Here is a 70,477-nt window from a genome sequence, read left to right as displayed (position 1 = left end):
ATAGTGACGTTGTCACAAGCTGTCCTTACGCAAGCACACCCATTTCCTATATAGTAAACTTGTGATTGTGTTCTATCATGCGGAAGCATTTCTAAGGTACATACACTATTTTCAGCATCTAAGCATAAATCTTCGGCTTCTACCACAGCATTTTCGCAAACATAGCCTAATTGTCCTCTAGGGATGCATGCTTCTGTGCTAACCGATTGCCACTTATTTTTGGTGTAATCATAACTGGCCCAGACGTTATGGTTTATTGGCCTGACAATGACATCTTGATGTATTGTCCCTAAAGTGAGGATGGGAAAGATACCTCTTTCCTCTGCCGCACTAATGGTGAGGACATAAGCTTCAACGTGTTCTTGTTGAGGTTCGTAAGTGAAGTTTACTAATTGCCACCAAGCTTGATGGTCCCTTTCAAATCGTGTAGTATGATTGTCCTTTAATATTGCTTCCCTTATTTCTTGAGGTAATATACCTGCCGTTCCTTCTCTCATTATTCCTGCCGCTACTGACTGTACCCATTGTTGCGTCTGAGAGCATTGGATAGCGAGTGCAATGTCTTTGCCAAGCTCCCCTGTGTAGTTAGCGAGCTTCACAAAATCCTCTGCAGTGTGGTTCGCTACCATGGTTAGTAATTTCACAACTAGCGATTGTGTTTCAGCTAATGTAAGCATGGATGTACTGAGAGGCACCTTAAGCTTTCCTAAGCTCGATGTGACGGTACTTAGATCGTTTACTAATACCTCTTGATCTATTGTGTTTACTATGCCAAATCCGGTGCCAATCCACCCACTTAGATCTCTTTTTGTTTTTCTGTGATGAGACCTTGTCGCTAGCCATGCATTCCATCCCTTAAGGCTTTGCTGTATAAATGGTCGGCAATCCTTTTGCAAATAAGTAATATCAGTGTGAATTTGCACCTTTTTCAGGGAATAAGTGGGGTCTAACAATAATTTTAGTTCGTTAGATTTTCTTATCACCTGAGGCCCTATAAAGGTTAGGTTGTGTACTGCTTTACACTCCACTGGTAGGGTGGTTTCTTGAGGCAAATCTAGATCTGGATACAATGGGATCACGTCTTCTGGTAATTGTATCCTATAATCGACAGCACGCCCGAGAGCACGCCCGAGGGAGCTAATATCCTGTCCCAGTGTTTTCAACTCCCTTTCACATGTGAACGTCATTGACTGATCCAATCTAAATGCCATCTCACACAGTGCTTTTCCTCCCTCAGGACCACTAGATATTACAATTTCTCCCGGAGAATGGAGAAGGGGGTGAGGGTCATAGGTTATGTTTTGAGGGCGTAGCTCCCCAAGTGAATCTTCTCTATAAATCACCCCCTTTATCGGTTGTTGTGATCCAGGTGGATCCTCCCTGAAGTCGCTCCACTGACATGAAATTGGGCCCTTTTGCTGGATCCAGACTGTGGGCCTGCCCATTTTCACTGGACTAAAGGTAATTAGGTTATGTTTAAAGGCTGGCATCAAGGGTTTAATTGTTAATACTAGCCGCCTTGTTTTCCCTTCCTCTGGGTCAAGTTCTCGACACCCAATTTGGACTTGGTCTCCCTTGTATGCTACCATGGAGGGCTGATCCCACACTTCACTTGCATATGGCTGATTGTTACGTAAGACATAAACCTCGAAATAGGGCCCTCTCGTTCCCAACTCTGGGTGGATACACTGGTGCGCATGAGACCATGGGTCTATTGGGGAAGAGTCTTGGGGAAGCACTATACTTATCATTAGTCCAATGATCAGGGTTGTGAAGATCTGAGGTGGAGTCAGGATCATGATGTCTGCTCCTCTTTTTTATTCTCCGGAGCTTTCTTGACTCGTGAGTAATGGATCCACGTGGGTCGCTCCTTGATCCGAACCGCAGTGAAGGTAGTCAGCAGTACTTGGAAAGGTCCCTCCCACTTCTCTTGTAGGGGTTTTCCTAAAAGATTCTTAACATACACCCAATCACCGGGATTAAACGGATGCAATTTGCAGTCGGGTTGTTTAGGTTGGTGCCCTATCACCACAGTAGCATTCTTATCAAACTGTTTCCCCACCGTAATTACATAATCATAAATATACTGATTACCGATTTGGTCTATAGCGTCCCCATTTACAACTTGCATAGCATAAGGTCTACCATACAAAATTTCAAATGGGCTTAACTTTTCTTTTGATCTTGGTTTGACTCTCAGCCTAAGCAGAGCAATAGGCAAAGCCTGATACCACTGCAAATTAGTCTCCTGGCATATTTTGGCAATTTGCTGTTTGATGAGATGATTCATCTTTTCCACTTGCCCACTGGCCTGTGGACGATAAGGTGTGTGTAGTTGCCATTTGATTTGTAATGCTTTGCTTATTGCTCTCACCACTTTTGCACAGAAGTGTGTACCTCTATCCGAAGAAATGCTCTTTGGTACCCCAAACCGTGGAATAATTTCATTCAACAGTACTTTAGTCACTTCTCTTTCCTTATTTGTCCTACAAGGGAATGCTTCAGGCCACCCAGAAAATGTATCAGTTAGTACCAACAAATACCGAAACCCCCCTTTTCTTGGGAGTTCAGAAAAATCAATTTGCCATACTTCACCTGGGAATTTACCTCGATTTATGGCTCCTTGATGTACTTTGGTTCCTGTGTTCGGGTTACTTTTCAGACACCGCTCGCACTGGGATGTGACGTGCTTTACAGTAGTAAATAATTTCGGTCCTGCTATCCTGGCTCGCAAATGTTGATAAAGCGGATCTAGACCCCAATGGGCCTTTTCATGCTCCGCCTTCACAATCTGCCACATTATGTTCCCTGGTATTATCAACTGTCCTGTTTCTAATTGTCCCCATCCACTGTCTAACAGTTTACCTTTATTCTTTTGAATCCATCTATGATCTGATTCTTGGTATTCTGGCTGGATATTGGTATCCAGCTCTCCTGGTATTAGGGCCACTATTTCCACTTCTCTTTTCCTTGTGGCAGCCAATTTAGCTTCTGTATCTGCCTTCCTGTTCCCTATTTCTGGAATAGTGTTACCTTTCAGATGTCCTTTACAATGCATTATGGCCACTTGTGCTGGGAGTTGGACCGCCTCTAGCAATCGCAGAATCTCTTCTGCATGTTTGACTGTTTTTCCTTGTGTAGTCAATAGTCCTCTTTCTTTCCAGATGGCCCCATGAGCATGTACAACAGAGAAGGCATATTTAGAGTCTGTCCATATATTAATTTGTATGTTTTCTGCCAATTCCAGGGCTCGGGTCAGAGCTATCAGCTCTGCCTTTTGGGCTGAGGTCCCTGCAGGCAAGGGGTTTGACTCAATTACCCTTTCTGTAGTGGTGACTGCATAGCCAGCCATTCTTACTCCTTGCTTCACGAAGCTGCTGCCATCTGAGAACCAGTTGTCCGCACCTTCGAGCGGCTCTTCTTTGAGATCTGGGCGACTGGAATAGACGGCTTCAATTGTTTCCAGGCAGTCGTGTTCGATGGGTTCTGCTGGGGCTCTCCCTTCTAGAAATGAAGCTGGGTTCACAATGTTAGTTACCTAAATGGTTACGTCATCTGATTCAGCCAAGATGGCCTGGTATTTTAGGAATCTGGAAGGGGACAACCAATGGTTGCCTTTCTGTTCCAGCACAGCCGACACAGTGTGAGATACTAACACAGTCATCTTTTGGCCCAGTGTGAGCTTTCTGGCCTCTTCTATGTTAATTATCACTGCGGCCACTGCCCTCAGACAGCCTGGCCATCCTTTACTTACTTCATCCAATCGCTTGGAGAAGTAGGCCACAGCTCTCTTGTGTGTTCCCAACTGCTGTGCCAGGACTCCTAGGGCCATCCCTTGTCGTTCATGGGAGAACAGCCAGAATGGTTTTGATACATCTGGGAGACCTAAAGCCGGTGCTCTCATTAGCTCCAGCTTCAACTTCTTGAAGGCCCCTTCTGCCTCGGGAGTCCAAACTAGAACATCCTTAGTTTCTTTCAACAAATCGTACAGTGGTTTAGCGAGTATCCCGTACTGGTAGATCCATAGCCGACACCAACCTGTCATCCCCAGAAAGGTGCGCAGATCTCTCACTGTCTCTGGTTTAGGCATTTGACAGATGGCCTCTTTCCTAGCTGCTCCCAGGGATCGCTGTCCTCTGGAGACTTCGTATCCCAGGTACACCACTTCTTTTTGCACCAGCTGTGCTTTCTGTTGAGAGACTCGGTATCCACTTAAACCCAGGAAATTTAACAAGGAAATAGTCCATTCAATGCATTCTTCCTCTGTCACTGTTGCTATTAAGAGGTCATCTACGTATTGCAGAAGGGTGCCATCTCCCAGCGGCCTTTCCCACTGTTCTAATTCTTTGGCTAACTGATTCCCAAAAATCGTAGGGGAGTTCGCCCATCCTTGGGGCAATACCGTCCAGGTAAGTTGGGTCTTTCTTCCTTTATCTACAGATTCCCATTCAAAGGCAAAAATCTTTTGACTCTCGGGAGCTAAGGGAAGGCAGAAGAATGCATCTTTCAAGTCTAATACAGTGAACCAGGCCAAATTATCCTTGAGTCTAGTTAAAAGCGTGTATGGATTAGCAACCAAAGGATGTAATATCTTGGTTATTTCGTTTACTGCTCTCAAGTCCTGAACTAGTCTATAAGCTCCATTAGGTTTTTTTTTTTACTGGCAAGATTGGTGTATTAAAATCCGATTCACATTCTACCAATAACCCCAGTTCCAGAAACCTTTTGATTATGGGCTCAATCCCCTTCCTGTCTTCTATTCTCAAAGGGTATTGTTTTCTTACCACCGGTCTTGCCCCGTCTTTAAGTTCAACAACAATCGGTGCTGCTTGTTTTGATTTTCCAGGTATATCAGTAGCCCATACTAATGGGTATGCCTCGCTCAGGACTCGCTCAAAATTGTGATTCTCAGGTTTAGGTTTCACACAACTGATTGTTAGGCTTAGGGCTGTAATCAGTTGTTCTTCTTTTACTTGAAATTCAAATCTGTCCTTTTTGAACTTTATTATGGCTCCCAAGTTCTCTAGTAAGTCTCTCCCTAGTAGAGGTTTTGGCGAATTTGGCAAATACAAATCTGTATTTGATAGGTTTCAAAAAGTAAGCTTTTTCTGGTTGGCCTGTTGCTCCCACAACTTGTACAAATTCATCACTTTTAGGTACCAATTCTTGATTTAAAACCGAAAAAGTTGCTCCCGCATTAACCAAAAGTACTGTTTGAACTGTGCTTTAACCCACTGAGTTAATTGATCTACTATAATTAACAGATATTTCCACCGACCTACTTTAAGCAAGTCTACAGAATTAACCTGGATCTTTTGAAATAGCCGCTAGGCTGTTTTGCATCCTCCAGAGGGAGGGCTTTTAAACACCTTCTTATTTACCTTTTAACAGGTGAGACACCCCTGGGTAATTTGCCTTTTAATTTCAAATATCCCCATACACCAAAAAATTTTAAAAGGTGATCACAAAAGGCTCTTGTTATCCCAGTATGTCCGTCTATACAAGTTATCTAAGATCTAATGTGCCACTGGTTTTGGCATCATAATTCTATCATCAAGAAAAACTCACTTTTCCTCCTTAAATGTTGCTCCTAATTTCCTTATAGCTACCAATTTTACTAGCAGGAGGGAAAGAGTCTCCTGCTGGATTTCTATTTTTATTTTTGTAAGGTCATGATTTTAGTATCTCCTTTTCTTGAGGTCGCTCTTCTGCTTTTTTTTTTTTTATCAGCCAAATTATTTTTCTGACTCTATTATCCTTAAGTCCCCTTTCCTTCCAAACTTCTTTAAAAGTATGTACTACACTAAAAGCATATTTGGAGTCTGTATAAATAGTCCCTTCTTGCCTTTTTAAAATCCACAGGCTTGCCCCGACCAGGAGGGACTAAAGGGACCAGACTCCTTCACTCTAAACCTTTTTCTACCTCACCTGGATGCCAACCCATGTCATTAATTTCTAGATTGTCTTCTTCAGGTAAAGAATGAATTTCAAGTTTTCCTTCACAGGGTTTTATCTGTAAATTTAGGGCTATTATTAGATCTCTGCCTAACATATCTTCCTCGGCCTCTGGTATCAACAATAAATCATTTACTCCAAATTTGTCATTCGTTTCAACTTTTACTCCTTTTATTACAGGAACAGGGAAAGCTTCTCCTGTAACTCCGATTACTGAGATTTGTTCACAACTGATCTCACATCCCTGGGGTAATTTCATCACTGTTGACCGAGAAACTCCTGTATTTACTAAAAATACAAATTCTTCACTCTGAGGACCTACTCTTAGTTTTATTATCAAGGGCTCTTCTAGGTGTAATTCGATCCTCTTCGTTAAACAAAACTCTTGCCCTTTCTGATTCTCCTGAGAAGTTTTCTCATCTTGCTGTTTCTTCTGTTTCTTTCTGCAATTTTTTTTTGCAGGTGCCCCTTTTTATGACAATAAAAACAGGTAGGTCCCGCACCCTTCAAAGTGGGGCAAGAATTTTTAAAGTGGTTTTTTTTTTTTTTGTTTTTTTTTTTTTGTTTTTTTTTTTTTTTTATTTTTATTTTTTTTTTTTTGCTGCGGGAAAAATGCACAGGTCTTGTGTTCCTAAGAATAGATCCTGGCATCCACTGTTTGTCTTTCCCTGCAAATTTTCTGTATTCAAAACTGTCTGCAATTCTTGAACTGCTGCCACCAAAATTCTGGCATCTGCTTTCTGCTTTTTCTCATTTCTACTACATGCATCACAGCAACGTTCTTTAGGCTTCGAACCTTTCTTATCCTTTTCCAGGGCGAGTACCAGGGGGTCCTGAGGTGCTACGTTTACCCCGCACTCTCTTTGCCACTCCTGTTTATTTCTTAGGGTAAAGAACATGTCAGCATACATCACTTCGTACTCTGTTGACCTCCCATAGTTATTCCCTGTGTTGGTTTAACACTTCACACACAATTTTCAGTCGCTTTGTCCTGGCTTCTCGCGTCGCAGCGATGCTGCGTCTCATTCACTCTCAGCCATACCCACACACCTTTATAAAATAGTTCCTACCTTATGGTCTATATCAGAACAGACTGTTTTACCAGGTTTGGTCACAAGAGGTCGCTTACAGACCATGAGACACCGGTTTGCCAGATTCATACAATCGCAGCCGTAGACAATATAACAATTGCAGGGGGTCACAATTTTCTTCCGGATGTCTATCAACTGATTCTCTTCTAAAAGATTACAAAGAGAGTGACAAGGCGTTTCCTGTAAAATTTTGCAACAGACACATAGAACAGACACAAGAAGATCACCGGCCGACAAACCTCTCAGATAGCAGTCTCAGTTCTTAACCCTTAATTCGCAGTATTATAACATCAAACACAATGTTGAGACAGTTTCCCATACAGTATAAACGAACCAAAGATACCAAGATAAACAAATACTCCTTTCAGCAGGACTTTAACCTGCGTTCTCCCTCTTCTTTGTTTTTTTTTTTTGTTTTGTTTTTTTTTTTTTTTTTTTGTTTTTTGTTTTTTGTTTTTTGTTTTTTGTTTTTTTTTTTGTTGTTGTTTTTTTTTTTTTTACCCCTGTGTTTCTATTACCGGGACTCTAACCCAGTGTGGCAGGACTTTAACCTGCGTTTCTATTACCGGGACTCTCACCCAGTAGCAGGACTTTATCCTTTTCTCTACAAAAACAATGCCGGGAATCTAACCCTGGCAACCCAATGCTAGCAACCCAATGCTAGCAACCCAATGCTAGCAGCCCAATGCTAGCAACCCAATGCTGGGGTTTTAACCCAGCTGGGATTCGTTACCGGGGCGTCCCCCAGCTTTCCCTTCGGGCGGTCACGTCTGACCCCCGTTTCCCTACCAATAAGACCAATAAACAATTAAAATACCTCTTAATTGAAGCAGGAGATGCAGGGAACCCTCCGTCCACCAAGGCGCCGGTCCAGGGGGGTCTCTTCTGACAAAAAATTCGTCAGGGGCGCCCAGAGAATCCCGACCCCGGACCCGGCCCGGGAGGACCTCAGGGCCCGGATCTCCTGTCTGGTCCCATCTGGGTCGCCAGAAAATGATGCCGAATTTTGCCCCAAAAGGCGAGAATAACTGCTTAAGAGACTCAGCCTAAGTCAGATAAGCAGGAGGTATTTTATTACGACGCGTCGGAGAAATCACGAAGTGGATTTCTGAGTTCACATAGCAAAAGCAAGCCTTATATACAATTTTGGGTATAGGATTACATCAGATCAGATACATAATCATGCATATTCATATGGGGCGTGGTGTAGGCGGAGCGTAGGTGGAGACATCTCTTTTGGGGAATTTTCAGGTGGTCGTTCCTGTTGCCTTCATCATAGATGGGGTCTTTCCGATGAGTCTTCCTCTTTAAACTTTTGAACCTCTTCCCTAATTTGGTTAATTCCCGGTGTACTTGGCTTGGTCTCTATAGCTTGGCAGAGTTCTTAGGGTCAGTTTGACATTGTTGGCTCTGAACATGCTTAGCCCATCAGTTCCCCCTATTCCTATCTCCTTCCTGTCCTTGTGTTCCATGCTTTAGCTGATTAATTGCTCTATGTGTTTCCTAATACTATGCCTTCTTCAAATGCCTCACATTCTATGTTTTAACTCATTATTTCTTGGAGGCTATCTGCTTTGGGGCTTCAGTCTTTTGATTCTGTCTTTAAGTTTTTATGAGGTTTTTTTTTTTAATTCTAGCTATTTTATTTTGATGATGAAAAATAGTAAATAAATAAACACAATTGAAAAAACCAAAAGGAGAAAGTGAGACCAGGACCTGCTAGCCTAGAGATTATGGGAGTGCAGCTCACTCAATGTGCCAGTGTCTCACCACATCCTTTCCTCATTGGGCCTCTCCTATTCCTCTTTGGCCATGTTTTCTTTGTGTCATCTGTGCTGCTCTTTGTTACTTGGCATTACAACGGGGCCACACATTGACACGTTTGGGGGACAATGGATCCAAAAGATCCTGTCTAGTCAAAGGTTTTCTACCTAGGTGTGTTCTGTGCTCACCAAAGGCCTGAGCAAAGAAACCAAGAGAAGTGTGCCCAAATCCCAAAGCTTTGCTCCTTTGCAATCTCCCACTGATCTGGCTCACAGGTGTCTTCAATCACAATTCCATAGCTAAGAAAAGGTCATGTATTTCACTGGGAAATGATGCACTGCTTTGGCAAAGTTCACCTGTATGTATATTTACCCGGGACAGCAGTGCAGCTGTGTTGTTTGCACCTTGTTTGCAGAAGATCATTTGGGATCTCCTTTTTGTGTCTCATGCAGAAAGGGAGCTCTTAATTATACCACGCTACCTAAACCACATTGGGATGTAGCTCTGTAGTGGTTCACAATGAAGCAGACGGCCTGCTGTGTCACTGCCAGCCCTGCTGAGCCTGCGAGGGACTGTAGTGTATCCCATGCCTGTTTTGCCTCCAAGCAGAGCTTGGTTTTCCTTATTAGTGTGGAGTAAATACAAGAGTAATAAAATGGGCAATTAAACTGGCCCCTTTGGAGGATACGCTCATGCTTTGGCATGTCAGTCCTGTACCTCATGCACCCAAGGCTTGTTACTCATCATGAAATATTTTAACAAAAAACCTCCGCTCTCATGTTACATCTGAATAAAACTGCATCAGATCATCAAGAATTCTGCTGTCAGGAACAAGACAAGAGCCTTCCGACACTCACTTGCAGCTGTCCCGGATTGCTGCAGCCCTTTGTGCAAAGCTGCTGCAGACAGAGTGTACGGAGTTGGTTTGGGCCTGTATGAAAGATCTGTGGAGCAGTGTGCAGGGCTCTCCTGGCAGGAAACTGTTTGTCCAAGCCCAGGGACACGGTGCCGGCAGGAGCGGAGCGGCCCCGCTCCCAGCCCGAGAGTCTGTGGGCTGAGCCACGCCGGGGAGACAAGGCAGCGAGGGGCTCCAGCCCAGCTGCTTCACTGCCCTGCCCGCTCCATGGAGCTCTGCCGTGGGAGAAAGCCGACACCGGATGAGTCCCCGAGCTTCCATCAGCTGCTGGAACTGCTCCGTGACAGCTCCTGTTCTTCCGAGAGAGACCCCGGCGCCTTCTTGGAACGCATGTCATGGGGGATTCTGTTTGATAATAAACTGTTGGGGGTTTTCCACTTTCATCTATCAGTAATAATTTCCCATTGCTGGAAAGGGATTGCAGGAACACTTTAGAGGAGACGACTTCTTGCACAATATCCTGTTTGAAGTTGTCTGAAACTGTGTGAGACAGATGGCTTCACACAGGAGCATCCCCAAGGCTGCTGAGGGGAAGGCACAGAGGAAGACAAACCCAGTATTTCTAAGGGAACTCCTTGACACCAAACCAACCTGAGTTGTCAAACAGCAGACCTGATGTTTCGAGACATGGGCCACAGGGGAAACCTTTCAGTGTGTTTGGTCCAGGCTGGGCTATGCTTGAGGCAAAGGTGTGTCAGTGTGTTGGATAATACTCTTTTCTTGACCTAGAGATGGGGCAACTGAGAGGTGTTTTAAAAACTTTTATTCCATTTTCAGTGTCATGAGAAGGGTGAGACAATACAGATGTTATAATTCACGCCATCACAATCAGAAGCCAACTACTTCCTAAATATTTTACATTATAAGTGTTTCTTGGTCTTTCAGCCTTTTGCCATGCCATGTTGTAGATGCGTTAAAGCCAATTATTTAAAAATACCCCTTGTGGGTCCCACTACAATGCATCTTTCATAGCTCTGTTTTTCCAAAGTCTTATTTGCAAGGCCATCTTTAGAAATATTTTTCTAGCTCCATTACTCTATCAACAATATCTGTCCTATTCCATGGAAAATTTTAAGTTAGCATTCCTTGTCTCAAGATTTATATACAGATTCATATTTTGTGGGCCTTCTATTAGGCTCTAAAAACTTTCTACAAACCCATTTCCCACATCAGTGCACTTGGCTCCTTCTCTCCTCATTGTGCCTGGCAAGCACAGGAGCCCAGAGCTCCTGCAGAACCCATCACAGCACTCAGTGGGAGCAAACTTGTGTCCAGTCCTCACCCGGAGCTGCAGTGCCCAGCATTCCACCACTCTGGAATGAGGAACTGTTCCTGCTCTTTCAGAAGGAGCTAAGGAGGTTTGGCCTTCAGATCAATTGTCTGCAGGCTCCTGCAGTGCCTGGTGCTGCTCCCTTGCCAGCGGCACCCCAGGCCAGGGGGGCACATCTGGGCTGCTGTGTCTGGCTCTGGGGCTCCCTGTTCTGGGCAGTGAGGAGGAGCTGCAGAGGCTCTGCAGGACTGACAGGATGGGCTTTGGGGCTGGCAGGAGAAGCTGAGGGACCTGGGCTGCTGGAGCTTCTGAACAGGAGGCCCAGGGCTCCTCCTGCAACTGCTCCAAGGGTGGTTTCAGAGAATCTCAGAATCAGCAAGGGTGGAACAGGCCATGGAGATCATCAAGTCCAACCTGTGCCCTGACACTGCCTTGTCTCCTCTGGGCCTCCTCTCCTCCAGGATAAACAACCCCAGCAGCTCCCTCAGCCGCTCCTCACAGCTCTTGTGCTCCAGATCCCCCCCCCACCCCCCCGCCTTGTTGCCCTTCTCTGGACACGCTCCAGCCCCTCCATGTCCTTCCAAAATTGGGGGGTCCAGAAATGCAAACAGCACTCGAGGTGCTGCCCAAGCAGTGCTGAGCACAGGGGAAGAATCCCAGCCCTGCTCCTGCTGGCCACACCATTCCTGATCCAGGCCAGGAGCCATTGGCCTCCTTGGCCACCTGGGCACACTGCTGGCTCATGTCCAGCCTGCTGTCCATCAGTGCCCCCAGGTCCCTTTCTGCCTGGCTGCTCTCCAGCCCTTCTGGCGCCTTGTTGAGGGAGGGAGGCAGGGAGGGAACGGATCCAGATCCAATCCTTCCTGAAATGTGGTGTTTGCTGGCACTGCCAGTTCCCAGATTTTGATATTTCTCTATTCTGACAGAGCCCAAGTCCAGCAATTTGCTGGCAAAGAAAGTCAAAACCAAGCAAAGACCTGGTACCTACAGCAACCCGATCTTGGGTTTGCTGACACCCCCAGTACCCAGATCGGGAATGTTTCAGATGCCTGCACAGCACAATTCCAGCAGTTTGCTGGCACAGAAAATTAGCATCTGGGAATTTCTCAGTGCCAGCAAAACCTAAATGCAGCAATTTTCTGGCAAAGAAAGCCAGAACCCAGCAGCTTCCCAGTGCTGCCACCAGCACCACCCAGGTCTGGTGTTTGCTGTGCAAGTGCCCAGATCTGGAAATTTCCCTGTCCTGGCACAGCCCAAGTCCAGCAATTTGCTGGCACAGAAAGCCAAAATCCGGCAATCTCCTGATGCCAATACAGGCACCCAGACCTGGTGTTTGCTGCCACTGCCAGTGCTCAGATCTGGATATTTCCCTGTTCTGGCAGAGCCAAGTCCAGCAATTTTCTGGTAAAGAAAGCCACAATCTGGCAATTCCCTGCTACCGTCATTGGCAATGCCAAGATCTGGTGGTTGCTGGCACCACCAGTGCCCAGATGCGGGAATTTCCCAGTGCCAACACAGCCCAAGTCTTGTAATTTTCTGGCAAAGAAAGCCAAAACCAAGCAAATACCTGGTACCTACAGCAACTCAATCTTGTGTTTGCTGACACCACAAGTGCCCAGATCCAGAATTTTTCAGGTTCCTGCACAGCATAATTCCAGCAATATGCTGGCACTGAAAGTTCACATTTCACAATTTCCTGGTGCTGGCACATTCCCCACCCAGATCTGGTGTGTGCTGGCACTGCCAGTGCCCACATCTGGCAATTTCCCGGTGCTGGCACTACCCATGTCCAGAATTCGCTGGCAAAGAAAGCTAAAACCTGTCAATTTCCCCTTGCCAGCACTGCCCAATCTGGAGTTTGCTGGCCGCAGGATCCCAGGAAAGAAGGAAGGAAAGAAAAGAGGAAGGCATCCAGATCCAGTCCTTCCTGGAGCCTGGAGCCTGAAATGGGCTGTTTGCTGGCACTGCCAGTGCCCAGATCTGGAAATTTCCCAATTCTGGCACAGCCCAAGTGCAGCAATTTGCTGGCACAGAAATCCAAAACCTGTGGCAGCTTCCTCTTACTGGCTCTGGCACCGCCCCCACATCTTGTGTGTCATGTAACCAGAACGCAGATTTGGAAATTTCTCAGGGCCAGCAGAGCCCAAATCTGGCAGATTTCTGTCGCTGGCAATGACGCCACCCACATCTGGTGTTGGCTGGCAGCGCCAGCGCCCAGATCTGAAAACTTCCTGGTGCTGGCACAGCCCAAGTCCATGGATTAGCTGGCACAGAAGGCCAAAATTTGTAACTCTGCAGGTTCTGGCTCCAGCACCATCCAGCTCTGGTGTTTGCTGGGACCGCCAGTGCCCAGATTTGGAAATTTCCTGATACCTTCACAGCCCAGGTCTAGCTAGCAATTTGGTTTTAGCTAGCTTAGGAAGAGAAGTTCCTCTTTCTGTGGAGGAACTGTGACTTTCCTTTTTCTTGGAACTGTTTACACCTGCTCTGGACTGAAAACCCAGACAAACACCGGCAGCAGCAGCTCACACCTGTGGCCCCCCGAGCTCGGGGACGCTGCATTCCAGCACCAGAGGGACTTAGAAGAGACCAAGGCAGCCAACTACAACCCACAAAAAGGACTTCCTGAATTTGCCATCTCTTCACTACTGTGAGAAGTTTGATTTAATATTATTCATTTTTCATGCTTGTGAATACTTCACTTGTGAAATAAACTTGGGTTTTTTCACTTTTCTCAAGGGAAGTCTTTTCCTGAACTATTAGGAGTAGGGGCTGCTCGAACTTGCTTTCTAGACAGACCCATTTTGGAGCTTTCCTCCCAAAATTTGCCCCAAACCAGCACAAACAGTCACAATGAAAATTTCACCAGTGGCATCATTTCCTGGTGGCAAATCTTGTGACAGAAGCTTGACCTTGTTCTCCATGAGAGATTCTTGGGAAGAGCAGACAGGAGAAGATTCCTGGAAAACAGAAACAGCTTTCCAGAAGTGAAATGAAAATGAAAGAAACAATCCAAGGTGTTTTCCTCTATTTATTTCTATGCTCCCCTTTTCCATGTTGCACTGCTTCTCCATCCCAGTAATTCCAGATGCACCTCACCTCTAAGATTGGTGACTTAGTGATTTTTAGACACTCTAAAATACCATGAGCCACACACAGTTTTCCTTCCCCTGTTTTTACTGGAAAGCAACACTAGATATGTAAGTGCAGTGCTGGGCTCAGGTAGGAATCCTACCCCAAGGGAAGTGTCCCGACAGTGTTTGACGCTCAGCAAGGACAATGCCCAGCAGCGAGCGAGGGGATCACTGTGCCAGCGTGCAGGAGTCAGGGCTCTGCATTTGGGCTCAAGGCTGCAAAGTTCCCGTGTTTGGGCAGACGGAGGGGCTGTCCCCGGGGCGCGCGGGGCTCGAACGTGGGGCTCGTGGGGCGAGCGGGGAACGGACACGGGGACGAACGGCCCCGGTGCTTCAGTTGCAGCGGCGGCAGCGGCGGCAGCGGCGGCAGCAGCAGCGGCAGCAGCAGCGGCAGCAGCAGCGGCGAGAGCACCAAAACAGATACTTCTGAACAGTCTTTCTCCTTTACTTTCTCTTTGTCTCTTTATTTCTCTTTCTCTCCCTTTCCCGCTGTCGGGCACCCTTCTCTCAGTGTCCGTTTCCCAGCGTCCCTCTCCTCTCCCCGCCTCCCTCTCCCCTGCAGGGCAGGGCCATGCCCCCGGCCCGCCCCCGGCCCCGGGCGGGGCTGCCCCGTGCCCGGCCCCGGCCGTCCCGCCGCGGTCTCGCCTCCGCCCGGCTCTGGCCGTACTGGCGGTGGCGCTGCTGGGCGGGCATCAGTGCCTGGTGCGGGGGCGGCATCGCCGCCCTTCGGCTCCGCCTGGCCCGAGCCCGGACCCGGACCCAACGCAGGGTCCGGTCCCGACCCCGGTCCCGGCCCCGGCTTCTCCCGGGGCCCGCGGAGCACACACGCGGCGCGGCCGCTCCCTCCGCCTCCGCTGCGGCTTCCCCGGCCCGAGCTCCGCCGCTCGGCAGCGCGGCCGCCGGCCCCAAGCCACCAGGGCCTGGGGCGGGTGGGGATGCCGGGCCCGGGGCGGGTGAGGGGCGCTCGGGGGCCGTTGCTGGACCCGGGCCGAGCTCTGAAAGCCGCGTCCCGCCCGCAGGGACGGCGCAGGAGGCCCTGCAGGAGCGGTACCGGCTGGGATCGCTGCTGGGGCGCGGCGGCTTCGGCAGCGTCTTTGCGGCCACGCGGCTCTCGGACGGCGCCCCGGTGAGCGGCTGGGCCGGCGGCGGACGCAGGCAGAGGGGAGGGAGGAGGAGGAGGAGGATGCGTCTGGGCATGACGGGCGGCGAGCTCAGCCCGCTGCTCTCCCTCGCTCGCAGGTGGCCATCAAACGCGTGCCGAGGGATCGCATCCGGCACTGGGGCGAGCTGGTGAGTGAGCGGAGCCAGCGGCAGCAGCCGGGCCGTGCCGGGCGAGGAGGAGCCGGGGCCCGGCGCGGTGGGAGCCGCCGTGAGCCCTGCGGGGAGAGCGGGCGTGGGTTGAGCGGGGCATGCAGAGCATCCCGGGCTGGCTGAGGGCTCCCAGAGCCCCGGCACGGCCTCGGCCCCACTGACGGCGTCGTGCTCCTCCCGCAGCCCGACGGCACCAGCGCACCCCTGGAGATCGTACTGCTGGCCAAGGTGTCCGGTCGCTGTGGCGGTGTCATTCAGCTCCTGGAGTGGCTTGAGCTCCCCGACAGCTTCCTGCTGGTGCTGGAGCGTCCGGAGCGGTGCCAGGAGCTCTCGGGTTTCCTGGCGGAGCGGGGGTTTCTGCCGGAGGAGGAGGCGCGGGAGCTGTTCCGCCAGGTGCTGGAGGCCGTGCGGCACTGCACCGCCTGCGGGGTCCTGCACCGGGACATCAAGCCCGAGAATGTCCTGCTCGACCTGGCCAGCGGGCAGCTGAAACTGATCGACTTTGGCTGTGGCGCCTTCCTCCAAGACACAGCCTACACGCAGTTTGCAGGTGAGCCCTCGCAGGGTGTGCTCCTGGGCATCTCGTGGCCCAGCCTGGGTGCAGCACTGGGATGGGATTGATGCTAAGGCCGAGTTGTTCTGGGTGGGAGGGAGAGTGGGTTTTCTCCACTACTGGGTGGGTTTTTCCTTTGTGTGTCATGGTTGGGCCTTCCTTGTGTTTCTTCTGCCCTCTTCCAAGACCAGTGGCTTCTTTTCCATCCCCAAGTTTGTGCACAAGTCCCAAGTGCTGGTGAGAGGGCAGCGCTCACCCCGTGTGCCTCTGGGGCGGCCCCACAGGCCCAGGGATGCTGGGGCCGGGCTCTGGGAGCAGCAGCAGCCCCCTGCTGAGCTGTGTCTGTGTTCCACAGGAACCCTGTCCTACAGCCCACCAGAGTGGATCCAGCACCAACGCTACCATGGCGAGGCAGCCACGATCTGGTCCCTGGGCCTCCTGCTGTGCCACCTGGTCATGGGGAAGCACCCATTCAGGAGGGGCCAGGAGATCATCCGGGGGCGAATCTTGTTCCCACGATGGCTCTCTCAAGGTGGATCCTCATCTCTGGGCACGAGGGGAATACCAGTGCTGGGAGACAGCAGCGGGCTCATGGGCAAACCACTCTGGCAGCTGCTGAGGAGGTTGCACATGTCCTGCTCTCCTGCTGTCCTCCAAACAGAGCATCCACGGGGAAGTTTAGGCCCAGCTCTGGGCACACCCAGCATGACCTGGGCATGGGAACAGGAGGGCAACTTCTCCAACTGACTGGTGATTTCTGGTTTCTCTCCCCAGCGTGCCAAGATGTCATTAAGAGGTGTTTGTCCATGCAACCCTCGGACAGGCCATCCTTAGAAGATCTTTTCTGTCATCCTTGGGTGAAGGGTGTTCCTCTGCCCTAGAAGACTGAAGAGATCCACGTGCACAGTTGGATCCAGGGGCCTGGCAGGTACCAGCTCCACACATCTCTTGGCAATCAGTGGCAAAGCAAACCAGGCTGGTTTTGTCCTGCCTGTAGCTCTGAGCAGGGGTCAGCAGAAGGGAACATGCAGCTCTTGGGCTGGAGCTGAGCTGGAGACCCGGTGTGACAAGCACTGGTGGCCACCATCCCCCTGGTTTTGTTTGTATGGTTCATGGATGGCTGGGGCCCTGGGCAGAGCCCTGACAGCCTGGTCTGACCCCAGGGAAGGAGAAGGAGCCCCTGGAGAAGCTGTTCCAAATGGGGCTGGTGCTGGAGACACCAAGGACAACCTCAAAGATGACAATCTCTTCCTTGGCCTGGCCAGCTGAAGATGATGGACTTGGATTCTGGCACCTTCTTCAAAGCCAGGCTCCAGGTCCAATTTGCAGGTGAGTCTATAGGCAGGGGGTTGCTCCCGGATCTGGGCATGGCACAGCTGGGCACCAAAGGTTCCCCCTTTGCTGGGGCAGATACAATGAATTCTTCAGTCAGCTGCCCAGCTGCTTTTTGGCTCTGGGCAGCTGCTGAGGGCTGGATGTGCCCTGGCTGGCTGCAGGCTGGGCACATGTGCTGCCCTCCTGCTCTGCTGCCAAAGGCAGCAGGGATGGGCAGCTCTGGGCACTGCCAGCATGGCCTGGGCACCGCAGGCCTTGGCACAAGGGCACAGGAGCCCTCAGCTGACGGGCGGTTTCTGCTTTCTCTCCTTGCAGCCGGGCTCTGCGGGTGCTGAGGCTGCTCTGGGCTCTGCCAGGGCTCAGCTGGGCTCAGCCCTGGGCCCAGCTGGGCTGGCTCTGCCCTCACATTGCTCTGACAGCTCTGCATCAGACGAGCCCGTTGCGAGCACAGCGCCTGAGCTTTCTGCTTTGGCAGGTGAGTGAGACTCTGCTGCAGGCCCAGAGATTGCAGCTGGGGACACACATCCAACTGGCAAGGACCCAAACTCTCCACAGTCCCAGCTGAACGCCTGGATCTGCACAGGGTGTTTTGTCTGTCCCATTCTTCCTTCTTTATTGGCTGGAATTGTGCAATTGCACTTTCTTCCTCCTCTGGCAGTGCCACGAGTGGGCCAAAGCTGGCGAGTGGGCCGTGCTCCAGAGGCAGTGCAGTCTGGAGCTGGTGGATGGAGAATTGCCCTTCTGCACTTCCACACCAGAGCAAAAAGCTGTCAGAGGGACTTTGTGACTCTAAGAAATCCCTGAAAGTTTCAATGGGAATGTTCCGCTCATTCCCAGGCTGAGAAGGAAGGTCGTCTTGTAAAGGATTTGGGCTTTGAAAGAGTTTCCATTCCCAGTCCTGCTTGGAGCTGGAAGGGCACAAAGCAACTTCCTCTTGCCTCGACCACAATTTAAAATAACAATATTGGAAACAATCCCCAAAAACTTTTTAAAAAGACTGCTGAGGTCAGTAAGATGGATCCATGCCATCAGCACATTTACAAAGTAAATAACTTTTCTTTTCAAAAGATCAGTTGCCTCTTAATTCAAAGTTAGAGATGACTTTTCACTGCACACTTGGGGTTTTTTCACACTTTCACATTTTATATAGTTTTTGATTACTTTTTCCTTTTTTTTTCCTTTCAATAGAAAACATGTCCTATAAAAGGAATGTCCTTTGCTCCTGGTTCCCATGTGGAGCAGCTCCCTTCCTGCTGGCTGAGCTGCTCAGGCAGAGCCCGGCAGCTCCTGGCCCTGCAGGGCTGAGGCTTTTCCCCGTTGCTGGGCACAGACTGATGGAGCAGCACTGCTGAACACGGGCACACAGAGGGACCAGCAGCAGCTGCCTTTGGCCACCTGGGGCTCCAAGGCCCAAACTCTGAGCAGCCAGGGCTGGAAGAGACTGGCAGCATCTGATCCCTGACTCTGGGCAGACAGGGCTGCACAAATGACCCCACAGCAGCAGCAGCAGCACATGGAGCTGACTTTGAGCACAGCCCCTGCCCCTCTTCCCTCCCGTGTGCAGCGGTGTCACAGCAGCCTGAGGCACCTGGGAGCCCCCAGGGCCAGCAGGGACTGGAGATGGCAGCCCTGGGCTCCTGGAGGCTGTGCAAGGAACGGAGCTGGGCACTCCCTGTCCATGGGGAGCTTCCAGATGGAAAAGGCTGCTGTGCCCAGGCAGCTGCAAGGGCACAGAAAGGAGGCTCTGGAGCACTGGATCTGTGCCAGTGCCACAGTCCTGGGCAGCAGCCAGCGAGCCCTGGGGGAACAGAGGGCACAGCAAGAGGGACAGAAGCAGGCAAGGGCAGAGACTGGAGAGAGCCAGGCCTGGGAGCAGGAACAGCTGCTCCATTGCACTCTTGGAGAAAGCTCTTGGCTGGTTCAAAGCGCTGAAAAGTGTGAAGGGCAGAGGAGGAGGCCACAGCAAACAAGCTCCTGTTTGCACAGCCTCCCCTCTCCGTGTCCCAGAAGGAATTGCATGGACTGTGTTCTTCTCTCCGAGCCGTCTTGTTCAGCATGAGCAGCTCAGCACCAGGAGCTGAAGGAGCTGAAGCCTCAGGCCACAGGAGCTGGGCAAAAGGGAACTTTTGGAGCAAAGGAATGCTGCTAAAATAGCCCCAGCTGAATGCAGCGGATATAATCATGGAATCACAGAATCCTTTCTGTTGGAAAAGCCCTCTGAGCTCACCCAGTACAGCCGGTCACCCAGCAGTGCCAAGCCCAGCACTAAACCACGTCCCTGAAGTGCCAAGGCCTGGACACCAGCCCTGAGTGAGGCCTGGACAGCAGGCCCTGAGCCAAAGGTGGCCTCTGGATGAACCTTCCAAGCAAAGGTTATCTTTGTATCTGCTCCCTGATGAAATATGCATGGTCATTAACACTGTGATAGATGTAGCCACTCCTTAGTGAAACATGTATTGACCTTTGTGTATTTAGAAGCCAGACAAGGCCATGAAATCTGACATCTGGCCTTGTTTGGGGCTGTATGGTCAAAGTCAGCTCCCTTGGTTCCTCCTTGAGCCCTGGCCAGGCTTTGGGAGGGACCCAAGAGGAGGATGAAAGCAGATGTTGCCACACTAGCAGTGCTGTCAGTTTGTTCATTCAGCACTGTCAGAGCTGGGCCCTCTCCCAGCGGGGTTGGAGCCTCACCTGGGGCTGGAGGCACCTGCAGGAATTCCCAGTGCCCAGGAGTGGCTCTGCAGCCCTTGGCTGTGACAGCTTCCCCAGCTGCTGTGTGGGTCTGGGGGATGGTAAAGGCTGAGGGTAAATGCTGCTGGATCTTTGTTAATCACTGCAGGCAATCTTTGGTGGGGATGGTTGGGTGCATTGCTGAGCTGCTCCTTTTGTGATTCTTTGCTGCTCTGAGCTGCAGGAAATGACACTGATTCCTTCAGCTGGAGTCTGTATCTCTGGTGCTGACCCTGCCCACTGGTAAAACAAAACTGGCACAGTCTGGCCAGATGCCAACAAAATGTCATTTGTTCAATGTAAATGTGAGGAATCAGTCCCATCAGAAATTGCCAGCTGGGAAGCCCTTCCCTGGAGTTCCCTGGCTCTGGAGTGGGCTGAGGTCGGAGCCCCTTGTGAGCAGTGGGGCAGTCGGGTAAAAGAAGCTGCACCCCTGGATGGCTTCAAGTGCATCCAAAAATTGCAAATGGAAAAGGAAAACACCTTGTGGGTTTGGGCAGACAAAGATGAATTTGTTGAGAGTACATAGGAAACAGCACTTTCAGAAGGAACAATGATTATTGGAATGCTCCCACATGGAGCAACAGAAGGTTTTAATCTTGAGCTAATATGCATTTGTACAAGTGAAATATTGATATAATAAATATCTATATACATATTTATAGTATATAAAGACATATATATATATATATTAATATATTCACATATATATGTGGGTATATATGTGTATACACATATGTGTAAAAAATATGTATATATTTTTTATATTGTTTAACACATCCTGCCAGACCAGATCTCCCTGTTTGCTCTAAGGGCCCCTGTGGAAAATGCTCTGATCCACGGGGCTCCGTGCGAAGGCTGCTGTGACACTGAGGGACTTGCACAGGAATTCCATCCAGGAGCCTGGGTGCCCCTCAGGGACTGGGACCCAGCCCCTTCCAGACAGAGGGGAAAGGGCCCCCTAAGCCTTGTTAGCCACAGACAGCATGGTAAAGCTGAACAGCAAAGGGCCTGGGGGCATTATTCTGGAATTAAAAAGGTGCCAGCTCCATGGACAACAGAATTCTTGTTCCTAACTCGAATGAGATTGAGAAAAAATAATGAAGAACGGTGTCACTAAAGTACTACTGATGTCTGTAAGGTGTACCTTGATAGTCAGCCAGAATCTTTGTCTGCCACAAATACCTCTGGTGTTTCACCAAGGGATTGGTCATCAAAATATAATGATGGGTTATGATGGATTGCTGAGCTTCTTTTGTAATTCTTTGCTAATGATGATGTGCTTTGCTGAGCTTATCCTTTTGTAAATCTCTGCAGCTGTGCATGATATAAATGACACAATTCCTTAACTTGGTGTCTGTGTCTTTGGTAGTGACCCTGCCCACTGGTGAAACAGGGCCCCCTTTTGCCTAAGTGTTACCTGGGAAGGCAAAAGCCCTCCCTCCAAAATTCCCCCCTTCCTCCCTGTTCCCCCCTTCATACCCTGAGCATGATGTGCTCTGGTCTGGGGTATGCCCGGGCTCAGTTTGGGTCCCCTGTCCTGGCTGTGTCCCCTGCCCAGCTCCCCCGCAGCCCCAGCCCCTCCCCAGCGTGGCTGGACGAGGGGCAGGACAGGCCTTGGCTGTGCTGCAGCTCAGCAAGAACAAAACCATCTCTGCGTGCTCAGCGCTGTGCTCAGCACCCGGCCCAGCAGTGTCTCAGTGCCAGGGGCTGTGCCCTCAGTCCCTGCCGGGGGTTTCCATGGCAACTGCCAGGCCAGGTGACCCAGGTGTCCCCCCAGTGCCGGTTGCCATGGAAACAGTGCCCAGCCCTGCCCCTTTCTGTCTGGCTGACCTGGCCTTTGGCCCTGGCAGTGCCGGTGGCTGCTGGTTCCTGGTGCCAGAGCGGCCAGCGCGGCACAGGGCAGGTGGCCATGGCACAGCCCCCAGCAAGGGATCCCCTCTGGCTCTGGGCACTGACACCAGCCCTGAGCAAGGGCCCAGGGCAGCTTTCCATGGCCACCAACCATCACAACGGCTCTGGGCATTGGTTGCCATTGCACCAAACCAAGGAACGGGTCCCCGTGGCCGTTGCCATGGCACCTGGTGGCACCAACGAGTGTCACTGCAATTGTACCTGGAACAGCCCTGGCACTGCTTTGTCCCAGGGTTGCCATGGCAGCCAAGGGCAGCAACAGCTCTGCAGGCAAGTGGCCATGGAACCTGGCTGCAGAAATGGCTCCTTGGGCTGGTTTCCAAGGAAACCTGAACTGATGGGGGTTGCCATGGCACCCAAACCCAGCAGTGGGGTCCTTGCAGTGTCCATGGCAACAGTCCCTTGCAATGGCACCACTGCATGTTGGGATGATGATGCACCCTCACAGCTGGCCCAGGGCAGGTCTGGAGTGCTTCTGGTGGCAGCTTGGGCTTGGCACACAGTTGAGGAGGATGTCTGTTTTCAGTGGGGAAACTCAGGAGTTTTAGATTGCTTCAAAAACAAATGAAGGAAAATCCCTCTTTGGCTGTGTGCAGCCACTTCTCCAAGCAAAGCAGGTTCCAGGTGAGTGAGGAGAGAGACCATGGGCTTGGGAAATATGAAGCAAGGTTGTCCACACTGGCTCAGAGCTCAAGGCACCACTTCTCTGAGCAGGCCAGGGCTCCTTAGGAGAGTCCCTGGATCAATATCAGTCACTGAATGCTGCAATCACCTCTTGTGTAATAAGAACAGCAATAAAAAGACACCCTTTAAAATAGGACTACATATTTCCTGGAAGCTCTTTGAACTATTTCTCCATAACTGTCAAAGGAAAACCTCCTAATGAACTACACTGGAGCAGAGGGAAATCAAGGCAGAGCCAGGGTTTGTCAGGACTTGCTTGATCCTCATGAGCCTCACTGTGCATTTGGAGTGAGCCCTTGAACCTCAGGGCCTGGGAGGAGATTGCACAAACCTTGCCAGGAGTCAAAGGCAGAGGAAACACCCCAAGTGTCTCCAGGCATTCATGGCTCCCTCTGAGGTCCCTCTCCAACACAGGCTCCTCATGGACTCCTTGGAGGAGAGAATTTGTGGCCAGGATGGCACAAAAACCTCTCAGACAGTGTGGAAAAGAAAATCTAAAGTACCTTCAACACCTTGAGTGTCTCAAAGCATTAATGAGCCCCATTTCCTGTCAGTACAAAGCTCTCCAGGGACTAATTAACGCAGATAATTGGGGCCATGATTGGACAAATATCTCCCAGAGTCTATCCCAAGGGAAACACCAAATACCTTAAAAGAACTGAAGTACCTTGAAGCATTTATGAGCCCCACTGAGTGGTGTTACTGACAAAGCCTCTCTAAGGACTAATTGCAACACATAATTAGAGGCCATGATTGCACAAAGCTCTCAGAGACTCCAAGGCAAAAGCAAAACCCAAAGTCCTTTGAAAAACCTGCAGTCCCTGGAAGCATGAAGGAGCCCCCAGGACCATTCCTGAGCAAGGCTCCCCAGGGACTCCTTCCAGCAGATCCTTGAGGCCATGGGATGTGGGCTAGGGGAGGATGCTGAGGGCAGGACAAGGGGCTGACAGTGCCCAGCCTGGCTGGGGCTGTGCCAGGAGGCCCCCGTGCCTCAGGACAAGGTGTCTCCTCCCAGCCCTTGGTGGCACAGACCCTGCTGTGCCCCAGGGCACCAAGACTTGGCTTCTCTTTGTCCCCACCTGTCATCACTGCCTCCAGTTCTCTGCTCTGCCTGGGGCCTGGGGACACTTTCCCTGTGGTGTCCCTGACAGGGATCTCTTCAAAATACAAGAAACTTCAGTGTTTCAATAGAACTGAGTTCTTAAGGGTTCTTGAGGGTTGTGTGACATCACAAAGCTGGCTTTGACATCACAGAGCTTGCTGTGACATCACAGAGCAGGGTGTGAGGCTATAGAGCAGTGTCTGCTCTCATAGAGGGTGGCTCTGAGGCATCAGAGAGTAGGTTGTGACCTCACCTGGTGGCTGTGTAACATCATAGAGGAGGCTGTGACATCACAGACCAGATTGTGACATCACAGGGTGACTTTGTGACATCAGTCTTCTGCGATGTCACAGCACTGCTGTATGAAATCACAGGGTGACATAGAGTTGGCTCTGTGATATCACAGGGTCAGTGTGATATCACAGGGTCAGTGTGACATCACAGGGGCTGTGTGACATCATGGGGGCAGCATGACATCACAGGGGCTATGTGACATCACAGGGGCTGTGTGACATCACAGGGGCAGTGTGACATCACAGGGGCAGTGTGACATCACAGGTGCTGTGTGAGGTCACTGGGGAGGTCACTCTGCCCCGGCCCCCCTCACTGTTCCCCCCAGAGCAGTCCAACCCTGCTCGTGCACAGCGGGGTCCCCTGTCCCCCCGGGTCCCCCAGCCCCGCAGCCTCCCCCAGAGGATGTTCCACGGGATCGACCCCAGAGCCTGACACGGGGACGGGGGGACGGGGCCCTGGGCGTGGGACAGGGGGACAGGGACCCCCCGGCAGCGTCCCCGTGTCCCCCAGGGCCAGAGCCTGGGCCAGGGCTCCTTCACCCTGTTACAAACGAGGCCTTGAGAGCGCTGAAAAACCCCCGGCAAGGGATCAGCCAAAACCAGATTTAATATTAAGGGACAGCAGCACAAAGTTCCTTGGCAAGAGTCACTCTGCTCCTGACTGGACACTTCAGGCACACCAAGGAAACAAAGCAACTACAAAACCAAACAGAATCCAGGCAATAAAACCAGAAATTAACCTGGAACTGTCCCTGTGTGTGCATGTGTGAGTGACACAAGGACAGCAAGGGCAAGGATAAAAGGAACATGGCCTGAAAGCTTAACAGAGCTCAAACTTAACAGGACTTTACTTATACATTAACCTTAACTGATACTTTCAACCTCACAGTTTAGCAAAAGAGCAGAGTATAACAGCATGTAACCTAACTTAAACCTATGACTTCGCAATTTAACAGAGGAATAACACTTAACAATATTGAACTTAACATAAAACTTATACTAAAGGTAACTGCTTAGCAAAAGAAAACCTCTCAGCAGCATTTAACTTCACTTAGGCCTTGTGATTTAACCTTCCCTACAGGCCTGACTGACTCAGCTATCCAAGGCACTCAAGCCCCTCAGAGTGCAGCATTTCTGCCACATTTCTCCAGCACAGGCACTCCTGTGTGCACACAGACACAAAGAGTCAGTGCAAGGCACCTGTGAGCAATTCCCCTGAGGGCAGGAAATGCTCACTGTGGGTCCTTTGGCATCTCCCCAGCGGGTGAAGGGTTGAGCCTGGAGGAGTGGGGGGATCGGCCCAGGCTCCGTCGTTGTTCAGGATCCCCGAGTGCAGCAAACGGGAGAGTTCCCGGCTGGGAGAGGCCCCACTCAGAGGGAGTGGCTGGCCCAGGAGAGCTCCAAGGGCTCCTTTTGGAGCGCTGTTTGCAGGGCCCCAAGAGAGGGGCTTCAGTCCCAGCAATGGTTCATCCTGGCCGCACTTGGCATCAGCAGCTTTCTTTGGCAGTGTGAGAACAGGGATGTTGTGCCGCTCAGGGAACACAAACAGGTCCCAGGACTGCTCCTATAGGAACCAGGAGCTGGTTGGGCAGCAGCAGTGCCTGGAGCAGACAGTATTTGTGATGAGCTGCAGAGGAGCTGAGCCTGGGGCTGTTGGCCAAGGCTGAGGCCCAGGGAGCATTTCTCAGCTGGCAGGGCGGCCTGAGAAGGGGAGGGGGGAATGCAGCAGCACAGGCCCATGGAACCAAGGGACCATTGTGACCCTGTGGGGCCCTGTGAGACCAAGAGACCATTGTGACACTGTGGGGCCCTGTGAGACCAAGAGACCATTGTGACACTGTGGGACCCTGTGACAACAAGGGACCATTGTGACACTGTGGGGCCTCATGGAATCATGGAGAGCACTGTGACGTTGCTGGGCCTCATGGATCCATGGGGACTGTACTGACGCTGTGTGGCTCCATGGAATGTAGGGATCATTGTGACACTGAGAGGCCTCATCAAAACAAGGGGCCATTGTGACAGCGTGGGTCTGCATGGAACCATGGAGACCATTCGGACACTTTGGGGTGTTATGGAACCAAGGGGCCATGGTGACACTGAGGGGCACCATGGAAACACAGAGACCATTGTGACACTCAAGGGACTCATGGAAACGCAGAGACCATTGTGACGCTGTGAGGCCTCATGGAATCAGTGAGACCATTGTGATCCTGGGAGGACCATTGTGATATTGTGGGGCCTCGTGAAACCAAGAGGCCGTTGTGACACTGCAGGTCTTCTTGTAATCAAGGGGCCATTGTGACACTGCTGGAACCCATGGAATCAAGTCACCATTCTGACACTGCGGGGCCCCATGGATCCAAGGAACCATTGTGACAATATGGAGCCCCACAAAACCAAGGGAACACAAAACAAGTCTGGCTGCTTTGGCCTCCCATAGACTGCCTGACTGGTCCAACTGACCTTTGCATGTTGAGTGTCACTTCTCATCTGCTGCTGAAACACTGAGGCTCTGTGCTTTCCTTCCCAATGGAAAAGAACTGTCCTCCTGCTCTAGGCACCCATGGCCAGAATTGGGATTTCACCTCCAAAGGTCCTTATATCCAGGGATTCTTCCAATAGGAATATTGCCAGGACAAGTCTGTCTGGCAGTGGTTTCACAAGGGTCACCTCTCATCCGTCCCCAAAACATTGGGAAAGGCTCCATGCTCTCCTTCCTAAGGAAAGAACTGTCTGCTTCTCCAGGTGCCCATGGCTGAGATTGGGTTTCCACCTCCAAAATTCCCTAAATCCAAACTCTGCAATTACTGACAATCTAGCTGGCCGTGGCCTGCTGAGGCTCTCACTTGCCTTCCAAACCTTGAGGCTCTGTGCTTTCCTTCCCATGGAAAAGAACTGTCCTTCTCAGCCAGGTGCCCATGGCCACAATTGGGATTTCACCTCCAACACTGCCTGTTTTGACAGACTGGAGGAGATTGTTGGCTCTAAACATTTTGTGTGTGGGGGAGGAAGGGGCAGGTCCAGCCTTGCCCTGCCCTGTAAGCCCAGCCCTGCCCTGCCCTGTGACCCCAATCCCCTCAGGGGCCTTCAGTGGGTTTACGGTTTCTACCTGAAGGGCGGCACCCTGAACCCCCAGCACCGCCGTTCCACCCTGGGCACTGGGGCCCTCTTGGCTCTACTCAGTGCTGCCGCTGTACTCGGGGCACCCTAAACGCCGCTAGGGACCCGTGTCCTCCTACTGCAGGGATTGTGCGCGACTCACACTGCCCCGATCCTCCACGCACCCGGAGCTCCATTCAGGGCTTGCGTGCCAACTCACCAATTCATCTGCCACCTTTACTCAAATTTGGTGCACAGGAAAAACACCAGCCAGATATTTGTAAGAGGTCAAAATGACACAAAATTCTACTGGCAAAGTGCAAAAAATCAAGAACTTTGGAATAGGATTTAACGCAACATCAAATTACACATAAAACACTAATCATAGCAGTAACTTCATTAACTTAGCCCATTTATCCTGGAAACATTAAAACACGTAAGCTGTTAGGGTATCCAAAAATGTTCCATATAAAGAGCATTAGAACAAGAAGAAAGAGAGAGAGACAGAAAGACAGAAGCTCTATAGAAAGACACATATATGACTAACAGCTCCTAGGGTTCCAGTGTGGGTGAGACACAAACCCCAGGAGAGGGCAGAGTCCATACCAGGGGCTCACCTTGTGCTCTATATTTTAAGCCCCCGGGCCCTTGTGAGCCTCCCCCAGGTGGGATTTCTGATCACACAGGCAATCAGGGCTGGGTTAGCACTGTACCCACTGTGTGACTGATTGACAGCTCATCCCACAGTGTCTCAGGACATTGATCTCATCCAGCTTCTGACAGTGACCATGGTGACACAGGGGAACCTCATGGAACCGTGGGTCAGTTGTGACAATGTGGGTCCAAGGACACACCGGGGGATGTCATAGGTAGAATAATGATAGAAGAAAAGTATTACCGCGCCTGAGTGGGCGCTGCTGGTGATAGAGAGACGGTGAATCTTGTTTCTTGAATCAGAAGGCTTGATTTATTAAGATATTATATATAATACATTATGACTATACTAATAAGAATATAGAGAGAGGTTTGCAGAGCAGCTAGGCTAGATAGGAAGAGATAGAAAAGAATCCCAACAAAGCTGTGGCCAAGGACTCAGTCCTCTGGCTTATACTTTGTGATTGGCCCTTAATTATAAACATGGGAACATGAACCAATCACCAATCAAAATAGGTGCCCCTGTTGCATTCACCAGCAGCTGATAATAATTGTTTATGTTCTCCTCTGAGGCTTCAGCCTTCAAGAAGACACAGAAATCTGAAATAAAGGATTTCTGTGAAAAAATGTCTGCGACATCTCACCTTTCTAAATTGTATAAAATAAAAAAAAATGCTGATGTGGAATGAACAGGAAATTTCTTCACCTGTAGAATATACAATAACTAACAAATCACTAGAACAATGCTACAATATAAGAAAAATGCAAAATACAATGCAAAGAGAATTTGAGTCCATGCAGCTGAGTTTCAGGAACAGTCCAAGAGCCAAAGTTGTTTCCCTTGGAATATCTGAGAGTCCTTTTTGGTCCTGAAAACAACTTGCTGCAAAAGGAATCCCATCAATAGTTATCAAAAAACCATTGACAGTCATAACACAATTTTTAAACAGTTTGTGGAATGTCCTTTCTGGCCCTTCAATGCTTCAGAGCTGCTGCCCGCTGTTTTCAATCTTTTTTATTTAATTTTAATTTTTTTTTTTTTATTGAAAAACAAAAGAGCAGCACCCGAGCAGAGCAGTGCCAGACAAGGAAAGGCCCTGGGGGCTCTGTCCCATACTGGACCAGGAACCCCAAAACTGGCTCACAAAGGGGGACCAGGACCGGTAGGAGAAACCAGAGTCCCCAAAAACATAAGGAGGCCACGCAGTGGGACCAGCCCAGGAATTTTTTGAGCCCAACGGCCCAGGCCAAACCCATGAGGAAGGCTCTGCATTCCTGCAGGCCTGAACCCTGCTGCCAGTACAATGGCAGCACGGGTAGTGAGACGCTTCCTTTCCCCTAAACCACTGAGGCATGCCAGCAGCAGGGAAATAGAAGCTGCCCCGAGAATCTTCATCTTGGGTCTGGGAATGTTTGTTTCCCACAGCAACATGTCACCACCCCCACCGGGCTGGGGACCAGAGGCAGAAATTTCGGGAGCCCCCTCCCCCTCGCCGCTAGGGCACAAGATGGGCGGCAGAGATGGCAGCCTCTATGGGACAGCAACCGAAACACCACCCCCCAAACCGCCGAGCTTGAAAGCCGGCAGCTGGACTGCCGCAAGAGTCAGCTGGCGGGCAGCCCCCGCTCCACTGAAGGAGAGACCAGACTCCGGGGCCGCTTCCTGGAGCGGGCCCGGGGCTGGCGGGCCGGCCATGGGGGGCGCTGGGCCAGGGTGGGGGCCCACGGGGCTGTGGATGACGCTGGGGCTGGCCTGGAACGCGGCAGTGACTCTGGCCACGGAGGAGCCGGCCGAGGAGGGAATCACGCTGATCGTGGGATCAGCCGCGGGCTGCTCCGAGAGTCCCGCAGGTTCAGCGCCGTTTTCTGCCGCTGACTCTGGGACTGTCTCGGCTTGAAGCGGCGGGGATGCGCGAGAACCCACCTCCGCCGCGTCCCCCAGCCCTGAAAGCAGCGGCAGGCACGACACGGGGCCGGCGCCGTGCCCCGCCGCTGACTCCGGGGTCTGCTGCAGAGGCGCAGTCGCAGTCTCCTTCGGAGCGCAAACAGGCAGCAGCGGAGCCGGGAGAAGCGGCGGGGCATCGCTGTTGCTTAGCAACAGGTCAATCGCCGAAAGTGCTGTTCTCTTCTGCCTTCTCCGACACAGGCTCTGGCGGGGGCGGGGAGGCCGGTGAAACCGCGGGCGGGACCTCCTGGAGTGACGGCTCTAGCAGGGGCGTGGAGGAAGCCTCGGAGACCGGTGCCGCTCCGATGTGTGAAGGAGGCGGAGTCTGAGAGGCCGGCGCTGGCTTGAGCGGCCACTCCCATCCCCCCGGAAAGAGAGAAGGGGGGGGAGGACAACACTCCATCTGAGCATGCTCCGGAGCAAGAGTAAAAAAAACTTCTTCGCGCCGCGAAGTTTCAGCCCCCTGCGCCGCGAAGCAGGGGGGGGCGAAAAGCCCAAAGTCATCACCCATGGGGTCTTCTGCCAAGGGCGGTGGAAACGGAGCTTGTCCATAACAGTTAGAGATCCATTGAAAACAAGCTGCTCTGCGCTTCAGGACTGGGAAAAGCTTTATAAATGCTGGGTAGATAGAAGGCAACACGCGTCCCTGACTGTAGACGCACTGGATAATTGAGTCCATGCACTCCCAGATGAAAACATCTAAAGCGTACAGGACATCAGTAAAAAACCCAAAAAGCTTTGCCCATCGAAAGAACCCATAGATATCTGTTTCTGACAAAAAGCAACCATCTTCTCTGCACCAATATTTCCAGAGGGCAATAAGCTTTTCCTCTGAAGCGGAGAACTGAATGTCTTCTGGCAAGGCATGTGTCTGCCAAACAAACAGCCACAAGCTATGAAGGGCTGGTTCATCAGGGATAGAAAAGCCCACAGTACCTTCTAAAAGAGTCCAGCTTGCTCTGGCCAGCTCCACAGGTCTGCTGCCCTTTTCCATCATCTTTCCTGATGGTTTTCCAGAAGAAGGTTCTGTTGTGGTCAGCCTTGGCTGTGAACTCTGTCCAAATCAGGATCTTCAGTTCTTCAGCTCCTGGCTTGAATCCACTTTCTTTGGTCACTTCAAAGCAACCATCAAATGCCACACATACAGGATTTTACCCAGTGCAGCAATTTTGCTCCTCTGGTCTTATTAAATTAATTTTTGCTCTGACACGTCGGGTCACCAGATATTACCGCGCCTGAGTGGGCGCTGCTGGTGATAGAGAGACGGTGAATCTTGTTTCTTGAATCAGAAAGCTGAATTTATTAATATAAGATATAATACATTATAGTTATACTAGAAAGAATAAGGAGAGAGGTTTGCAGAGCAGCTAGGCTAGCTAGGAAGAGATAGAAAAGAATCCCAACAAAGCTGTGGCCAAGGACTCAGTCCCCTGGCTTACACTTTGTGATTGGCCCTTAATTATAAACATGGGAACATGAACCAATCACCAATCAAAATAGGTGCCCCTGTTGCATTCCCCAGAAGCTGATAATAATTGTTTATGTTCTCCTCTGAGGCCTCAGCCTTCCAGAAGACACAGAAAACTGAAAGAAAGGTTTTCTGTGAAAAAATGTCTGCGACAGAAAAGCCTTTTGAAATGAAGCCTTGTTCAGCCACATCAATAGCTGGCCTATCATCTCTTCTGTGTGCAACTAAGCAGTTACAAGTTCCCATGTGAAGCTATTTTGAGAATGAGACTTTGTGACCATTCTATTCTGAGGGTGAAAAACAAATGCACCTGCAATAACAAGTAATTTGTCCCATGAGAATCAGTGAAGAGGTAAACAATAGAGAGATTTGATGCACAAGTAAAATCTATTTTATTAACCAATAATCGACTAACTGATAAGAAACCTTTGAATGAACTAAAGGTGCACACAAGGTCTGTTAAACTGTGTAAAATGAGTTGTATGAATAAAGAATAAAGAGTTCTTCTCCATCTTAGCTTAGTCCTATGGGATTTCAGTTCCCCCCTTCTTGATGGCTTTGGGTTCTCCCTTCTTTGGAGCTTTGGGTTCCGCCTTCTTTGGGTCTTTGTCTTCCTTCTTCTCTGGGATCTTGGTTTCCTTCCTCTCTGATGCTTTGGTGTCCTTCTTCTCTGATGCTTTGATTTTCTTCCCTTCTGATGCTTTGCTTTCCTTCCTCTCTGGGATTTTGGTTTCTTTTTTTGGAATTTTGGTTTCCTTATTCTCTCGGGTCTTGGTTTTCCCCTTTGCTGGTATTGGAGGTTGCTTGCCAACAGAGACACTCTTCTTTCCCTTCTTCTGCCTCTCTTCCTCCTTCCTCCTCTCTTCCTCCTCTAAGGCTTTTGCCTCCTCCTCGACCTTTTGAGCTGGCTCCTTCAGCTCCCTTCTGCAGACAAAACAGAAAATATGGCTGAGAGTCCCACCAGAACCTTGGGCTCCCTCGTCCTGGCTGGCCCTGCACTTCATTCCTTGACCCTGAGGCCATTTCCGTGAATTCTCCTCAACCCACAGAGGTTGGGAACATCCCAAGTGAGGGCATGGGTGGAAGGGGACCTCCAGGACCGGCCAAACCTGAGCTTTGCCATCATAAGGTCTTGACTGTGCAAGCTCCCTCTGAAGGCACAGCCAGACCCCTCCAGCCCCTGCCAAAGGCTGATCCAGCAGCTCTCTGCACTGGTGCCTGGAAACGCCCTTTGTCTCTTGGCTTCCCAGTTTAAAGCAGAGCACAGATTGCTGACATCTGCTTAGCTCTCCTACAGTTCTTACTCAGCTCATTCAGCCCCCTTCTCCCTGGGCATAGCTGAAGCATGATTTTAAAGAGTTCAGATTTCAGCTGAGGGTTAGAAGCAATTCCCATTGATCAGGATGTAGGTTAGATAGACAGACCATAGGTTAATGATTATGAGATGCTTAAGCTGGAGCAGATTGTTCTATTGTTTACCATTAGGAGAGGGAAGTGGAGGAAGTGAACTGTTATAAGAACATCTTGAAACCAGTAGAACAATGGTTAGCACCTGGGCTTGATGTCAATCAATCACTAAGCAGGGGACCTTGGATGGTGCCAGAGGGTCACAGAGACCTGATGAAGACATTCCTGACTTCATCCCCTAAGACCACTGACCCAATTCGAGACACCAACCCAATTCAAGGGAAGAATTGCACAGGAGTGAAGGACCAATGACCTCATTTGAATACAGAGCAGGGATGGGAGGTGCTGGGGTTGTGCAGATGTATTGTGTGTAAGATCTTGGGAAATAAAGAGAGGGCAAAGAACCTTGGACAGCGCGGTCACGCCTTTTAGGGACGGCTCTGGTGCCGCCCGCCGGTGTTAATAAACATCCCACTGTCTAACTTTAATTAGTTAGAGAGTCTCTGCCCGTGATCTTCGGTTTTAACGACTCCTAGCCTGCTCCTTCATGAGAACAATCCTATCAGTCAGAAAGCAAAGGCTGCAGGAACTCCTCTCCTGCAAGACAGGCTCTTGTCGGGCAGATTTCCTGCTGGAACCCAGCTGGGACCAAGCAAACCAGTGCTGGCTGCCATGGAAACCACTGGAAGCAGCCTCGTCCGTCTCCTCCCCATGAAACCAACTTCAGCCTGGCCTGAAGAAGTCCTGATGCACAGGCTTGCTTTAAGCACCTCCACTCCCAGCTCCACACTTGGCCTGTGTGTCCTGAGCTGGGCTGCCTTGCTGGAGCTGAGCTTCTCCTGTGCTTGCCTACGGCTGCAGCTGCAGGGGAGCCTAAAGCACAGGAGTTTTTCTGGCTGCTATGCCACCATAAGGAGAACCCTGGCAGATCAGCAGTGCAAGGACTTCATCTGTGGCAGGAGCAGGACCCAAAGCAAGGTTTGCTCTGTGCCCCACGCCTGCCCATACCACAATCCCACTGTTCTGGTGAAGAAGGCAGATGATGAAGAAGATGCCACTCAACACCATGGACTTCAAGACACCTCTAAATGCGGTGCCAAGGCAGGCCCAGAGCCCAGCTCCCCGCAGAGAGCAGCTAAGCCAGGAGGGCTCAGCACTCAAATAGAGAAGATGATGTTCTGTCTCAACAGAAGAAGGTCCTTCCTCTCTTGGCAGCCAGGGAGCTCAGAGTGGCCATCCCTATGTTGCTGCTGGCCTTTGCTCTGCAGCTCCTCTGAGCTCAGAGGCCTTGGAGCAGGGAAGCCCTGCAGGGACAATAACCCGTGGCAGAGCAGGAACCCATGGAAGGCTGACTCACCTGTCCCTGAGAGAGGCCTGAGAGCCACAGTTGATCTCCTGGGGGCTCAGGGAGGAGCTGACACGTGAGGCCGCCCTGGGCACCAGCACCTCAGAGGTGGAGCCTCCCTCCATGTGGCACAGCTCCGGGACATTGCAGGTGGTGTTGAGGTGGCCAGAGAAGGTGGAGGTGACCTGCTGGCTCTCTCCTGGCTGCAGCACACCTGGCAGTGGCAGGATATTGAAAGACTGGATGGAAGACAAGTGAGATTGAGGTGTTGAGCATGGAAATGGATGCAGAAGAGCATCTTGGAGCTGTAGCCAGAGGGGCCTATTCCCCAAACACTGCCAGAATCACCCTCACCTCATCCTGCATCCATGCCATTGACCAGTGCAGGGACCATGGGGAAAATCTTCTCCCATACTCACAGCACAATGCATTAATTAGTACATTACATGAAAGTGAACTAGGATGTCTCCTGGCAGTAGAAATTCTCTCTGATGCACAATTTGCCATTACAAAGTTTCAAAACCTCCTGCTTTTAGAAAAGGAGGAGACTCAGAGTGAGAGCTCTTGGAGCTGAGGGAAGGAGTCCAGTCCAGCTCATCTGACTCCTGAGGCTCTTCCCCTCTCTCTCTGATTTAAATGCTTCTTTCTCAAGGTGCTACAGCAAAAGCTCCTGCAACAATTTCCTGTGGAGCACTTGAGGAGTTCCAGGGGGAGCAGTGCCCTCCACAGGTGCTGCACAGCATCCTTGGGCAGCCCTGCAACGTGTCCTGCACGGCCTCTCCAACAAGCAGCTGCTCCAGCAGCACTTTGCGATGGCCTGCAGGGATGGGAGGCCCCTCTGTGGCCAATGCTGAGGGCCCCCAGTGGCACTGGCAGCTCCAGCCCTGCTTGCCATACTGACAATGGGCAAGGGAGTCAGATTCCCTCTTGCCTTCTCTGCTCCCAGGGCAGTGTGCGCCACGTCCAGGGAGCACCTGAATCCCTCCAAGCCTCGAGGCAGGTGAGGGTGCTCAGGATTTGGTGCTGGCACCCAAAAAACAAGCCATTTTCTGTGCTGGGAGGAAGAGACAGCCCCTCTGCAAAGTCTGCCTTTGTCAGACAGCTCCAGGGCCAGCAGTGCAATAGCAGCTCTGGGTGAAAGCAGAGCCCTGCAAACAGGGAGTCTGGCTGCCTTGGGAAGAGGGTCCATGGAGATCAGCATAATCCCAGCTTGCTCTGTGAGGGAAGCTGGAGGTGTTACCATGATGATGCAGAGAAAAGCCTCATCTTACACTGGGAAGGAAACAAGGCAAAAAAATCCCACACTCAGCACAGGCCTGTAGGATCTGAGCCAGCTTCTCCAAGGAAAACTCTCCTATTTCTCCCTCCCCCTCAGCCCATGTCCAGCCACGTGCCCTGCTGCCCAGCCCACTGTCAGGGCACAGCACAGCAGGGCAGCAAAAAGGGAGCTCAGCATGAGCAGGACTTGGTGCTGGCAGGCTGGGGAGGCAAAGCAAGCAGTCGGTGTACAAGAAAATCTACCTCTGCTCCTGAAGAGTGGGTAAAATCCTGCACTTCTTTCAGGGCTCTGGCTGCCTCCTCCTGTCCAGTCCTGAAGTGCCTCCATCGAGTTGCCGCACAATCCAGACTGGTTCTCCTCTCCTTCGGTGGCTGGGGTTTGAATTTAGGTGGGTGGAGCTCATCTCTGGAAAATAAATAACTATGAACAGGGACCTGCAGTGGGAGAGAGGGAGGGAGGGACACCTGCACGAGCAGCTCCTGGCCAGGATGCAGCCCCTGGCTGGGTGCTGGCTCGTTGGACTGAGAAATGGTTTGATCCAGCCCTTCCCAATCCAGGCTGGGGCAGGTCTGTTCTAAAGGCAGCCCAGGGATGGCACTGAGGTGCTGCAGCAGCTGCAACTGCTCGCATTGAGCAATTACAGAGAACAGGCATTTACACCTGGTGGGGATGCAAAAAGCACAGTGGGAGAGGAAAAGACAGAGAAGGCAGCAAAAAGGTGAGATTTGAGACACCGAGGGGCAGACCCAGCCAGTGCCCAGCCAGCACAGCCCACCCAGTGCCCAAGGCCAGAAACTCTGCAGCTCCACCAGGGATTTATCAGGAATGTTCCCCTGACACCGCTGGGGGGTTGGTTGACATTTTACAACACTCCCAGGTGACTCAGGTCGCATTCCCCATCCATCCTTCCTTCCATCCATACATACACAGGCTGTGGTGCTGGGATCCTGCCAAGCTCTGCCAGCCTTGGGCTTGGGGAGATTTCTGCCAGCCGTCCTGAGCTCCGTAATTGTGCTCTCTGTTCCAGGAAGCAAGCAAGAAAGATTTTAAAAAACCCAAAACAAACCACAACAGAGAAACCTAAAAAACCTTCAACAGCTCAACCCTGCTCAAGTCATTTCTTTAGGGACAGCTACCACTCTCCAGCTGAAATGCTGGGCTTTTGGGGAAAAAGAAAATTACATGTTCACCTCCAAATTGAAAAGGATTAAGCTAAGAGAACCTTTCAAACTAAAAGTTACTGTCCGAAAGGTTTTATCTTTGCAAGAAATCTCTAGGTAAGACCAGCCTGACGGTTAAACAACTGGTTCTTCTGGTGGGGAGAAACCCTCCTCTTTAAGGGAAGCAGCCTGATAGTTAAAAGCACCTGTTTGCTCAAACTTCAGGCTCCCTGGCACAGCCTGCATTGCCTTTCCTTCCTGTTCACTGATTTACAGGCAGTGCCACGACGGCCCGGGTTCAGATGTTTGGTGCCATCCGGGGAATTTGGCATTGCCATTTCCATATGTTTTAATCGAAGTTTCAGTCCTTGCAACCACTCTTCAAATGCCAGCTTTCCTTTCTTTTACAGAAAGCTCAAGGTTCCCAGAAGACTTCTGACATCCTCTCTTGCGCTCAGAGAGATGACATTTTCAAACAGATGTTTCCAAAGTTACCAGCATTTGAAAGAATAATGACCTCAAATGCCCCCTGGATTCCAGCTGAGCCCAACTCCATTCTGTGTCAGACACTGAGATTCCCACCTCTAAGGCAGGAGCTGTTTGTGCCCCCGTCCCTCCTGTCCTTCTCCCCAGCAGCCTGTGCCTGTTTTCCCCGGCAGAATCCCTGTCCCTGTGCACCCTGCCAGGAGCAGCTGCACACAGGCTCACATCTCCCCTTGCCCTCACCAGGGGGTTTCTCTCATCCCCGAACACGCCGATGAGAACGTTGGTGCGATGAGTGCCCAGGGCCTGCACTGCCACCACAACTGGGATCTCTGCTGTGCTCTGGGGCTGCACAATCCCACAGGGCTTGGGGCTGGAGTAGAGCACAGCAGAGTCCTCCTTGCGCTTCTGGAAGGGACACAATGAAACGCAGATTCAGAGGGACCTCTCAAGAAACTGTAGGCTCCTTAACATCCACCACAACAGAAACTTACACACACCTTTAAAGCTCCCCAGGACAAAGGTCAAAGGCACAAACAAGATGCAAGAATTGTAGGTTTAGCACTCCCAGGGGATCCTGCAAGAAGGCTGCCAGCACAGGCACTGGTGTCTGTGGGTGCAGCAGCTTTTCACAACCCTCTAAGATCTCCCACAGGAAAACACCCTGAGGACTAGAGCATCAACTGTTTTTTCAGGAGCTTAAACTGCCTCCTAAAGTTTACAGTTTGGTAGGATCCTGCTCTCAGCAGATCTTTAAGACTGAATAGAAAGCAGCAAGGTCTTATCCAAACCCTTTGTTCCCCTAATAATCTCCTCAGGAATATTTGACAGGAGAAGGTGGATGTGATGCCAAACCTGGGGAATAAGCCCGTAGCAGCCAGGAAGGTGGCTGGGATTCCTAATGAGGATCTTTCTCTCGTAGGGCACCTTCAGGTGGCACTCATCACACAGCAGCACTGGGGAGGACACTTGGAGCTCAGGAACGAGACATCTGGGCAAAGAGATGACCCCAGGACAATCAGAGATACTGAGAGAATGGAGAATGCCTACCCCCAAAGACTGTGAAATGGAGCAGAACCCATTGGTCACTGTCAAATGCATATTGAAGAGCCCTACAGGGATAAATTGCCTTCTACCTCTTCCCACTCCCACATGTCTTGTCAAGGAGGGGCAAACCCTGAGAGGCAGCACCCAGAGGCTGCCAAGTGCCCCAGGCAGAGCACTTTGCCCCACAGCTGCCTCAGCCCCTCCTTTACCCAAGAAGGCTTGCAAGGACTCCTGCAACAGTGCCAGTGACCCACGAGCTCTGGGGAAGCCTTCCCAACAAGGATCAGTGCTCCCTAAGGCTCAAGGAACACACAGCTCCAGGGTCTCAGTAAAACTGACTCCCTTCTCTGCCATTGTGCTGTTGCCCTGCCTGAGAACTCAGCTCTTTGCCCCAGCCCTGGAGGGCACGAGACAGCAGCTGCCCCACAGAGGGGCTGATCAGCCCCTGCCAGGCCCTGCAGCTCCCTGGCTCCTTCACTGCACAGCTCCAGGCACTGCCTGGCCCCAGCTCCACCTGCTGTACACAGTGGCAGCCCAGGCACTGCCTGGATGGCTCTGCCTGGCACAGGGAACAGCACCAGGGAGCTGCATCCCTCTGGGCATCACACTGACACCCACAGCAGCACAGCAGCATGGAATTCTGCTGCAGCAACAACGACTTTTGCTCTCAACTCTGACAACATTAAAGCTCAAAACGGGAAGCAGAGGGAAGGACAAAAACTGGAGCTGACCTGCCACATCAAGGGCTGCTTTCCCCTTGTCACACCTTGCCCTCCCCACTCTTGCTGGGAGCCACTTCTCCCCTGCCATGTGCCCTCATGGACAGAGGCAGAGCCTGACTCTCAGCAGCTGCTTGGTGTGGCCCAAACCAGTGCACCGTGCTCACAGCCAGCACAACTCCACCTCTTGCAGCCTGAAGGAGAGGAGGCCCTCAGGAAATTTGTTCCACCTCAAGCACCAAAAACAAGGCCAATCAATGATATCATTCCTGGTGCCTTTAGAAGAGGGCCCAGGACCGTGCTGGGCTGTGAGCAAACGTGCTTTTCACCACGGGCTGCTGCCCAAGCACTGCTGTTCTCGTGTCCAGCTGGCACAACATGAGGACATTCAGCAGCACTTCTCCTTGGCAGCTGCAGCCAGCACAGCCTGGGCAAGGCAGTGCCTGGGGGAGGCCAGGCAAGGGCTGGTACCTGGCTGTGATGATCAGGGATGCCACTCCCTTGCCAATACCCTCCAGGTCCACCAGCAATCTCCGGTAGAACTCCATCACCGTGTTGGAGCACAGGGTCACCTGGTGGAAGAGAAGAACAGTTAATGCTTCCTTACAAAAGCTCATTACCCACGGGTGATAACCTCCAGTTCCTGAGGGAGGATTTGCCCTTCATTCTTCTGCTGCTCCATGTGTAGAGCACAGTCTCAGAGTAACAAAAGCCTTCTGGCAATACCACATTTGTTAAACACACCTTGCTATAAGGGCACAGGTCAGTGTTGGGAAATTTAGGAGACTAGAGAATGTAAAAGTACAAGACTGTGGCTAATTCCAAGTCCTGCACCTGTGAGATAGCGTGTCCTTGGGCCTAGCTGTAGTAGGATAACAAATAGTGAGAGAGACATGAGAAAAGAGAGATGTAACCCCTAAGGAATGAGGAAGAGTTAATGGTATAGTTTAACCAATAGATTGCTTGGCTTACAGAATATTCATAAGCTTATTATTTGCTGTATAAGTGTTTGAAGCTTTCTTCAATAAACTGGACCTGTGATGAACCACCTGGTGTCCTGGTCCCCTTCCTATGTCAGGTCAGCTACGTTAAAACATTAGACTACAGCTCCATGCAACACTGCATTCAAATTAAGGGGCCAATTTCTCATCTGACTACAAAGACATCCATGCCGAGGAAATCTGACTCGACCACAACGAGTTCAGCTTTACAGCAGGAGGCTGAGGGCAAAGTGTGGCCCAGCAGGTGCTGGGCAGTTCATGGCTGCCCTTGGACCCTGACCCCAGGCTGGCTCTGAGAACTCCGGCCCCACGCCAGGAGTGGGGAACTGCCCCGGGCTGGGCAATGACCAGAGGCAGAACCCTCAGAACTGCCCCAGGGTGAGCACTGACCAGAGGCAGAACCCTCAGAACTGCCCCAGGCTGGGCATTGACCACAGGCAGAACCCTCAGAACTGCCCCAGGCTGGGCATTGACCACAGGCAGAACCCTCAGAGCCTCTTGCTCTACGCCGCAAGAGACAAGCCACCAACGGGACCAGGCAGAGGAGAAAGGAGGAGGATCTCTGTCTTGAAGTTCCACAAGGAAGGGTTTATTCCAAGCAAAAGGGTCAAAGCCAAAAGAGCCCTGGACACTCCCGTGCAAGGGCTTTTGTACAGATACAAATCAGAGGGTGAATACAAACAGCAAGCCAAAAGGGAATCCTCAGGGGAGCACTGAGGGGATTACATCAAGTGTCTGGGGCCACTTTGGGTAGGAGGGTGGGGAGGATGGCTCACTTGGGCCAATGGGGCCTCCAGGAATAGGGGAATTCCAAAGGGGCATTGCAGACAGGGATTGGCTCCAGGTTAAATTGGCAAAGAAGGTTGGGGAACAAAAGGGGCTGGGTTTGACAGGCAGGGAAAGAGCTGGAACAAGGGGCAGGGAATGGCATGAGGGACAGCTTTGAGGGAGGCTAAAACCCAGGGGTAAACCAACTCAGGGAGAACACGGGGTACCACAGAACAAACCACTTAACAAGGAATCAATACAATAAATTTGAACCGCTACACATGGCTGCAGAGTTTTTTGTCTCCACTGGAGCTTCCTGCAGTGAACACAAATCATTCTGCTGCCCAGGAGGGGGGAAATGACACCACAAAGAAAAGCTCACTGCTTGATACAATGACATCTCTCTAACAGCCACCTTCTGCCCTCATCCTTGCTCTGCCCCATTGCAATCAAATCAATCGCTCTCAAAAACACAAGAATGGCTTCAGGCCTTGACCATAAGGTCTGTGAACTCAGGCATATGATTTTGGAAAGCAAACAGTGCTCTTTGAGGAACATCCCGAGTAAGCCAGCCAGCAGAGGCGTCCCAGCAGTGCAGATCTCTCCGTGCCAGCATGCTCCAAGCTGGCACCAGAGCTAAAGCCCTCCCACCCTGCAGTGCAGCTCCAGCCCTGGTGCTGCAGCGGCTGTGGCTGGGCTCTTGCCGTACCTCGATGTCCCGGTGTCCCTGGGGGAGGATGGTGCCTCCGCTGGGATTGATGGTGAACTCCCTGGGCTCCACATGGAAATGGATTCCCTTGCTCCAGGCCGGGTCGGTGTCCCTGCGGATCTGGTCCACGCTGTCCACAGCCGGCTGCGTGCCATCGTCCGACATGCGGAGCTGGAACGTCAGGGGCACCGCGGAGCTGTTGGTGAGGCGGCAGCGCTGCGTGTAGGGAAAGCCTGGGCAAGGACACAAATATCCATTCAGGCACCCAGCAGGCCATGATCCTGGGGGCAAGATCCTGGCAGGATCAAAGTGGCATTGGAGTGGAGCTCTCTATGATCTGAACTACAGCTCACCCAGAAGCTGCGTGAGGAATTAATCGTCACTTAGCTCCCTTTGACACAGATTCCAGACTGCAGCCTTGAAAATGTCCACTCCTAGCCCTGCTGAACACTGCAAGCTTCTCTCTTTGTGATGGGGCCAAGCTCCCTCACCTGCCCCAAACCAGCACCAGTTCTCTCTCAGTGATGAGTGTGCACCCAGACCCAGCATTTACTCTGAGAATTCAAGCTGTCCAATTCCCTGCTCAGCCTGCCAACACTCCCACCTTTTTCAAGACATATAAAGAGTGAGTTGTCAGTGAGAAGAAGCTACAGCAAAAGAAAGTGAGGATGGAATCCGCAACTAGAACGTGAGGCAAAGAACCCTAATGCAGCTTCTCTCTGCAGGATCCTTAAGGCATCTCTTGCTTTGGGCCAAACAGACTGAGCACGTGACAGCTCAGAGCCCGCTCAGCTGGGGGCACAGCCGAGCCTTGCTTTGAGATTAGCAATCAGGAACCAGGTCCCACCTCAGCCCACAAACAGGGACATCACAGCCGTGCTGCTCACTGAGAGTGCTGCCTGCAAGGGTTTACCCCACTTTGGCTCTGAGATTTGCTTTCCATCCTGCAAAGCCAGAGATACAGCCACTCATGGTGGGGATGTCCTGCAGAGCGCGCAGAGCAGCCACAGCCTGCTCTGCACTGCACATCTGGCTGGGCTGGCCAGCTCTGTGGGGAGGAGACTTCTCCCCAGGCCTGCTCACCAAGAGTCAATGGGACACAGATGGGGAGGAAAAACAACTGCAGCTGCAGCCCAGAGCTTCTCTGTGCCCATCCAAGTGACCACTGCCAGCTCCAGCAGGGACTCCAGCAGGGAGGCAAGAGAGGCACAAAAAGGACAAACCCAGATGTCAAAACCTCCAAGGAGACTGAGGCCAGCACATGCAGACAACAGTCAAGAGTTACAAAGAAGCAAAAATACAACAGCTGCCTTCAGCCGAAGAGCCCTTAGGAATGAAAATTGATTCAGCAGGATCAATCTCCTGCTTCAGAACCATATTTCCATCTCCTTCCTTTCGTGTTTCATTCCTTCCAAAGTCAACTTGACAAGCGCCTCTGTGGTGATGCAGGCTGGGGAAGAAGAAGCTCAAGAAAGGCAATGAGTTTCCTTCAGAAGTTCATGAACTTCATTGTTCTGGCTTTAGGCTTGGCAGTGAACGTTGCCCTGGGTCTGGGAAGGGGGACAGGGGTTCTGGGGGGTTTTGGGGGGTTTTGGCCCTGGGCTGGGCTTTTCCCTGGGGGGTTTTTGGGAGTTGTGGCGTGATGCCGTGGGCGGCTGTGCAGCGGGAGCTGAGGCTGGGCAGGGAGCGGAGCTTCCCTTCCTCCCGCTCGGGGGTTGCAGCTCGGCCGCTGCTGCTGCGGGAGGTTTGTGCTTGGCCCGGGGCTGCCCTGGCTGCAGCTCAGCGCTGGCACCGACCCTGCCTGCCTGCCCCGCTGCTGCTGCTGCTGCTGCTGGGCACTGCCCGCATCCCCCTGCCCTCTGGGGCTCTGTAAAAGGAGCATTTCCTCCTTCCCTTCCCTTCCCGCACCGGCTGGGGGGGATCCCTGGCCTGCCAGAGCCCACAGATCCTCCTGCTGTCACCAGAACTCCACCAAAGGGGAAAAACAGGACTGGGAAATGTCTGTTCTTGCCTTCTTGTCTGTGCTCTCCTGAGACAGTCTAGCAAAGAACTGTTATTCCTTTTCCCACACTTTTGCCTGGGAGCCCTGTCATTTCAAAGGGATAATCATTTGGAGGGAGGGGCTCATCTTTCCATTGCAGCAAGATTCCCACCTTCCTTGGCAGACATCTGTCTTTTAAAGCAGCACAGAGACACCAGAAAATTCTGCCTTTCTATTCCTTGCTTCCACTGGATCTCACAATGGCAAAATGCCCCCTGAGGCAGCAGCAGCAGCAGCAGCTCTGCAGTTCACAGCCTGAAGAGGCTGCTGGGGCAGAGCAGGAGTGAGGGATGCTTTTCTGTTGGAAGGCACACATCCCTGAGGCTGTGTCCCAGCCCAGGGAACACTCACCAAAGGAGATGTCCCCGAAGTCGAGCTCAGCGAGGTCGAAGTGTAAACTCGGTGCAGTGACGCTGCCCCTGCAGGCCGAGGACAGAGCAGGCAATGGCTCGGTTAAAGGCGTTGCAAAGCTCCGGCTGTCGTGGCTCGGGGGCACAAAACCCGGGCTCAGGGCACCCGGGGTTTCCAACCAACACAGCCCCGTGTGCTCAGCACAGGGCCCTGGGCACAGGAGGCAGCTCCAGCCAAGGGGCAGCAGCCAACAGCCCCTGATGGGCTCTGGGCACAGGGCAGGCAGGAGAAGCCCCCGGGTTGCTGGGGGTCCCATGAAGGACACTGAACACACACCCAGACATGGCTCCGTGCCTCAGTTTCCCCATCTGCAATGGCATGGACATCAAGGTGTCCCCACTAACTTCTGTAAGCAGCCCTTCCAACCACAGCTTCCCTGCTTTGCTCCTTCTGAGCTGCAACTGCTGTTCCCATGGAGGAGCTTTCTCAAGAGAGTTTGACCCACACAATCATTACAGACACTTTCTGAGATATAAATCCAGGGCATTCCCAAACATCCTCTGAAAAGAGCAGCAACAGTTCTACCCAGGGCACAGATGAATCCTAGAGGAAAGGACCAGCTTGTCAGCAGTGCACCAGCTGCCACAGCCAAGAGCAAGAGCTTCAACAACCAAACTTGGCTGTCCTGAATCTAGCACAGAACCTCACCTTCCCTTGAACTCAGCAGGCACACTCCAAAAGCCACCAACATCCACTGAAATCAGCACTTGAAGCTGCACAACATTCACCAGTTGATTTCATGGTTGATGCCAATCAGTGCCCACTCTGCCTTTTGGTTCAAAATCAAGAACCAGTCAGCTGTGTCCTCTATTGTACTCACAGGACTGCCCCTGGCTCTGCTCTGCACATCTCAACAAGAGACACCTGCCCCTGCTCAAGGAGAAAGCTGCTTATGCACAAACACCCCATGGCCATTTTGGGGGAGGGACAGAGGAGAATCAATTATTTGATGGTGAAAGGTTCCCTCTTGATTTCCAAATGAAAAAAGCAGCACTTTTCCTCCAAAAACAAAGGCAGCAGATTTGTTTCTGCACTATGGGCAGACCTGCTCACCACTTTTCTCTTGCTAAGGAATAACTTCCTTGTTCTTCTTTACCCATCTCCCTTATCTCATTGGTACCATCAGGTGCAGATTGCTTTCATTTCTTCACTGCCTTGAGCCAGTGCTGCCCAAGAGCAGCAGCCCAGCTCCAAAGCTGCAGAGCAGCCAGCATCAGCTCTCCTGCTTCCACTCCATTATCCTGCAGCACATGGCTCAGGCTGGCAGGGACAAGGCCTCACGCTGCTGTGGTGCTGAGCACTGAGCTCTGCCTCCCCTATGATCCGCCCTTCTCCCTGTGGCTGGGCCAGGATTGTCTCTTGCCATGGCACCAGCCCACGGGATGGTGCCCAAGTCCTTGGCACAGTTCCTGACTCCCACATCAGCGCTTTGCTGGCTGTGCAAAGGAGGCACCAGAGCCCTCTGGGCACAGGAGCTGGGGGCACAGCTTGTGCCCCACAGCATGGCCATGAGAGGTGAGCTGAGGCTGCTGCTGCCCATCTGGCATGGATTATTCACACAAGGTTTTACAAACACTGCTGCTGCTGCTGCAGAATCAGCCAGGCTGGCCCATCTGCAAAGCCCTGGGGGCCTTGCTGGGTGTTCAGGTGGGACATCCCAGAGCAGCTGCTGCCCAAAGCTGATCCATCCCACTGCCTGCCATGGCCCAAGGCACAGGGAGATCCCTGCAGGGACGAGTCATTCCAGCTCCCAGCCACCACACAGGGCAGGAGGCAGCCTGACACCAAAGCAATGCCAGCGGCAGAGCAGAGATTCAGACCTCAGGAAACACCTTTCTCCTCTGCTCCACCCCAAAAGGAGGCAGGTGGGGGATGTCCCAGAGACAGCTACAGATGTGCCCACCCAGCTCCCAGGGTCCTTACTTGATGGTCAGGATGGCAGGCGTAGGAGATCCAGCCACACTGAACTGGAACTCCTCCTCAAAGCTCCCCAGCACGGTGGCACTGAAGGAGATCTGCACACTCTGGCTCCCACCTGCTGCAATGATGCCTTCCTCGGGGGCAAACTTGAAACACAAACCCAGGTTGGTGGCTGAAGGGAGACAGGTGAAGGGAGCATCAATAGCTCCTTGGTTCATCAGTTTCACCTGCAGCAGCAAGAGAGCAAAATGGAAATACGTGTGGAATCTCCCCTTCTTGTGAGTTATTGTCTAATGATGCAATGAACACCCAGAAAAGGCAGAAGATGTTTTGTGCTGCTGAATGGCAGAAGTCCAAAGATTCAACAGGACAACTTCTGCCTTTGGGTTTTCATGCAGAGCAGTGGCAACTCCACAGAACTGCAGTCACCCTGGGCTTATCCCATGGACACAGAGCAGTGCCCCTCTGCCCAGCAGCACCAAGCGCATTGAGAGCTGGCGCTGAGAGCAACGTGGGCTGATTGCAGCTGCCTAGGGAATCACCCCAGAGCTGCTGCTGCCCCAGTGAGCACAGCTCCAACAGCACCATCTGCTCATTCACCTTTTCCCAGACCATGAAAACAATACATTGAGAATGAGGCATCAGCGTCAAAACGTACAGAGAGCACCATCGTTTGTAACAAATCTCAGCGTGTCTTTCCCATCCACAGCCAAGATTTTGAAAGTGTCTGCCATGATGCAGTGCCTCATGAAGTTTTTGCAAGCTTGACTCTACTGGGGGGGAGACAAATAGGTAGAAAAACCCTTTGCTTTATTCCCAGGAACACTTTTCTCTTTCTAGAGCCAGAGATGCACCAAGGTTGAAGTGCTGTGAGGGACTGGTCAGCAAGGGAGAGAACTCCCAAGGATTTCCTGTGATTGCAGCAATAAGCAGAAGACACTTGGCTGGCAGCTGTTGGCAGTGGGCTGTAGCTCAAAGGCAGCCACTTTGGTGCAGCTGCTTCTGCAGAGCCCAGTCCAAAGGTGCCTTGTGTCTGGCACTGCCACAAAAGCCTCTGAACATGCAGCTTTTTGACCCAGGCTTGGTTTCATGGGCCAAGGAGTTGTTTTGTAGGAAGCCTCCCAGCTGATCCCTAAGGAAGGCTGCCCAAAGGCAGGGACTGGGGCTTCAGGAACAACTGACACACCTTTGTGTCCCCCCAGATTTGAGCAGTCCATCAAATATTCCCTGCTCACAGCTGCCCAGGTTGGCAGCAAGTCCACAGCTGCACCAGGCTTGCTGCTGCCTCAGGAGCCATCAGGATCCATTCCAAGCCCTGCTGCTCACCTCATAGACATGGGGGGTGTTGACGAAAACGTTCCCAAGGTTCAGAGTATGAGAGCTGAGTTCAACCAAGGGTCCTTGGCCTTCCCCTCTGAGCTGCAGGGGCAGCCTGCTCTCACAGCCTGGGGAGAGATGTCCATTGCAGTACAATCATTCCCTCTGCTACACTGGATTTTCCAGGCTGCCTCAGTGCTAGTCCCCGACTCTGAGCTGGATGCAACCAGCTCCTGATGCTGCAGGAGAAGATATGGACCCTTCTCTTCCCTCAGGACATATCCCCTGAGGCTGACTTGCAATTTCTAACCCATTCCCTGGGCTGCTTTCCAATTTGAGCCACCAGTTTGCTGAGTTTAAAACATCTCTGGTTCCTGTAGTGACAGGCCATGGAGGTATGGGTAGAAATGGAGAGAAAGGAGATTTAGGTGAGATATTCGGGAAGAAATTTTCCCTGTGAGGGTGGTGAGGCACTGGAGCAGGTTCCCCAGGGATGTTGTGGAGGTTCCAGCCCTGCAAGTGTTCCAACCCAGGCTGGATGGGGCTTGGAGCTCCCTGCTCTATGGGGAGGTGTTCCTGCCCATGGTAGGGGCCTTGGGACTAGATGATCTCTAAGGTCCATTCCATCCTTACCATACTGTGATTCTGTGGTTTCCTTCCCCTGCACCTAGAGGAGCTTTGAAATCCATTCAGTGCAGGCACAAAGCTCCAACAGGGTTTGGCAATTGCCAAACTCCCTGGCCCAGGAGCACAGGACTTTGTTGCCCAGGTGCTCCCCTTGTGACACGCAGCACTGTGTTCTATTGCCACAGACTGAGAGCTGCAAGGTGACAACTGCCACACAGGGAGAGAAGCAGCTGCTGGCCAAGGCTGCTCCCTCTACCAACAGCCCGGGCTCAGTGGGCTCAGCCCCCTCTGCTCTGCTGCTGTCTGGGCACTGGGAGGTGGTCCAGGCTCAGGGAGCCCATTTCTAACTCAGCTCCTGCTCCCTGATGATGGATCCATGGCAAATGGAGCCATCCTGGAGGCCAGGGTCCTGCAGGGGCTGAGTCCTTGTTCACTGAAGCTGTTCTGCTCTGGAGCTCTCTGGCCTTTGAGGGAATGCTGGCAAAGCCACGGCATGAAAACCTCTCCCTGCACTGCCTGGGCTGTTCTGGGATCAGTCAGGCACACACAGCATTCTGAGCCCTGGCCTGGCACGGGAGACTCCCTGGGAGCTGCAGGGCCAGGGGGGATGTGCCAGCACTGCCCTGCTGACCAGGGACCCTTCCCAGCACTTCCATGGGAGCCCAGTGGGCTCAGGCTGGCACCATGGCTTCACTGAGGGGGAGAGAGGCAGGGCAAAGGAGCTGCACCTGAGATGCTGCAGTAAGCCACACTTCCATACTCCAGTGCTTCCAGGGGTTTGAAGGTCACCTTGATTTCAGCTGAACAATTCGGCCTGATTTCTCCCTCCTACACCAGAAAGGGACAGCAAAAGATTGGTCTGCAAACTTCACATTCTTGTTTTCACCACCCTCCTGTAAGCCTTTGTTTAGAGCATCAGTGATGAGTGAACAACACAAGGGGCCAAGGAAACACTCCAAACCCAGCCCAACACAGCTCTCAATGCTCAGCTGGTCAGCTCCCACTCTCCACAATATTCCTGCTGCTCTGACACAAGCTCTTGGGCACATCATGCTGCTGTCAGCTACAGTGGGATGCAACTGCCACTGTGCCCTGCTGGCTCTTGGCCTTAGATGGGCCATAGCTGTAACCAAGAAGAGAACATGATCCCCTTCCTTGGAAATAAAAATATTAGTTTAACCTCTACTGAAAGAAAGCAGAGGTTGGGATTATTCTAGGGTTTACTCCAAGATGAGAAGGGTGTTCCACTGTGCACACACCAGGCATTCATCATCTCTCACAATGCCAGTACTCAGAATCAAGGCTCTGGTTGATGGGAGCATGTGGCAGTTTGCTTGCACCACCAGAAAAGGAAAAGGTTTTCTGTCCCTGTGTGCAGGACAACTCCAAAGGCCCATTTTAACCTTCCACCCTGGTGTCCAGGCTCACAGATGACGCTGGAAGGGACACTCAGAAATAGTGCAAGGCATGGTTACAGGAGGGGATTGGCATTTCTGTCATTAACCTTGGGCTGAATTTGGCCTCCTTTTGCTAGGGAACAATTGCAAGCTTCAGGTCAGTGTGTGAGCTGGCAGTGCTCCAACAGCCTCTGCTGAGCCCCACGTGTCAGGAGAGCCCCTGCCTACAAGAACTGCTCCCTGGGACACTGCAAGGACACGCAGGCAGTGCCTTGAGCTCGAGCCTGGCAGCAGAGCTGGGCTTTGTCAGGCTCCCAGCCCTGCCTGGAGCCTGCAGGGCACAAATGCTTTCAGCAGCGAGCCCTGCAGCCTCACCAGAAACTCCATGTCCTCCCTGCCAGCACATGGAGCCAGCTGAGGATCTGCCCAGTGACCGCAGCCGGGGAAGGGGTGGGTGTAGGGAGTAGGGTGGGTGGGAGGAGGAGGAGGAGGAGGAAGAGAATGTTCTCAGCTATCACTTACCATTGGCTCAAGGAAAAAAATGTCATCAGAGAACAGCATGGGGTCTTCTTGCACCTTTACCATCTTCTCCTTGTCCATGCTGCTCAGGAGGGCACTGTGACCTCCACAAAAGCTCTTCACCTTCTCTGTTTCTTTCTCCTCTGTGAAGTTTTCCTGAGACACCTCTTTGGGCGGCCGCAGCAAGCACTGCCTGCAGCCCCAGGGAGAGACAAGGCCAGCAGATGGTTTCATGAGCCACAGATTTGCAGAAAGAAGTGTGAGCACAGGAGAGCAAAGCACTTGAGGAGCAGCAGCAGCAGCTCCCCAGCAAAGGCTGAGCCCAAGCCACGAGGGTCCCACAGGGATCAGAGGACAACTTGCTGTTCCCTGGCCCAGCAGGGAGTTTCACTCCATCCTTGCAAGCTCAGCAGAGGTTTGCAAAGCCAGCATCCCTCCAGAGAGCCTCCTGCCTCAAAGCCTCTGCCACAGCTGAGGGAGAATCAACCAGCCATTTCAAGTGGCTTTTCCTCCCACTGAGCTGCTCGGGGGGGCACAGAAAGATCACAGAGCACCCACTGCAGCATTTCCCTGGCAAGGGGAGACAAAGCTGGCTTGCAGCTACGTGTTACCAGCATCACTCTTTGTTTCTTCCAGTTTGGACCTGCCCCGTTCCCTACTCTGCCTTTCACAAGAGCATCCCAGAGCACTTCCACAGGAAATTGATGAATTCAGGCACCGAATCCCTTCAGGGACATTCAAGTTTTTATATGCAATATGCATGAAAACAGAGGCTCTGAGAGGGGAAGGAACTTTGTTGTGCGGGAGGGAGACAGCAAACTCCTGGAGAGACCTTTCCATGAGCCAGAGCTTTTTGGATCCCATCCCAGTGCATGGCACTAGAATGTCCTGAGAGGGAAAGGATCCTGCACTATCTTCTCTCACAAAAAATCCTCTCTGCTCTGAGAGCACAAAACCTCTCTGACAGCAGCACAGGGACACACTACCAGCCCGCATGGGCAAGGAGATTTTGAAGGAACTAAAGGGAAAAAAGAGGCTGTATCACCTTTGGAAAGAGGGACTGGCAACTCAGGAAATGCTTAAGGATGTTGCCAGGTCATGTAGAAAGAAGAGAAGAGAGACAAGAGCCCAATTAGAACCTGAGGAAATCCAGTCATCCCAATCAACCTTTCCTTCCCAAAATGCCATCCCTGGTTGGAGTATAAATGACCTGGAATGCTGAGTGCTGAGCTCCTGAAGCCCAGGGACACACACCCCAGTGCCGGGCATGGTTCACTTGGCCTAAACCATTCAAAAGCACCAACATCCCCTGAGGCCACACGTTAGTTTCAGTCTTGGGCCTGTATCTCACTGAAATGCATCTTTCAAACCAACCTCCTCTTCGCTTCATTCTCTTCTTCCTCAGTAGCAAAAGCCTTCCACTGGAAGTGGGCTGTGATGTTACTCCTGTTTTCAATGAACAGGGTTCTGTGGCTTGACATGCTGGTGAAAGTCTTGTCAAGCTCCACGGAATTTGGGCTCAGCCCAATGTTGACATCTACAGCTTCTCCCTGGAGCTTTGTGTGGATTCTTTCTTCACCTGGAACAAAGCAAAGGGGAGTCTTTGCTCAGCTCACTGGCTGATGGAAGCACAAGGGACAGAGCAAAGCACAGGGCACAGAAGAAAGTGTCCCAGTTTTGCGCTGAAGGAGCACTTCTGTGGACCACCCCATTGATCACATCCTTCAGCTCTGTGTGTACAGCGTGAGGATGTCCTGGGCACCTCCTAAAACACCTTATTTCTGAGGGTGTTTGTAGAGATTTGGCCCCAAGGGGACAGGATGGACAGGGAGATTGGTCCATGTGCTCCGGTGACCCACTCAGATCACCAGGATTTCTGCATCCAAGTCCTTCAGGTGACAGGGCTGAGGAGCCCTGCTCAGTCCTGCCTTGCCCAGGCTCTCCCTGGGCATCCCAGGAGACTCCTGATCCCTTGGATCCCTTCTTGCTGACCAGCAAATATGCCTGGGGGCAGCTGGGCAGCAAAAGGAGGCCCAGAGGAACAAGTGAAGTGACAGCCCACAGCAGGAGGGGACACAGGTGAGGAAACACAACCAGCCTGGCTCTGCAATGTGACAAACCACTACAGAATGAGCACCGTGAAAATCATCTCCTTGTCCAAACCCACAGCCACATCAGTCTTTAAATATTTTATACTGTTCTGATCTGAAAAACCAAGCTGGAGCATTGCAAATCAAAGAAGAAAGGGACAAAGGAAAGATCAGTGAGTACAGAGCAGTTTCTACATTAAGACTGAATGGGATCCCTCAGTCTAGAAATCAAATGGGAGATAGATGTGAGAGGTTTGCAACAGCTTCAACAGCCTGGGAAATGGGGACAGGGAAAAAATTGTTTTGATTTGTCACAAAAAAGGAACTTAAAGGCCTGAAAATGTTGTTAGACAGAAACTACATCTATGTGTAAGGGCCACACAGAAAAAGGGCCTGTGACAAGCCAATGGAGAAGCAGCATATGGGACAAAGGTGTGCAAGAAATCCATTGCATTGGAGACAGTCTGATGGAGACCTCACCTACAGCACTGCCCAGGAATCAAATAAAACTTCACCCAGGCATAGCCACATGGTAGTGGAGAATCAGAGTTCCTCCTTCCTCCACTCAGCAAGTCCCAGCAAAACAGCAGTCAAAAATCTTTGCCTTTCTCAAGCCCCTAAACACCAAGGAGTTCTCAGTTTGCTTTGGGGTAAGGCTGAACAGGGGAGGCACCTCTGGAGGCAATGCAGGGGATGGGACAGCAGGGAGCCATGTGCAGAACTGTCCTGTGCCCTGCAGGGCCCAGCACTCACCTGAGCTGCAGCACACGGCCAGGGAGCCGCAATGGGCACCGCTGGCCAGCGGGTGAAATGCCACTGTCACCTGCACGGTGTCACCAGCGCCCAGAGCTCCTGAGGCCGGCACCACGGAGAAAGGACTGCAACACAGAGAGAGGGGTCAGGCCTGGGGACGCCTGGCCATGAGATTCCTGCTGCACTGCAGCTCCCTGCAGCTCCCTTGGCCAAGCAGGGAGCAAACCAAGCACAGGCAGCACAAGAGACAGAACAGACAGGATCACAAACAGCCACTGAGCCACTGCTGACAAGATCCAGCCCTCACAAGACCCTGGGGGTAACAGGGCCTCAGCTCCCCATTCTCTGCATCCAGCTCTCTGCAATGAGCCTCAAGGCTCCCACTGCCAGCAATCCCATCAGAGAATGGTTTGTGAAAAGCACAGAGAGGGTTCAGAGCTATTTGCATGCACAACTTGACACTGACTGCCTCAGGAATTTCTCTTTTCCTGCTGCCTACAAATCCCATCTCAAGAGATGCAAATGGTAGGGCACTCCCTGTCCTGGGAGATTACAGCCTAGGAATCAGACAGGGAGAAGGAACTTTTCCCTGAAGACCAAGGAATAGTTCCTGTTGAATTTGCAGTGTGCTTCTTTGGTTTATTTTACCTTGAAATCATCGTGATTTAGCCTAAAAAGGGCAACTTTTAAAGGCATTTCAATGAAAGCTGCTCTAAGAAGAGGAGTAATCAAAACTCTGAAAGAGTGCAAATGCAGACTAGAGCAATACAGTGACATGGAAACCCAAAAGGACGATGCCATTTACAGTCTGAAGGGTCCAATCCCAGCTAAATGAAGCACCATGAGCAGGAGCACATCAAGGAAGCAGAACCGGAGGTTTCTGTGTGTTTGCCAGCAATGCAGTCTGGGACTCTGGGCTGTCATGCAGGCTGGTAACTGTTTGCTTGGCCCAGCAGAGAAACTCTGTGCAATGTGTTGGAAATAATGATGCAGATGCGTTGGTGCACTTTGGATTTAACAGGAGCAATCAGGATTTAGTCACCAGGTAAACAGCTCTTGCCTGACAAACACAAGACTCTGTGCTTTGATGCTCAGGGACAGCTCAGGGGAAATGTGCTTCTGCCCAGCAGCTGCTGGGCTTTGTGCCCTTCTACAGCCCCAGTGAGGAAACCAAAGTTCCTGGCCTTGGTGCTTTGTTGCTGGTCAATCTGTCACTTCAAATGTGTTCTGGGGACTTTGCTGATGAATGCATCACACACAAAAACAAAGAGAACATTTGGCAAGCTGAACTTTGTTCATGTCAGTAGTAACAGCTGAAGAACTCGCTTCAGGTTCTGCTCATTCAGGACCTCTTGCTGTAATTATGGGCTGACCTGTTCCCATTGCCACTGGTGAGAACATCACTGCTGGATGATGGAGAAGCCTTGGGCCAGCAATGTTCATGTGCTGGACGTGAGACTTTGGAGGGAGGGGAGGAAAGACAAGGCCCCAGCAGCCCCAGAGCCAGATCAGTGCTCGTGCTCCTGCATCTGCCCCGGGGCTGATGCCAGCACTGCTGCAGCTCTGCTGGGGCTGGGGGGATCAGGGCCTGCTGGGGGCAAGGCACAGCATTCTGTTCTTAGTCTTTGGCCAGAAATTTCACCGCAATAGAGAAGCTGCCAGTTAGGGGAATCCCTGGCCAGGCTTCAGCACTGCCTTCCATTCCATTCCCTTCCCACTCCTGCCCCATTTTACATGCTCCTGCCTTCAGGTGGCAGGATGGGAATAACATTCCAGGGATGACTTCAGGGCTTGCCTGAGAAAGAAGGTGTCTTCTTCTTTTCAAATTATCAGGAGAAGAGGATCCAGCCAAGTTCAGGACTCAGCTGTCAGGACTGAAAAACTGAGTGCAAATCAGCCCCCGCATCGCCTCCATCCCTGGGCTCTACCCACCAGACTCCTCTGTCCCTGCTCTAGCAGTCATCTCTCACACACACCTGGCTCCCCAAGACCCAAAGACACAAGCTCCACAGCTAAACTTAACTCCTCTGAATTTCGGCCAACACCACTAAACTGTTCCCTGAGCCCACAGCTAGAAGAGCTGTGAAGGAGACATCCCTGACACTGTAAGAACCAAATTAAAATCGCTGTCAAGAGGTGGGCCTGGAAAGCTAAATTTTGGGCTTTTCTCTGTTAATTGTCAGCTGCTCCTTAAGACACTTCTCATCCTGTTAGATCCATCCTCTCAATGAATCACTACTGCACCTGACAGGCAGAAAAGATAAGGTATGGAGGGGGTTTTAAAAGGTTGTTTTCTTCTGCTTTTATAACTAGGTCCATTGACATGTTTGTTTTCTTGTAAGGCATCTAAAGACAGGTCCATGTCTCCCAATGGCACCTTGCAACCCCCAGACACTGCTCTTGCTTTGAGCAGTGTCTTTGCTCAGATGATTTCCAGAGGTCCCCTCCAGGATCACTGCAAAGCCACGTGCCTGTGGCCTCCCAGAGAATGGCTCTCTTTGGCTGACAGTGCTGAGGAAGCATTTCTGAAGCTGCTTGTGCTCAGCAGGGTGCAAGCCAGCTCCCAACATGTTCCAGCAGCCTCCAGGAAATCTGGGACACAGAAAGCTCCAAGGCCACTGAAAGCAAGAGCAGATGCCTTCCATCCTGCTCACTTCCAGCCAGGCTGCAGGGCAGCAGATCCGGTGCTTGGTTCCTTCTGTAGCTCTTTCCCAACTCTGCTCTCACCCAAAGGTTTTTGCACAGGGACAGATGAGCTGCCTCACCTCTGCGTGCTCAGCTGGTACCGAGCTGCCCGGGCACCGACATTGCGCACCAGCAGAGTCTGCTGGGTGCTGACCTTGACTGGACACTTGGAGAAGTCCAGCTGGGCAGGGAAGTCCAGCACAGCTCGGGCACCAATGGCCCGAATTGGCACAACGATCCTTTCCCTTGCAGTGAGGCACACCAGCTCGTGGCAATAATCCTGCAGGAAAAGAAACTGGCTCAGCACAGGACATTTAGTGCCATCCCCATGGCAGAAGAAAAACCATTTCCTATACCCCTTCAAGGGCATCCATTTACCTATTGCACCCTCACATGAACACTAAGTTCTACTGCTATGTCACGTTTTAAAGGCACCTGCGCACTTTGCAAAATCCGTCTCAGTGGCATTCAGCTCTTGTGTCACTTGGGTCATACAGATAACAGCCCTAGGCCACCATCATTTCTACTCTAAACTTTAATGATGTTAAAGAATTCCTAAGCCCCTTTCTAAGCAACATGGAGCTGGGGAACACAGGACATTGCTCTTTACAGTTCTATGTTCCCACTGTCTGAGAATAGGACAAAGTGTTCAACTGACTCTGAGCAGCAAAAGGAAGAGGAGAAAACAGCTGCACCCAAAGACATCCTGCACCTCTGGCCTGCACCCAGCACTGAGATCAGACTTGCCAGGGCCTCAGCACTGCTGTTCAAAGCTCCCCGCAAAAGCACCTTTGGCACGGAATGGGTGCCAGCTGACAGAGCAAGCACAGGGACAGGCATGAAGACAGAGCCCCAGCAGTGTCACTGCCACGGGCTCTGGGCTCACAGCTCTGCCTGCAGCTTGTACCTGCCCTACACCAGCTCCTTCAGGCAGGTGTCCAAGTGCCCTGCAGCTCAGCAACCTCCTGCTGACCAAGGGCACCCAGGGCCCAGTGTGCCTGTGCCAGGCCGGGCTCACGGGCACAGCACATCCTCTGCCCTGGCCCTGCAGCTGTGCCATGCTCACTTGTGCTCTGGGACAGCACAGCTGACAGGCTGCACAACAGAGGGGGTGAAAAAGCACCGGCTGTGCTCCAGCCCAGGGGCAGGCAGGGAAGCTGTTGGCAGTCCAGGAAGGAGGAAAGCTCTCTGACCTCTTTGTTCCTCTGGTGTTTTCCATCAGAATGAAACCCCTTCCACTGGACCTAGAGATGGCCCAACATCTATCAAGAGCCCTCTGTCATTTTCATCCTGTTTCCCGTGCATCTTCCCTTGGCAATGCTCAGCAGTGTGCAGGGAGGGCAAGCAGAGCCTGTCAGGCCTGGCTGCAGTGCCTGCCAGCAGTGCCAAGGTGTGACTGGCTGCAGGCTGCCTGCCCACGCCTGGAGCCCAGCTCACAGCATGCAATGGGCTGGAGCCAGAGTGCAGGGAAAACAATGGCTGTGGAGATCATTGTGTGCTTTGGCTCCTCCAGCCTCACCTTGTTCTTGCTGGGGGTGAAGCGGATGCGCACAGGGGCAGAGGCGCCCGGCGGCACGGCACGGTACGCATCGCTGGAGCTCACCAGCTGGAAGTAAGGTGAGCTCTCCATGGAGACCTTCACCACGTGAAGAAACTGCAGCAAAGACATGAAATTATGATTTTGCCACTTGTGGAAACAGGACGAGGGGAGACCTGTCCATGCCCTGCTAACATCCCTCCCCTGCCCCTTTTCCAAAGCACTTCCAGCTGAGCAGGCACAGGCACATCATTCACAAGGCTGAACTTGAATCCCTTCTCTCTGGCTCCAGCATTTTGGCCAGGGCCAGTAGGGCAGCGCCTGCTGGGAAGGAAGGGCCGAGCAGGTCAGCACCAGCAGGATGGAGACACAGCACCTGAACCAAGTCACCTGCATGTTCAACAAGGCCAAAAAACCTGCTGGCTTCTGCCTGCACACAGCCATGAAGTGGTCATGTTCCAGAGGGGGAATGTGCTACCTAAAAGCAAACCAGCCCATTTCTGTGGGGGAAGGAAGAAATTCCCTTCCAGCAGATCAGGTTTGGGTAGGGAACTTCTGGGGATACAGTCAGGCAGGCAGAGCAGCAAGACAGGAGACCAAACACTGTGGTCTTACTGGGAATAAAAGCAAACCTGAAAAGCAAAAGAAGGAATGAACACAGCAAGACAATCCCTAAAACAAGGAGATGGCAAAGAGAATTTAAATGGGCAGCAAAGCAGCAAGCAAGAATCATAAAACCATGAGAGCAACCAGCTTGCCAAAAGTGACAGAAACACAGACAGGCGGTGTCTATTGACCATGGGGCTTCAGAGGCATTTTCTGCCTGGAGAAACAGGGCCAGCACTGTCTGACAGTGTGGTTCCAGTATGAAAAGCCAATCTTGGCTCTCCAGGGCTTCCTGCTGCCTGTGCAGGCAAGCTGGGCTGCTGGGCATTCCTGCCTGCAGCCAGCAGGCCAGGTTCGGCCCTCTGGGGTACACATGCACAGCACACATGCATTTTCTAGCACAAAGATATCATCAACCCCTGAGCACCAAAATGCTCTCCAAAAGTCTAAACCAGATGATTTGGACTCCCTCCTGTCTCCTCCCACCAGCCCACTCTTGGCACAAGCCTCACTTGAGAAAATGTTTCCCTGACTGAAATTCAAATGGTCTCAAGTTTTCCTCTTTACAGTGGAACACAATTGACATTTTTCAACTTTTTCCCTCTCAGCTCTCTTGGGAAACTGCAAAACAATGCCAATTTCTTCAGGTGAAGGTGGAAACCTCCAGGAGCACATGGCTTTGGATGTGCTGTGCTTCTGCAAAGGGAAAGCAGAGCACCGTGTTGCTTCTGGAAAAGTTGAGCAGAGCTGGATGAAGCTGAGCAGGAGCCTCAAGTGGAACCTGAAGGCCTCTCACTGCTTCTGCTCCATCACTCTGATTGCAGGGCTCTTGCAGAACACGGTTCCTGCAGGGCCAATGCCATTAATGAGAAGTGATTCCAGCATAAAGTGCAGAAGGCTCAGCCCCGGAGCTTTGCCTGTGAGCTGCACAAAGGGAGCCAAACTGGCTGAGAGAGGCAGAGATTCCTACCAGGAGCCAAGATTAACCAAGGACACACAGGATGTGCTATAGACCCAAGGCAAAGCATGAGAGCAGGTAAGAACTGTACAGCCCTCAACATTCCTGTCAATCCAGAGCTTTCAAGAGAAGGAAACTCCTTTGGGATAGACACCATCAACGCCTGGCAAAAATCTGGGGACAATTCCCAGCACAGGAAGATTTCCACCATCTTGCAGAAGAAGGTGCTGAGACATTTTCTTCTGCATGTGCTGCAGCAGATAACTTGCTTTGCTGTACACTGAGGGAATGACAGCACTCTCCTCTTCCAGCACAGCGTTAAAGCTCTGCGTGCCAGCACTTACCTTGTCCTTATTCATGAGAGACAGCACCATTTCCGACACCTGCCGAGCGACGAAGTTCTGAAATACCAGCTCTGGTGGGGAAACCCCAAACCAGCTCTGTTTCGGGGCAGCTGACGGCAGCTGGAGAGGAGAGAGAGCAGGGAGAGCTTCAGCTGCTGTGAGGAAGGTTCATGCAGGAGAATCTTCCACTGATCCCCAGTGAAGTACAGACTCTGAGGGAGCACGTCTGCCCAGCCCACACTGGGCAAACAGTGGCTCACCCACCTCTGCTCTGAGCTCATCCACAGCTGCTGGGCCACACAGAGCAGGCTCAAGCCAAGCTGCTCTTTTGGCATGGATTTCTCCAGGTTTCTTTCTCCAGAATGCCAGGCAGCACGTTCCTAAAACACAGCCCTGTGCCCATGCGGTCACAGAGCTCTGGGGCACTGACTGAGCACTCATGGAGTAAGTAAAACCCATGAATTTACAGGAGACTCCATGGGAAAGGATTTGGGATGTCTTTTACTCTGAGACAGGGAAACCGAGGCCCACACAACTGCAAATATCTTTTTTGCTCTAGAACTTAGACTTCAGTAAGAAGAGCACAGGACCAGAGCAGGTGTGAGAGATGAGGTGACATTTGGCTGAAGCCAAAAGGTTATTAAGCAAAAGAATGGAATTTGTTGGCTCTGTGTGTTATTTGTGGTTTGCATTTGTTCAGGTTGGTTTGTTGAGTGTCACAAATAGAGGGACAGGGTTGAAGACCTGACCAAAAGGAAGGAGGACGAGCAGGGAGCGGACAGAAAAGTTGGTGCTCAGTAGAGAATGGAAGCTCCTGAGTACCCATCCAATGGCAAAGGGCACAGGGACCGCCCCAGCCGGGTACAAAGGGGATACAAAGATTGCCATTTTCTCAGAGGGTGTGTGTGTGCCCTTGGCTCTCAGGGAGGGAGACATCCCCAGCTCAGCTGAATCCTTACTAAGAAACACTTTTCTTTTGCTTTGATCATTTTGTTCCTTTTCATTGTATTTAAAAGTTAGTGTGTTCCAAAGAGAGGAAAAGGCAAAAATAAAAAGACAAATGAGCTGAAAATAAAAAGACAAGTAAGGTGGATGCTGAATGAGGATAAGTTTCAGTTATTTTCTCAGCAACTTGGGTAAAAGTAGAGTTGGTATCTCCTTTTTCAATGGCCTTTAAATGGGTGCTTTCCTGTCATTACTGCAACCTTATTTCATGCCATTGTAGAGGCACGTCTGGAATGACACAACAACAGCAAATGCTTCTGGAGCAGAGACATTGCTTGGAGAAAACTCTGCCCTGCTTTGTCTGCCTTCTCCAGCCACACTGCTGTCACCGCAGAGACACAAGCAGGTCTCCTCTGTGACTTCACAGCAGACACATTCCGCTCAAGGGAGTGGCTGCAGCACACTGTCCCTTAGCTGTGCCCTTTCCTGAGGTGTTCCCAAGGCCCCTCTCCAGGACAATCCTTAACCTGGATTGTGTTCCGTGTCTCTTGCTGCCAATTTCCTGCTCAACAGCCCACCTCAGTCACCTACCCGTTTGGACTGTGCTTTATACCGAGCTAGTCCTGCCAGAAAAGCAGCTTTAAACACACCTCTGAGTAGGCACTGATCCAGACAAAGCACATCCACTCCCCTCTGCCTAGGGCCAGTCCCCTGTACATCTGGCAGCCTGCAAAATCTAACACCCCGTCAGGCTCCAACACATTGTTCCAGCCCAAAGCAGTAATGCAATTTGTTGTGTTCCATCTGAAGGAATTCCTGCAGATCCTTGGCCTTCAAAGGCCAACGCTGCCACTCTGCAGGGAATTCTGTGACCCCGAGCATTTGATGGTGACCACACCAAAGCAAGAGGTGGCTCCTTCAGCAGGAGAATGGCAAAGGGCAATTTTGGGCCTCTGTGTCCCCAGCCTTCCTCCCATTGTTTTAGCAATGGCAGCTGCACTCCAGCACACCCCAGCAGCTTCAGCAGAGGGTATTTGTGTTGGCTTAGTGCAGATCAGGACTCCCAGTCCACCACTCCCAGCACCTTGCAATGACAGCAGGACCTGGACACTGAGGCATTTTGCTGGAGGCAAGCCTGTCACAAGCACACACCCTCTTCAAACTTCATGTGAAACAGAAAGGAAAAGAGCAGGAAAAGGCTACCTTTGGGCGAGTCTCACTCCTGTCTAGAAATGGGCCAATTCTGGGCAGAATACTCCCCCCAGTGCTGGCCTCCTTCTTCCTGCTGAGAAACTTCTCCCTCTGGAACTTAGAGGGAAGCAGCTGAAAGGCAAAAGTAAACCAGCTAGAGCCTCAGAGTTGTGCCTGTTCAGAAAGGCTTTTCTCGAACAAGTGGCACTGGTGAATAACTTGTGATCACAGCCACTAGGACATTCCTGGAAGCCCTGGGAGTTTCCAGCTGAAATACTTAGCATCAGTGAATTAATAATACAGAGTGGAACACACATACTCCAGCCATATGGCTCTGTCCCATTGGCTTCTCCATGACTGGATGGGACATGGTTGGGGATTTCTGCTCTTTGGGCATTTGTTTCCTCTTACGTTTCATTGGATTGAGGCAGTGACCTTTCCAGAGAATGGGGAGGAGCTCTCAGAACTGCCTGAACTCCATCCCTGCACAACGCTCAGAACTCACAGCAAGGAGATATCGCTGCTGGATGAGTCCAAGAGATGCAAGAAAGGAACGCTGTACCAAGAGTGAGGTGCACAGCAATGTCTCTAGGTTTTAGTTCTCCCTGTTGATTGTTTTCTCTGCCTGGGCTGACAGAGCCCTCCACAGAAGAAAACAGAGGCATCTCCTTGACAGAGCCTCAGCAGTGGGGCATCTTCAGCCAAGTGAGCTGCAGACAGCAAGGGACCTTTGTGGCCCTGGCTCCAGCGCTGCCTGCAGGCCTGCATCTGTGCCCACACAGGAGCTGGGAGAGAGCAGCTGCTTTGGAAGCTCTTCCAGCTGGGACCAGCCGTGGCTCTCAGGGCTTTGGGCAGAGTTTGAGCTTCCCCCCACCAACACGCCCAGGTGCCCAAGGGCAGCATGGTCAGAGCAGCACCGGTGAGTGGTGCCCAGCCTGACAGAAGGAATTCCTGTGGCACAGGGAAAGGGACAGAACACATGCTCAGGCCTTCAGCTGTACATTGGTTTCACTTGGCTCTGCTGGCACAGCCAGGCAAGACACAGCTGAAGCATCCCACAGTGTTCCCTATTGCACCAGGACAGCCCCAGCAACAGCAGCACAGCACAAAGGGCTGGGCAGGGGCTCTGCAGCTTCACAGCACTGCTGGACAACAGGGGCAGGGAGAGCAGGGACACCAGGGCAGTGCCAGCCTTAACACAGCCCCAGGGGGTACTCACAGTATTAGGCTTCAGCCCTTCCCTGGACAAAAGACGAGGGGTCGGTGTCTTCTTTGGCAATCCAGACGCCATTTCCAAGGGACGGTGTCGCAGGTGAGCGACAGTGCCTCAACAAAACTGGAAGGAGCAACAATGGAACTCTGAAAATCCACAACCCAATTCATGGCAGATTCAAGGCATATTCTGGTGCTAAAAATCTTACATTACTTGAAAGTAGCTAAGTGCTTGTTTGGTGTAAGTAGCTAGTATAATTAGGCATCCAGTTGGACTTTATTTGAACTCTATGGCTACCTTGTGCAATTCAAAGTTAGATCATACTGAAACCTGGAGCTAAAAATCTGAACATTAAAAGCAGTTCGAACAGACAAAGCTGTAGCTTAAATATTACTCAAAAATTGCTAGAGTGGGCCTCCTCTTCTTTAGGCTAAAGCACCCTTGCTCTCTCAGCTGCTCCTCACAGCTGAGAGACTAATGAGAGACTGGAATGTTATGGCTAATGGCTTAAATATCATTATAAAGGACTTTCTGCCCATTGTGACAAAACTCTATAAAGAAGCTGCGAACACCCAAGCCCACCCCTCCCTGAAAATGCCTCCTGACTGGAACTTGGCACTGTGAGTTAAGCTGCCTAAGGGAACTTGAGACAAGATCAAGGTGACACTATTGTCCCATTAGCTCAGGTCTGGGGACAAGTAAACAAGGCTGAGGAGTAAAACCTATCCACAACAAAGCCAAACCCAGCAGCTGTCCTGAAAATCAGCTCTGTCTGGGTTCAGGCTGGGGAAGTCAGAGCCACAGACTCTTCTGCTGAGGCCAGGTTTGCACACAAACCTCCCAGCAAAGACCTCCACAGTGCCTCCAGACCCATTCCTGAGGCCTCGCACCAGACGACTGCAGGGCATGCAAAGTAACACAGCAAATCTGAAAATCCAGAACCCAACTCATGGCAGACTCAAAGGATATATGGGTGCTAAAAATTTTATATTATTTGAAAGTAGCAAGAGACAGTCCAACTTGCCCCACTCCTGGGAGGTACCTGGGCAAGGTATCCCCTTGCCCAAATCTGCATTAATCCATTGGAGTCTTACATTTTGCCAGACCTCACCACAGAGAAGACCAGAAGAGGATTTAATGGTAGGCCAATGGGAGCCATGGAATGGTGATATTTTCTACTAAACCTCTCTCTGTCACTCTCTTTCTCCTCCCCCCCTTGCCAACCTCCAGCCCCCTCCCACTTTTTCTTTTCTTTCTCTCTCTTTCTCCCTCACATTTACTGTTCCATAAAATCCAGACCATTGACTTTGGCATATGGTCTCCTTTGCACCTCAATACAGAGGCAACTCCCTAAAAATTTTAAAACCCAGATGATAAAAACCTACTGAAACTTGAACAGAACTCATTCACCTTTAAGCAGTTTAAGCAGTTACTATAGGAAAAAAATGTATATACTACTATCTTTAGAAAATGTTCCCACTTCTTCCTGGTCAAACCACCACAACATGTCACTGAACTGCTGCGCCAGAAGACTGGCATGATCACATCCTCTATTTCCCTTTGGCATTCTCTTTCAGAGCACAGATGAAACAAAACCAAAAAGTTCAACTTTAGTCGGTCTTTACCTTCAAGTGAAATTCAGGACTCCCTAGCAGACACCAGTGTTCTGCACGCTGCTGGGCTTTTCGCAGAGGCCAATGCTCTGCACCTTTAGCAATTCTCTACGCCGACAATTCACCCGGCGAATGGCCCGGTGCAGCCGCCTGCAGGAGCCCAGGCTGCGCACACCCAGCCAGGGCCGCGCTCTCAGGCAGCTGAGGCCGCGCCGCTGTCACAGGCGCTGAGGGCCCGGGCGCGGTTACCGGGCAACCGCGGCGCCGAGTGCGGGGCCGGGCCGGGCCGCAGGGCTTTGCCAAGGACATTGGCACTGCAGCGACTGACTGCAGTTTGGGGCTTCCCAAGAGTCTTTCTGTAACCAATGAAAGGTTAAAATGTGGTGACAAAGGCACCTATGCCAGGTCTGTACATTGCTCTTTGCAGCACTAGTATCCGACCCTGGCTGGAACAGCAGGAGGCGGTGAGGCAGCAGGGAAGGGGGCTCAGCCTGGAGAAAACGAGGCTCAGGGGGGACCTTCTGGCTCTGCACAACTCCCTGACAGGAGGGGACAAGAGGCTGCTGCAAGTTCAGGCAGCGCCGGAGCCGCCTGGCTCCCCCTCTCCGCCCCCGCTCCGCCTCTTCCTCCCTTCCCTCCTCCTCGTCCTCCTCCGCTCCCGCAGCCCTTGCAGCCCCCGGCAGGGGCGGGGATGGAGCCGGGACAGGTCGGAACGCAGAGAGGCCTGGGGGGATGCCAGGACTGGGAGTGACTGGGCTGTACTGGGATCATCCTGGGAGCAGCTCCTGGGTGACTGAGTTCTACTGGGATCATCCTGGGATCACACTGGCAGTGAGGAGGAGCAGCGCGATGGCTCCAGCGCTGGGGCTGAGGGCGCTCCTGGGGGGCCAGGGGCGAGTGGGACCCCCGGCACCGGGACCCTGAACCGCCACTGCCAGCACCGGGACCCCCCTGCTCCCCTTAGCCTGCACAGGGACCCCCTGAATCCCCCTGTTCTGGACATCAGGTCCCGCTGCTCCCCTTTTCCCGGGCACCCCATGGCTCCCAGCCTCCGGGACAACCTGGAACGCCTTGGTCTCCCATTCCTGCCTTTCCCAGGCACACCTTTCTGCAAAACCAGAGATCCCCTGAAGTCCCCATTTCTGAACATCCCGGGTGTCCCCACTCTGGTCCCCACTTTTTGGGAAACCCTGGACTCCCCTTTCCTGGGCTCAAGGACCCCCTGGAACTCCCTTCTACCTCTCCACGTCCCTGCCCACCCCCCCATTTTCATGACCCTGACACACCCCTGGCACCCCAATTCCTGAGAACCCAGATGCCCTTTTACCCCTTTGCTCAGTACTGAGACCCCCCTACACCCTTTATCCGGCACCAACTCAACCTTTTCCCAGCCCCTTCTTCGTTTTTTAGAAGCACAAGACCACTCTTTGTCTGTTCGAACTCCTCATGGGATTACAACTATTTTAACATCTGCTTACTTTAACATAGAAGCCTTTATTTGATATCAATTTGAACACTTTAATCTCTTTATAGTTTAATGCGTTATGAAGAAAAAGAGTATTTTCTTGTTGTTAGAAACACCAGAGGTTTATGTTCACAAAGGAGACAGAGGAATCCTTTCTGGCTTTATTCCAATAAAGGGAGAGGCCATGGGGCATTCCCCTGGGATCTCTTGAATTTTTGGAGGATGCAGCCTTCTTTTTATCCTCATTTCCTGGCCACATTTCCCTTCTCTCTTTCCCCTTGGCTGAGGTGCTTGAGAGGTACAGATGCCCTGATACGCCTGACACCGAAGATTTCCCAAAGATTTCCCTCTAATCTATAACCCTCCCTTTTAGTTTTTAATTCTTACGGAGTTTAGGGGTTTTTCTTCCCCATTGTTTCTTTCATTTCTCAATGGCTTATTTCGTTTATCTGCAAACCTAAAGTGTATTTGTAAAAGCAAATATCTTTTTCCAATTATCGATCAGTGGAATCCTTCCCATTGTTTCTTTTATCTTCCAGAGCTAGTTTTATCTACGAGCAGACCCACAGATTGTTAGTAAAAACAAATTCACTATTCCTCTCCTTTACAGCTTACAAGAAAATTTCAGCTCTAAAAACAAAGCATCTTCTCAGCCCTCTCATCTAAGACTTAACTTCTTCTTTATTGACTTGAGTGTCTTCATGTTGTTTTTTATATACTTGCATTTTGTTCTTTTCTCTCACTCAGAAGAAGACTGAAGTACTGAAAAACTTAACATCACACATGAGGCCTACCTAACCCACCAATAACTTGTAACAGAAAGCTGTGGCTCAGTTGTGTTCAGATCAGCTTTATAGTTGGAGTTTCGTTTTCTACACCAGCCACAGAAGTCTCTGGTCTCAGCCACGCTAAGAAGAAGCAGCAGCCTGACAGCGAGATCTTCGCAGCCACAGCCAGCCCTGCTCTGGCTAAAGCTCCGCAGCCTCCCCTGTCTCCTTGCCCGGCAGCTGCTGAAGCCCAGCCCGGCCAAACCAGAGCCCATGGAGAGAGAAGCCAGCAAGCAGCCCAGAAAATAGAAAAGAAGCCCCGCCTGCAACAAGACTGCCAGCCCAGCCCAGCCCAGCACAGCCCAGACACAGAGCAGAAGCCAAAACCCAGCAGCTCCCTGCCGACCAACAAAGAAAAAAGGTTTCTGAATTTTTTCATCTTTACCATGTGTGTTTCACAAAAGCGTGTCTAGCTTTCAGTAGCTCAACAGACTGTCAGATACACAAAAAGCTTTGCATCACTTCCCTAAATTTCCTCCCACTCCAAAGCATAACACAGGGCCGCTGGGAGCAACTGGGATCAGACTGGGAGCAACTGGGAGCAACCAGGACCATACTAGGAGCAACTGGGATCATCACGGCATCAGAGAAGGATCATACTGAGAGGGACTGGGTCTGTGCTAGAGGCAACTGGGATCACACTGGGAGGAAATGGGGACATGCTGGGGAACAATGGGATCATACTGGGAGCAACTGGCACCACACTGAGGGTGACTGGGATCCTTCTGGAATCATACTGGAAGTGATTGGGAGCAGGCTGAGAGCAACTGGGACCATGATGGGGCAACTGGGATATACAGGAAGTGACAGGAATCATGTTGGAGGTGACTGGGAGTGGTTATGAGAACTGGAATAATGCTAGAAACTACTGGGAGCAACTGGGAGTGAGTGGAAACACATTAAGGACAATTGGGATATACTGGGGGAGACCAGGAGTGACTGGGATCACAGAGGAAGCTTAAAGTTACTGGAATAATACTGGGAGTATCTGGGAGTGACTGGAATCATACTGGGGGCAAATGGCACTGTACTGAGAGTGACTGGGTTCATATTGGAATCATACTGGGAAGGACTGGAACCATACTGGGAGTGCCTGGAACTATGGTAGGGGTGAATGGGAACAGCTGGGACTGTGCTGGGACCATGCTGGGATCATACTGGGAGTGACTGGGATGATACTGGGATCACACTGAGTGTAACTGGAAGTGACTGGAACCATCCTGGGGGTGACTGGGAGCCACAGGGCCCATGCTGGGAGTGACCTGGGGGGAACTGGCCCAGCTGGGGCTCAGGGTTGTTCTCCCCCAGGGCTGCCCTGGGTCCTGCTGCTGTCCCTGGCCCCACAGAGCCGAGGGACAGGGGACAACTGAGGGACAGGAGACAGGGGCAGGGACGTGGAGAGGTAGAAGGGAGTTCCAGGGGGTCCTTGAGCCCAGGAAATGGGAGTTCAGGGTTTCCCAAAAAGAGGGGACCAGGGTGGGAACACTCGGGATGTTCGGGAAGGGGGAGTTCAGGGGGTCTCTGGTTTTGCAGAAAGGTGGGGCTGGGGGCTGGGAAAGGCAGGAATGGGGATCCAAGGTGCTCCAGGGCATCCTAGGGTGACGCCCATGGCAAGTCTGGAGGCTGGGAGCCATGGGATGGCCGGGAAAAGGGGAGCAGGGGGTCCTGATGTCCAGAATGGGGGATTCAGGGGTCCCTGTGCAGGCTAAGAGGAGCAGGGGGGTTCCGGTGCTGGGGGTCCCACTCCCCCCTGGCCCCCCAGGAGCGCCCCCAGCCCCAGCGCTGGAGCCATCGCGCTGCTCCTCCTCACTGCCAGTGTGATCCCAGGATGATCCCAGTAGAACTCAGTCACCCAGGAGCTGCTCCTAGTATGATCCCAGTTGCTCCCAGTCATTCTTTATTATGATGCAATTTGCCCCTGGCACAGTTCCAGTTGGTCTCAGTTGCTCCCCCTTTGAGCCAGTGTGTTCCCAGTTCTCCCAGTTGCCCCTAGTGTAGCCCCAAGTAACTCCCAGTATGATGCCAGTCTCTCCCAGCAGGGCCACAGTCATTGACACTTGCCCCCAGTTGCCCCCAGCATGGTCCCAGTTCCCCGCAGCACGCTCCCAGTGGCTCCCAGTGGCTCCCAGTGGCTCCCAGTCCAGTCCCAGTCATCGCCTGCATGGTCTCAGGCACTCCCAGTATATCCCAGCTGCCCTGAACATTCTCGTAGTCATTGCCAGGCACTCCCAGTTACCTCAGCATGGTTCAGCTGCCCCCAGTTTTATCCCAGTCACTGCCAGGACATCCCAGTTGTCACTAGCATGCATCCTGTCATTCCCAGTTGCTCCCAGTTCTTCCCACTGTGTGCACAGAGAGCTCCCAGCATGGGCCTGGTAGCTCCCAGTAACCCCAGTGTCACGATCCGTCCTTATGAACGGGTTTCGTGATCGTTCATGGATTGATCTCAGGGTGCAAAAACCGACACAGGACAGGGGGATTTGCAGTAATAATCAAAACAAACGCACCTTTATTGAATGACCACAGCAAAATGCAATAGAGGGATTAAGGGAGAGAAAAATTCAGAGAAAGAGAGAGAGAGAGAGAGAGAGAGAGGGGAATATAACTGCCAAACATAAAGTCCTTTGGTCCAGTCCAGTTGAGGATCCGCCTGTTACGTCGGGGAGATCTCAGAGGCGCAGTTCATCTGGACCCCAATTGTACTCTTTTTCAATGGGGGAAGGGGGAATGAATTTTGCAACCGAATCAAAGGTAGTTTTGGGGAAAGAATGGTGTTTCGAAAGGGTACACACAGTCCATGTTCGGCAGTGGGCATGAGCCATTGTTTTTGTGGCCCAATGCTCACACCTGCAACATCCATCTCACTTTGGTCAGCTTGCCTCTCCCCACACACCTCCCTCGGGTTGGGGGTCTCAGTCCCAGTCCTTGGAAAGTATAAGAGGGGGGCTTCTCACATGCGGGTTTGATGTCTGGGTCTCTTGATGAAGAGGCTTCTTACATCTCAGTCTGTGTGTCACGGTGGTTGCAAACGAGTGAGAGGGGTCTTCTGCAGGGTTCCACCACTCAGGAGAAGTCCAGCCAGACCGAGAGGTGGGGCATCTTCCAAGGCTGTTGTTGCAAAAAGGGCACGGTGCCCCCTTCTCATTGGGCTCAGTGTAGCATACAGCAAACAACACTTGTGGAAACAGTAGCTTAGCAATGCTCTCAGGTCTCAGGGCCTTGTGGCATATGACTTTCTCCTACAGAGGAGACGGGGGGAGGGGGGGGATCTTCTCTTCAGTGGTCCTCAAATGACGATCGTGAGGCAGATGAGGGAAAATTCGGACAGACTCTTACACCTGCTCAAGGGGAGGTCTCTGTCCCTGTCACTCCCTTGCTCTCCCCCCCTTTTCTCTTTCTTTCCATCTCTCTCTCTACCTCACATTTACTGTTCAATAAAATCCACTTTGGATTTGGTCTTGTTAGCGCCTTAATTGGGGCTGAGGCATCTCTCTAACAATTTTCTTAACCAGATTGCCACATGATTTTGGCACAGTGAGTTCAGGGCACTGTTGTCTGTCCCCAGGTGCCTTTGACAACAGCATGGTTCCCGTCCTCTGAGGAGGTTGTGGTTCTCTCTGGAGGAACTCTTGGAAACTTGGACACAGCTTCCTCTGAGCAACTTACGGGAGAACTGATGAGGAAAATGGCTGTTGTGGGTGGCCAGTGAAAAGAAAATATTTTGTTGTCCTTCCTTGAAAAGTGTGTTAAAATCATTGGAGGAAAGGGAGCAAATGTTACCAGCGAGACTGACAAGGTTCATTCACCCCACGGTGAGGAACATAAGGCTGCTGAAAGTCCTACAAGAAGCCCAGCTCAAGTACCTAAATTCCTGAATATCTCCTGAATTCCCAGGCTTGGGTTCTTTGCCAAATGTGAGAATCATTTTTCTCTTGATCCCTGTCACCTTTGTGACAGCTACACAGAGCTTCCCCTTCCTTTTAATAATCTGTATTGGGCCAAATATTCTCTTTTCTTCTTTTAGAACCTGCCAGCAGCTGAGCTGGAGCTGTGCAGGAACCAATGAAACTTGGAATTGCCACATCACTGCTTGGATTGTCAGTTTATTCATATTTGGGATTTGTTTGCATTTCCATCACAAGTTACTTGTGGGAAGAGCAAATATTCTTCAAAGTGATTTATGCAGAGTTAAGTTTGATTTCTGCCAAGTTTATTTTGTCCAGTGCCCAGGAGATGCTCAAGGGGTCTCTGTGCCTCTTGCCCTGGGGGATGCTTGGGAGGGGCTTGGGAGTGTTGTCCCTGTCCCTGTCACCCCAGGCCATTCCCCAGGGGACAATAAAACCTGGCTGAAAGTGGAGCAAATTTTGCAAAAGTGGCAGTTAATGGAACAGTCAGCGCTACCTTGAGAGCTCAGTAACAAATCAAGGCGGCCCAAGGTAATTATGGGGCTCTGTGGACACCTAAAGTAGAACGTTTAGTAAATGGCAGGTATTGAAGGGAAGAACTTGATCTGTCTTCCCCAACAGTCTTGGGGACATTGGCAGGAGAAATGATGTCATTGTCTTCTTTATGGACTGTCAAGCTGACATAAAACCTGACTTGGAGGAAAATGTCCAAAGGCTTCACCCACAGAGACTTTTTGCCTGAACTCCTGAGAAGAAAGGATTCTGTGCCCCAACAACCCCATAGCTCAGCCAGGGGCTCATGCACAGCCCCCCTGGCAAAGGCTGATCCCAATGGATGCTCCAAACCAGGCTGTGGGTTTGCAGCAGTGGGGGAACTGGCTCAGATGTGACACACATCTTAAACTGATCCAAAGAAAAACAATGAGGCTGTACTCACCTGGGAGAACTTTGAGCACTTTATGGCAATTAAAAGGACT

The 70,477-nt window shown here is 51.7% G+C and overlaps 1 protein-coding gene and 1 pseudogene across 1 annotated transcript; one reads left to right on the top strand and one right to left on the bottom strand.

Moving 5' to 3' along the window:
- Window positions 1-27,263, top strand: part of LOC131562131 (serine/threonine-protein kinase pim-1-like) — a 30,045-nt pseudogene extending 2,782 nt beyond the window's left edge.
- A 520-nt stretch (window positions 27,264-27,783) lies between these two features.
- LOC131562129 (hydrocephalus-inducing protein homolog) lies at window positions 27,784-58,371 on the bottom strand. Its single transcript, XM_058811700.1, has 15 exons — window positions 58,342-58,371; window positions 56,416-56,550; window positions 54,977-55,176; window positions 52,212-52,336; window positions 50,743-50,947; window positions 49,372-49,561; window positions 45,512-45,735; window positions 43,529-43,596; window positions 41,137-41,369; window positions 39,130-39,230; window positions 37,748-37,883; window positions 37,136-37,198; window positions 34,045-34,209; window positions 29,532-29,813; window positions 27,784-27,825 (listed from the first exon to the last, which is right to left on the bottom strand). Exons 1-15 carry the CDS (start codon window positions 58,369-58,371, stop codon window positions 27,784-27,786), a joined length of 2,199 nt encoding a protein of 732 aa, XP_058667683.1.
- Between the last annotated feature and the right edge of the window lie 12,106 nt (window positions 58,372-70,477).

This window comes from Ammospiza caudacuta, chromosome 10, assembly GCF_027887145.1.
Source record: "Ammospiza caudacuta isolate bAmmCau1 chromosome 10, bAmmCau1.pri, whole genome shotgun sequence".
Classification (NCBI taxonomy): domain Eukaryota; kingdom Metazoa; phylum Chordata; class Aves; order Passeriformes; family Passerellidae; genus Ammospiza; species Ammospiza caudacuta.
Note: the sequence above shows the minus strand (reverse complement) of the source record. Positions and strands in the feature narration are given on the sequence as shown.

Excerpts from the sequence above, each read along its gene's own strand:
- LOC131562129 (XM_058811700.1), bottom strand. The coding sequence starts at position 58,371 with ATGGTGCTGTCTCTCATGAATAAGGACAAG. Across the intron at positions 37,199-37,747 it reads GCTACGGGCTTATTCCCCAG|GCCCTGGGCACTCATCGCAC; the intron begins GTTTGGCATCAC and ends GTGGCAGTGCAG. Across the intron at positions 34,210-37,135 it reads GGGATGAGAGAAACCCCCTG|TCTTTCAATATCCTGCCACT; the intron begins GTGAGGGCAAGG and ends TCTTCCATCCAG.